Here is a 56,786-nt window from a genome sequence, read left to right on the forward strand (position 1 = left end):
ATCATCTAAACCTCCTCATTTCTCGTGCATGCATCTCAAACTCTGTACTTCTCCCCGCTCTTCTCTTTCGTTTCCAGTTCTACCTCTTCCTCTTCTCACTCCTATATATTTTCTTTCTTTAATCTTTTTGGTTTCTTCACTGCTTCGTCATATTCTCTCAAAATTTTACCCTTTTTTTCTTAACCCTTTATCTTATCTCTCACCATGCCTCGTCAATCAACCCACTTTACTCGATCAAGGTCCGCCGCTCACCAAACCCCAACCACCGGTGCCTCTGGCTCCAAGCGCCGTCATGTCGGTAAACTAGAAACAGAAGCCTCCAGTGGAGCGTCTCACGACTCGTTTGAACGACATGCAAAAGCGAGTAGTTACAAAATTCTATCCAAGCCCATTATGAAATAGCATCTTTGTGATGTGGATTTGTTGACTTGTGTTGGTGTGTTTGATCTGTTCAAGATTCAAGGTTGTGAATCATTGATATCTCTAATGGATGTCGTATACCCCGAATTGGTTTGAGAGTTTTACGCTAATCTCCAGCATTTACAAGATGATTTGGTGTTTTCTGATGTGCGTGGTACCCCGGTCGTATTCAAGGCTGATATGCTTGCTCGTATTGGGAATCTGTCTGACAAAGGTGTATGCCCGTATACAACACATCAAGCTTTCATGGATGTTCCCGGATTGCAGTATGAAGAGCAGTTGAAGATACTTGTTGGTAAAAACTTCATTGATGTGTCCGTGAAGCCCTCAGTATCAGACTTAACCCCTCTTTGTTTGCTATTGTTTAAGTTATTTCATACAAATGTTTTTCCTTATAAGAGTGGTAGAGATAGGGTGACTTTTCAGGATTCAATTTCATTATCTATGTTTATTAAGAAAATCCCTTGTGATGTTGCATCATTAATTATCAAAAACATGAGTCATTGTTCGATACATGAATCCATGCACCTTCCTTATCCAGCCTTGTTGACAAAGATTTTTACTTATTTTCGTGTTCCTTTTGAGTCTATTAAGTTAGCAAAGTTGAGTGTTATTTTTTATTTGTCGGTGTTGACTGCAAATGGTCTTGTAGTCTCTGATTCAAATGATTTATTCTTTGATGATGCCCATCGTTCTTTTGGTGGATTGCCCAAATCACCGAACTATACCTCTGAGCCAAATGACCAAGATAATAATACTGTCCTCAATTCTCTGTTAGCAAAATTGAATGAGAACTCTGCTGCTTTAGCCTCGTTAAATCAGCACTTTGCTTCAGTAGAGTCCTTAGGTTCCCTCACTTCTCAGGTTAGCATGATGCGAACCTCTTATGAATTTTTTAACAAACAAGTTTGTCAGTCACTTGATGCTATCAAATCTAAGCTTGATGTTTTGTATGCATATGATAAACGATTAGCAAAAATAGTGGATTTTGAGTTTGGTTCTTTACAAGAGGGTATGTGCACCACTGTCAAAGCATGGGAGAAGGAATTTGTTAAGCTATTCTTATAGCAAGGATCTGAGACTAAGTTCCTATCTCAGCAGTTGTCTACGATGCAGGACAAGGCTAAAATGTACTGGCACCTTAAGAAAGATGGGATAGGAGACTGTATGCTTGAAGAGATTACTGCTCCTCTGCCTCTACCAGCCATTCCTCCTCCATCTGTTTTTGGCATGATCGGAGAAGAATACAAGACAAAGATTTTTAATTGGCTTCGGGAACGTGATGGTAAAGCTCATGATCAAGACGCGTTTGACAAGTTGTTTTCAAAGTTTGGTGCAGAACATGTCTTTTCAGCCAAGAAGGACAAGAAAGGCAAAGCTCCTATGACCATTTCTGATTCAGGCTGGGGGCCCTTTTATGATGAATGGGAGAAATTAAATGTTTGAATGTTCTTAGACGTTATTTCATAATACTATATTTATGATGTTGGTGTTTAAACTTTGTATTGGGGTTTTTGGATGGTTTTATGTATTTTAACTGATATATTCTGGATTGATTATGTGATGTGTTTAGATAACAACTGGACATCCTGGTTTATGGATGGGTTGTTATGCTAAGTGACTATGTTTTAAACGGGTTGTTATGTTAAGTAATTAAATGTTTGAGACTATTTCATTCATGCATATTTATCTAGTGTCTCATTCTTATTACTGTCCCATTCATACCTTAATTGTCTCATTCAGATATCTGTTGCACATATATTATAAACTGTATTATAAATTGTAATATATTATATTATTTCTAACTTTCTTTAATAGGCCTTAAAGTGTTTTTGATAGGGGAGCTTTTATGTTCTCTTTGTCATCATCATAAAAGGGGGAGAATGTTGCAGTATGAGTTTATGATGATTTGTTTTAGCAACATATTGTAATAGACATATGATTCGGGATTATAATTATGCAGTTTGAATCAAGATATCTTTCAGAGGCAGTCTTCAACTGAATAAGTTTGTTAGGTTTTGTGTAAATCAAGTTTGACTGGATAAACTTCTTCTTCTTTATCTCAAACAAACCATATCCTATAAACCTAGTTTGAAACATTTAAGACTTATCTTTTACTTGGTTGATCTACTTTCAAACAAACTAACAGATTATCCTTTAAAAGACTTATTCAAATTATTTTCAAACAAACTAGTTTTCAACATTATCTTATCCGGTTTTTTGAACATCAAATATGTTAGTAATTGTGTCTATATAAACAACTCATGATTTCAGATTTGGACATAATACTTTCACGCTATATTCTTTATCTGAAACATCATTCTTGTTCTCTATTAATGCGTTCTAATATCCAATCAAACAAGATCTAGTTTGAGTTGTAATTCAAATTTTTATTAATTGTAATCGTGTATTTATATCAACTTGTGTCGGGTTGTGGCAAGGCTTGATTCCAGGAGGATAGCAAAATTAGTCAGAGGACTAGGGTATAGCAAGTGTTCTAGGTAACAAGGTTTGCTAGAGAAAGAGTTTCTTTCGGTGCTATCCATTTGTAATCAAGGAAAAGATTGTAAGTTCTTTTATTGAAGTTGATATAATACATTGTCTATGCTAATTAGCATAGAGACTTGGATGTAGGTCATAGACTAGGATTAAGGGTCGAACCAAGTGAAAACTCCTGGTGTTTTTACATTGTTCAATTTCCATATTACTGCATTTATATTTCAGCGTTTTACTTTCTGCAGTTAATTAAGACTGTCTCATTGTCTGTCTCATTCGTAAAAGGTCTGTCTCATTTATATAAGAGACTGTACCATTTGTCATATCAGTTATAATATTGTTTATATCATTTGAGCCTTTGAATTTCATAGTTATGATTGTTAGTAGACATATTGCAAAGAATATTACGAAGTTATATTAATCGTGCAATGTAAACAACAGTTACTGTCTTCAACTTTGAACAACGAAAAAACTGCGGCTTTGCACCTGTCTACATTTGTGCAAGAGGCACAAAAACTCTATTTTTGAAATTCAAGCATGAAAGATTAAGAGCATCGTAATTAGGTAGAGACATAACTAAATCATGAATAAAGGGGAAAATTAAGAAAAGTATATAAAGTCAGCATGACCAAAAAAATCTAACTGTCATGTCATTTTTCAAGTTTTTTCACTGTGATGTATTTATAATCAAGTCCGATTCTGGTCATGTCATAGATTGTCACCCTCAGTTTTATTTACTCTGTCACCTGCCCCAACCCCGTGATCACGAACTAATGAGTTCACACACACGCGCACATAAATAACAAAGTGAAAAATACCAAACATTATTAGTATGTAAGTTTCCCTTTTGAGAATGACAATAAGTTGTAAACAAACATACATACCTTGGTTGGCACATACCACGTTTATAGTTTAAAAAATTAGAAACAAAAAGAGGAAATATATATAGATGAACAAACCAGAGTTCTGTATAAATTTATTGACATGACTTGAAACTAATTCCTTATATTGAAACCTGAAATAAAGGATACAATTACTTATCGAAAAAACATTACCAGCACATTTCATGTTTTATAAATACAAAAATAGTAAGAAATGAAAAAACACTATGATAACGAGAAACTATAATCAAATATCTGTGGGGCACTTAATCAAACAGACAAATATGAAGGTATTCAATTACACAGTCCATTTGCCTGTACATATTTGTACGTGGTGTGTAAGTTGGGAGATACTAAAACTGAGAGAATTTGCATTTTGTATGTAATATTTGGCGCCTGATGTCCGGAGATTTTGGAGCTCTTTATTTTCTTCTATAACTGCAACTGTACATTTATTGAACGGAAGGAAATATTTATATAATTAGTCATATGGATAAAAAATACATCCTAAAGACATAATAAATATCTCAATAACTACACTTAAATTCTTGTCCAAAACCCAATACAAACCAAGTTAAGGCCTGTCATGGTTTAAAAATGGCTCAAGTCGGCAGGGGCCATGAACAGAGATCGTCAAGATCCACGAACATAAGATGTTCTTGGGCTAGGCCCAATACAGATGGAGGAATAGAGACATGACGTCCGCTATGGACATTAACTCCTACAAGGAAGGAACCAGAATCTACTATCTTATACGAGTTCTAATTACCATCTGAATTGGAGACTTGTCCACCAAGTATCCCTACACAAGTTTAACCCTAGACTCACCTCTACATAAAGGGTTCTATCCATCAACCTAGAACTAGGTTTTTGTCTTGATTCTCTACAACACAGAGATACGTAGGTATTTTACGAGGATATCTAGTCCACGACCGCGAGAATAGCCATTAAAGCTCGAAACTCACTAACCCTAGCATTATATACTAACGGACACTAGTTTTTATACCATAATATTTGGCACCTTCTATGGGAAAATAACAACAACCATGGTAAGCACACAGAACAAAAGTAACAACGGAGCCGATGACGTAGTTCCATCGAAACGATCTCATCAATGGTGGAGATCCCTGCACATTCAACCTATGCCACTCAAGGTAGAGGAATTCCAGTGGCGACTCCCGATGCCCAACCTCAAGGGACGAATCCTCTTATCCAAGATCCACCTTTAGGGATGAACCCCCCAACTCTTCCAGGGACGAATCCCTTTTTTCAGCAGGTGCATGTTCCGTCAAACTCCCAACCCATCGGGTATGAGTACTCAACCATCATGACCCCAGAAGCCGCTAGCCCTTCATACGGGATGCCTCTATACCCTGAGATTGGAGGAAGTGGCCCATCTAATCGGGGCGGAGTACAAGGGCGGATGCCCCAATACGTTCATGGCTTGACTCCAATTTCTGAAGATTGAGACTTCTCTAGACCTTACTCTACTAGAGACTCAAATTTGTTGGAAGAGGAGACCGCACCAATGAGGAGGCGTGCTGGAAAGGAGCCCCAACATACATGATATTAACAGCCTCGGAACACCGAAGGGATGATTCTCCAGGACGTACAAGAGGGGATCAGGGCTCATGAAGGTGAGATTAGAGGTTGAAGCGTGATATGGAGATGCATTAGACACCAAGGCCCCAACCTGCAGCAAGACCAAGGGATTTTTCTCCCATCATAGACCTGAAAGGTCCAATACCAAGGAAAATGGTGGTGATCTCAAGGGCCGACCTGAATGACTTAATGCCCTACGAGATCCTGATGATCCAAACACTCCATTAACTAAAGAGATTATGAACGCTTACATCTCGAGGAAGTTCAAGATGCCCGTCATCAAGGCGTATGATGGTACTGGAGACCAGCTAATCATGTTAGGACGTTATCTAACGCTTTATTGCTACAGCCCGTGAACGACGCTATCAAGTGTCAAGCCTTTCCCCAAACCCTGTCGGGTATGGCTCAAAGATGGTATAGCCATCTACCCTCCATTTCAATTGGATCCTTCAGAGATCTGAGCCAGGTATTCATCATGCAATTTATCAATGACGGAGTTCATGAGAAGAGCTCGGCTTCTCTCATGGGCCTTGTCCAAGGAACAAAGGAGTCCTTTAAAGACTGCCTGAAACAATTTACAAAAGAGGCCTTGAAGGTCCCGGATCTTGACGACAAGGTAGCTATGATAGCCCTATTGCAAGGGACTAGGGATGAATTCTTCAAGATGTCCCTAGTCATTTGAAAGCATGTTGAAGCTCCAGGATAGGGCCAAAAAGTACATCAAGGTAATAGAAAGTATGAAGAAGACGGTGAGTAATGAACTCGTGGGCCACAAGAAGCGGAAGACGGATCAAAAGTATGATGTTAAGGACAAAAATCCTCGAACCGGAAAAAACTCTGACTCCACTTCTAAGGAGAATCAACCATCAAGGTTCACTGAGTATGCAAGGTTGATCGCTACAAGAATCCAGATCCTTTTGGAAATTAAGAAGGACAAAGAATTCAGATAGCCAAACCTACTAAGGGGAGACCCCGAGAAAAGAGATAAGAGTCGATACTGTAGGTTCCACAGAGATGTTGGTCATGATACCGATATTTATAGACAAATCAAGGATGACATTGAGTATTTAATCCGAAGAGGAAAGTTCGAGTTTTTCACCAAGGGTAAAGAGATTGGAGGCCAAAAAAGAGATATTGGTCATGATACCGATATTTATAGACAAATCAAGGATGACATTGAGTATTTAATCCGAAGATGAGAGTTCGAGCGTTTCACCAAGGGTAAAGAGATTGGAGGCCAAAAAGAGACATTGATCGAAGAGACGACGATCGAAGGGGAAATGACCGAGATCAGAACCCACAGCCCCGAGGGCCAGTAATTAACATGAACTCACAAGGTCTAACAACTGCTGGGATAATGAAGAACTCCCGAAAGGCTTATGCCAGGGAGATTATGAATATCATCGGAGACACACCCAAGCATGCCAAGACAGAGATGACACTCGAGTTTGGCAACCCAGACCTTGAGGGTTTGAAATTTCCTCAGGATGGCCCTTTGGTTATCACGCCAATTATGAAAATTCTCCCATCAAGAGGGTTCTAGTCGATAATGGAGCCTTCATGGATATTCTATTTCATGACACATTTCCGAGGATGGGGTACAACGACTCCCAATTGACCCCCTCCGATGCACCCATCTGCGGGTTTAATGGAGTAAAGTGTCAAGTAGAAGGAGCGATTTAACTTTCCGTAACTATTGGGGTGGAGTCAGAGAGGCCACGCAGATGTTAAACTTTCAGGTGGTCAAGGCAGCCTCTACCTACAAGGCTACAACACGATCATGGGGAGAACCAGGATTCATGCGTTTAAGTTCGTGCCCTCTACCTACCACATGGTAACAGAAACGGTGTTGGAGAAACGAAAGGAGATCAAAAAATAGCCTGGAGTTGCTATGTAGCAGCATTTATGCCGATAGAACTGGGGGCGGGTTCTCCTCATAGAAGATATGTATGTACGTGAGAATGAAGAACTTCGGGGGAAGCCAGTTATGGACTTGATCCCAATCCCCTTGGATCCTTTAGACCCACATAAGGTCACATACGTTGGGCATCTTTGGAGAAGCCCTTGAAGGGCCAACTAACTACGTTCCCACAAGAAAATAGTGATATGTTTGTTTGGACAGCATTTGACATGCATGGAATTAACCCTGACCTTATAAACCACAAGTTGAATGTCGATCCAAATCGAAAGGCTGTCAAGCAGATAAAAGAACTTACGCTCCTGATAGGCTGGAAGCCATCAAGCAGGAGGTCAAGAAACTCCTAGAAGCTGGATTTATTGAGGAAGTGCAATTCTCCGAGTGCTTTGGTCAAGAAAGCCAATGGAATGTGGAGGTTGTGTATCGACTTCACTGATCTGAACGATGCATGCCCAAAGGACTGTTATCCTCTACCTAGGGTTGATACCCTAATTGATGACACTGTTGGGCACGAGATGCTAAGCTTCATGGATGGTTTCAGCGGTTACATTTAGATCAAAATACACAAAGACGACACCCGCAAGGTATCTTTAATAACCGACTTTGGTGTCTTTTGCAATTTTATTATGGCTTTTGAACTTAAGAATGCAGGTGCTACTTATTAGATATTGGTAAATAATATTTTCACCCATCCAAGTGTGCTTTTGGCATTGGGTCTGGAATATTTTTGGGTCACATGATCTTAAAAAGAGGAATCAAGACCAACCCCGACAAGATCAAATCCATCCTAGATATGGAGCCACCACACTCCATCAAGGATGTTCAAAAGCTGACCAGAAGAATTTCGGCTCTGGGGAGGTTTATCTCCAAGTTTGGAGATAAATACCTTCCCTTTTTCAAAACCCTGATTAAGGTGAAGAACTTCAAGTGGACAGCTGAGAGCCAAAAGGCCTTTGAGCGGCTAAATAAGTACATGACTAGGGCCTCGTTATTGGCCAAACCTAATACAGAGGACATCCCCTACTTATACATCACTGTCTCTGAGCAAGCTGTGACTATCGTCCTAGTAAAGGAAGAACATAAGCTCTAAAAGTCTATCTACTAGGTGAGCAAGGTGCTCCACGAAGCGGAGTTGAACTATTCCACCACTGAGAAGTTTGTACTTGTCCTAGTCACAGCCTCGAGGAAGTTGAGACCATACTTTCAGGCCCACAAGATCGAAGTCATAACAGACCAACCTTTGAGGAACATTCTTCACAACCCAAAAGCAAGTGGATGACCAACCTTTGAGGAATATTCTTCACAGCCCGAAAGCAAGTGGAAGGCTCATAAAGTGGGAAATTGAGTTGGGTGAATTTGACATCAAATACAAGCCTCGAACAGCCATCAAGGCTCAGGCCTTAGCAGAATTTTTGGTCGAATGCACCATTAGCGACCAAGAAGTCTAGTGGAAAGAGATAGTAAACCCAGAGGGAAAAAGAAAGATAAAGATGAAGATTTAACTTTGAAAGTGTATTGAGTTTTCCATTTTGACGGAGCGTCCGAAACAAAATCTAATGGTGCAGGCCAAAGCCCCGAAGGGTTCAGGATTGAGTATGCTTCGAAGTTGGACCTCCCAACTATGTACAATGAAGTGGAATACGAAGCTTTGATTGCCGTCTTAGGCTTGGCTAGTTCCGTGAGGGCCAAGAACCTCAAAGTTATGGAGATTCAAGACTTATTGTTACTCAAGTCAATGTAGAGTTCGAGGCCAAGGATGATATAATGGCTAAGTACCTGAGAGTCGTGAAGGGAGTTCTGACTTATTTTGATGAATGGTACACTGGACATGTTTCGAGAGAGGAGAACACCATGGCTGATGCTCTATCTAAGTTTGCCTTATCTAAAATTGAGAATTACCCGAGAAGTATCTACTTTTAAGTTCTGAAGACCCCTTCCATATATTTCATAAATTTTATAGCATCAATTGGTGTGGAAAGTTGTTGGATTTCTCCAATCAAGGCTCACATTGATAGTGGATGGCTCCCCGATGATGCACGGGAGGCACGCAAATTGTCGGTGAGAGCATTGAGATATTCATTGATTAAAGGCCTCATGTACAAAAGGTCTTTCATCATTCCACACTTGAAGTGCTTAAGATCTCTTAAAGTAGAGGAGGCGCTTAAGAAAGCTCATGAAGAGATTTGTGGACAGCACTTGGGGGGCAGGGCCCTCGCTCACAAGATAACTCGATTGGGATTCTACCGGCCAATAATGTCAGCCGACGCAAAGGCTTATGTGAAGAAATGTGACAGATGCCAGAGGCACTCTCCTATAGTATGACAGCCCACAGAGAGGCTTACATTCATCGGCACACCCATCCCTTTTATAATATTGTGATATGCCAGTTTGGAATCTCACGCATTCTTGTCACGGCTAATGGGCGACAATTTGATAATGCAGAGTTCTAGGAGTATTGTGATGATAACAGCATAAAACTTTGCTTCACCTCGATTGTCCATCCACAGGAAAATGGGAAAGCAGAAGTCGCCAATCGTATTATCCTTGATGGACTCAAGAAGAGGGTTGAGCGCTCAATAAATACTTGGGTGGACGAGCTATTTCCTATACTATGGGCGTATCGAACCACTTGCAAGGTGACAACTGAAGCTACCCCATTCATGCTGACTTATGGAGCCGAAGAAGTGGTACCTCTAGAAATCACCCATTGATCACCTAGTCGAAGCTTATGAACCTGAGACTAATGAATAAGGCATGAGGCTCGCTCTCGATCTCATCGACGAGGTCAGAGATGAGGCCAACGCCCTCAATGCAGAGCATCAACGAAGAGCATCCCTCTATTACAATGGAAGGGTTAAGGAAAGGTTCTTTCAGAAAAGAGACTTGTTCTTAAGGAAGATTGAGGCTTCAGGAGTCGGGGAGAGAGGAAAGCTAGCCCATAACTGAGAAGGTCCTTATAAGGACCAGTGTTCAAAAAAGCGCAAATCGGTCCTAAGCGGCGGGAAGACCTTCTACCAGTTAAGTGGACGCTTAAGCGGAATTTTAAGCGGGTCTATAAGCGAATAAATAATATTTATTTAAAATTTTATATATAATAATAATATGTGTAACACTAAAATAATTAAAATAAATAAAGTATCAAGAATATAAACATATTTTTTTCTTAAAAACTTATATATTTTTATTTTTTAATCAAGATCATTATTTTATTAAAATAAATATTAATATTTAAAATTAAAAATTTGACAAGTCAAAATCGGTTTGGCAGCTTAATGATCGTCTAATCCGCTTAATAACCGCTTAATACGTTTATAAGGTCGCTTAATCTTTAAAAATGCTTAATTATCTTATTAGTATAAAATCGAAGCGCTTAATGGTCCGATTCCGCTTAAACGGTCGCTTAGACGGCCGCTTAGACGGCCGCTTAATGTGCTTTATAGAACACTGATAAGGATAAGAAGACATTGGGACGAGGATCCTACAAGCTAGAGACCTTGAATAGTGATGAAGTGTCTCGCATTTGTCATGCTTCAAACCTGAAAGTTTATTATGTTTGGGATTCACATGACAAGTTCCTACTACCTTCGTCCCACTCATTTCTTTACAGTTTTTTTCACATGCTTGACACGCATTTTAAGGCAACTATAAAGTATATTTATGTAATTTATTTTCAAAATTTTCTTTTTTTGTATTAAAGTTTGAACATTATATTTTTTTTAGAAGAAAAAAAATTAAAAAAAAATATGCAATTACATCTAATAAGAGCATTAAAGTGTGTGCTGAGCCCCCGTCCCCCAATATAAAGAATTGAGGGGGACGGATGGAGTAGTATTTAGTAGTAGATATAGAAATAAAGTCATCGAAACCATTGCCAGTTCTATGTAAGGGTTGAATCCATTATCCAAAGATATTATCTATTCATGCAATTTCATTTTTATCATCTTTTTTACAAATTTATTTAAGTACGAGCATCTAATGAATGCAGGTCCCGAAGGACCAAATGCCGAAAATAAAAGACAAGTATGAAATTGGAATAATGGTACTTAAAATAAGATAAGATCCCGAAGGATCACAAATCAATCTTGAAGAACACTTAAGTTACAATCCGAATAGTTCAAAGCCCACAAAATGCAACAAATAAGCAAATTCTGAAATAGAATGGCCATAAGTGGCGTCTAAATCCATGAAGGCCATCATAATTAATCATCTGAAGCGTCATCCTCCTCATTGCCTACTCAATGGGCGACCTCGTGCTCCTCCTCCTCATCTTTATTATCCTCTTCATCATCTTTGTCTAAGCCGGACTCAGAAGAAGAGCTACTAATCCCCGATACCGGCTCCTGATCTTCCCATAAAGAGCCCTATTGGAGTTGGGGCTTCTCGAAGGAGCTTTTCCTTTAGAGCCAAAATTTCCACGGCTCAAGCTGGATGAGGGTTGCTGATGAGCAGCCTTGGGTGCGGATCTGAAAGCCTATCCAGAGGGGGCGATCACAGGAGTTGCCCAAGGGCAAGAGAAAAGGCTTAGGTCGACCACATCTGCATTCATGCTCTGGACGTCCTTGACGCCCCTGTTCCACCAAATTGCTAGGTTCACGGGATGCATCTGATCATCATGATCATCCATCAGCTTGAAAATCTCTTCATACTCGTGTTACACATTCACAAGTTTCCTCCAATCCATCTTCCTCCTCCGGATATTCTTGAAGTGATTCTTCTCAAAGAAAGTAACAAATTCTTCTGCCTGGTGTGTCTTAGACTCCCACTCCTCATAAGACACTTTCATCTTCTCCATAAAGAATTGCAAGGGTGCATAATCACTCCTCAGCTTGATACTCTATGTGAAGGATGCAACAAAGTAGGCATTGGCCTGGCAAGAAAAACAAACAAGAGAGAAGTTACAAAAACGAACTCCACGAAAATTATGTGAAGGACACTAGGCCAACCAGGACCCTCACGGAGCTCTGATCCTGGCTGACCAAGACTCAAGGGGCCGACTCCTCCACATGGAGGGTCTAGGCCGACCAAGACCCCGATAAGAGGTTGTCTTGGTTGGTCCAAAATCTTCCAGTATAAAGAAAAATGCTCTCGAACAAAAAATTTGCAAGTTAAGAGGACCTGATATAAGCCGAGAGCCCCTAGCACCTCGGCCTCAAATAACTTCTACTCAGAGAAGACGTGAAGGAGGTTCGGGGAAGTAATGCAATTCTTGGACCACTCTAAGGCGAAAATCGGACTCCCGAACACCAAGTCATTGGTAGACATTACCCATGAAGGTTCAAAAGGGATTTTAACATTTCCATCCGAGCCATTGACTTTTTACTTCCTGGAACTCGAAGCTTTAAGAAATGCCGGGATTTAGAATTACGGTTCGCCTGCTCGATAGCTCTCCTCGTCATCCTTACGGTGATCACATCACCCTCATCGTTCTCTGCATCTAAGGCTTAGGCAGTTGAAACAAAGCAAATGAAAGATTGTTATAAGAACAAACTTGATCAAGTTTGGGGTAAAATGAAAATAATACCCTCTTTAGAGAGGCTGTTAATGCCGGCCTCCACGAGTTTTGTCTTCATAACAAAGCGCCAATAAGATGTTTACCCGTCGTCCTTAATAAGGCGGTCGCGAGCATAAAGCTCAACTTCCGAGAGATGAAGAATATAGTGAGCACTGTCTATAGAGCAGTTGAAGTCACGTCTAAAATACACTCCCCAGTCGCCTTCCTCCCACTCTAAGACCACAAACTTTTTGTTCCATTAATGGATGGAGTCATGTAGGGAGTGAATGTTCACGATGTGGGGAATACGAGACCCATATCAAAACCCAGTCGGGTCTAGTAGAGGGAGAGCTCTTCAGCAAAAATAAAATTCTGAACAACGTGACACTCACAGGAATGCCAAGCTCATTGCACCTCACAATAAATACTATGATGAAGTCCCATCCATTGGGATAAAGCTGACAAGGGTGAACCTTTAGCTCGGCAAGAAGTCTAGAAATAAATCGATGCAAAGGAAACCTTAATCCAACCACTTTAAACACATATAGAATGGTGCGACTCGAGTTACAAGTCCTCTGTTGGACTTGGCTTTGCAAACTCTAATACAATCAGGAAGGAGTAGCTCGATCTGATCGTATCGACGTCCTCGTTGCTAAGCATGCTTCTATGCTTGAAGGCGTCAAGATGCACAGTGCTTGGGTACTCATCAGCTAGTTCATCTAGCATGCTCTTTAAGCTATTTGAACAACGATTAAGAGAGTAGGGAGAAACAAAATCTATACCTTTCAATGACCACATTATGGCACGCTTGTGTATCGCATCCTGAGCCGAGATGGAAGGCTTGTTGAAATGGTCTTGATACATCTTAGAACACTTGGGAAGTTGAAAGCTTTTGAGCTAGAGGGAGTCTGATAGAAGTTGAGAAATGAAGATGTGAATGAAAATGAGCACTTCTCATCTTTTTTTATAGGAAAAGAGGCATTTGCTACGGCAGGTCACAACTCTGTCTAGCTCGCTTTAGCAGGTAGCACTCGAAAAATACCGATAAAATGGCAGGAAAATGGTCAAGTACTGAGAGGAAAGGACATAATAAACGAATAAAGTGATTCAAAACATCATCTATCGTATTAGTCCTCCATGAAAAGCTTGATTAAAGAAAAAAACAAGGCATCGGTCCTAATTCAAGACTAATTACGCTAATCATAATGATTAGTGAAAAAGTTAGGGCAAGAGCAAGGTTTAGCTCTTGAACTAACACTAATGGCTCTTTGTAGCCACGACTTGATACCAAGAACTTTCACGAGAACAAGTTTTGTGAAGACTCAAACATCCACGAAAACTAGTTTAGTGAAGAGTACAATGTTCACGGAAACAAGTTTCGTGAAGAGTAGAACGTTCACGAGAACAAATTTCGTGAAGACTAGAACGTCCACAGAAATAAATTTCGTGAAGAGTAGAACCCTCACGGAGGTGAGATTCTAGCCTACGAAGAGTGAACAAATCCTAGTCCTCCACATGGAAGGGTTTGGCCGACCAAAACCCTCACAGAGGTGAGATTTTGGCTGACAAAGAGTGAGCTAGGCCGAGTCCTCTATATGGAAGGGTTGGACCAAGTGGAATCTCACCAAAAAAAAATTCGAGGAACTCCACAACCCGGCCAACCAGAACCTCCACAGAGGTGGAGGCCCGGCCGCGAGTCATCCCAGTCGAGTCCTCCACATATGAGTGTAAAGCCGAGTAAAATGTCCTCCTGTAAAAAAACATCGGCAATGTTCACGACTAGAGCTGGCCAAATGGGCGGGTTTGAACCGCTCATTCGGGACCGGTTCGTACCGAAACCGTAAAAAATTCGGACCGAACCGGGCCGGTTCAAACCCGCACAGCTCGGTAATTTAGGTGAACCGAACACGAATACCAATTTTAGAACCCGGGACCGCACGAGCCCGCACGAGCCCGCACGAGCCAAGCCCGCACGAGCCGCACGGCAAGCCAGCCCACACAGCCCGAGCCAGCCCGCACAGCACGCCCGCGGGTGGCACGCACGCGCCAACGTCTTCCTCTGCTCCCTGCTCTTCTTTCTGCCATGGCTGCACTCTGATTCCCTGCAGGTTAACGTTACCTCCTCCAAGGCTCCAACGGTCCTCTAATTTCCTTATAAATATATACATACAAACACAACTTTTATTCACAGTTCTTCGACTTCGACCTCTCTGTTTCTCTCAATCTCAATTCTCAATTTCTCCGACTTTTTTCTCCTTATAAATATATACATACAAAAACAACTTTCTCTGTTTCTCTCAATCTCAATTCTCAATTTCTCCGACTTTTATTCACAGTTCTTCGACCATTCGCAATTTTCAATTAACAACAAAAATTCGAATATTAAAAAAAGGTAACAGATATTCGCGAACAGGAAAATGGAACAGGGAAGAGGGAGCATTTCTTCTCAAGGTTCAACCCCATCGGCTTCGATGCTCCCGCCTCGACCCGGATCCACGTTTAATACCGAAGAAGGTATGTTATTTTATAGTTTTATTCGTGTATTATATATATAATATATTGTTTATTCGTTTTGTAAATTCATTTTTTTAATTCATGAATGTAATTTTTTTAATTGGTTATTGTAATTTTATTAATAGATTATAATATTTTTATTCGTTTTTAATTTTATTCGTTTTTTAATTTCTGTAGGTGCTACGAGTTCGAGACAATCGTCGCACGTGTGGACATATTTTTCGAAAGAAGCTATGCCGGATAATCCGAATAGATTTAAAGTACATTGTTTGATTTGTGTACAAAATGGTAGACCACAGCCACCATTTAGTTATGCTCGAGGGACCGGCACGGGAACACTAAGCCGACATTTGGAGAATATTCACTCTATTACGAAGGCGAGTCACGAAAGTGGAGAAGCACGAAGAGGTCCACAACAATCACAACTCGGTGGTTTTATGACATCAACGGGAGGTGGAGGTATGCCTTTTTCCTATAGTAGAGATAGAATGATAGAAAGTTTTGCTACTTATGTTACACTAGACGAGTTACCATTTTCTCACGGTGAGAGTGATAATTTAGAATATATGATGAAAACTACGATAAATCCGGCATTTAGAAAAATTCCTAGAAACACACTAAAACGGCACACAATAACACAATATCATTGCGCTAGAGCACAATTAATTGAATTTTTTCGAGAATTTGATGGTATGGTTTCGTTAACTAGTGATTGTTGGAGTTCGAGTCAAGGTGAGCCTTATATATGTGTTACCGTTCATTGGATTGGTGTTGATTACATGTTACAAAAACGAATTATTGCATTTGATGTTATGGACGAATCACACACCGGTTATAATATTATGTCTAGAATTTTAGATACAATTAAAGAATTTAATTTGTTTAACAAGGTATTCACAATTTCCTTAGATAATACTGCTAATAACAACAAATGTATTAATTATATTAGGACCGAAATTCCTTTAGTTTTAGATGGAGTATTTTTACACATTAGATGTTGTGCTCACATAGTTAACTTAACGGCTCAAGTAGGAATTCAACAAATAACTAATTTATTAGAACCTATTAGGAAGGTAATTAAGTATCTACGTTTGGCGGGTAAATATAGGTCTAGGTACAAGAAATTGTGTAAAGAAAATGGACTAAGGCCGAAAAAATGGGGTATCGATTGTCCTACAAGATGGAGTTCGACATATAAATTACTTGTTGAAGCAATTAAATATAAACCCATTATTACCATCTTATATAACGACGATCCAATTCACCAATACGAAGGAGGAATTATTACCGAGGAAGATTGGGAATTAGCATCTACTGTACGTGACATACTTTATTGTTTTGCGCATGCTACTAAAGTTTTTTCTTATGTTTATGAACCAAATGTACACCATTGTATCATTGAATGTGTTAGTATTGTTACTACTTTAAAGGAATACGAAGAAAATGATAATTTTAGTGATATTATTAAGGATATGAAAATTAAATGGATCGAATACTTTACCGAATTTCCGTATATTTATGGTATTGCATGTCTTCTTGATCCCGGTGTTAGGAAGGAAGGTTTAGAAAATATGTTAGAACATTATTATGCTGTGTTAGGAGTTTCATATAATCATGTTTTATATGTAACTAATTGTTTAAATTTGTTGTTTCGTCTTATAGATATGTATGCTCCAAAAACTCAAAGTACTATACCACCAAAGAGTAGTAATACTTCTAGTAGGTTTAGTAGTACCATTTCATCTATACTAACCAAAAAACAAAAATGTAGAATTTCCCAGTCATCTACCGTACCTTCTTCTGCCACTAGTATGGTTCACGAATTTTTTTCATATAGTTATGAGTTAAATGATGATTTTGATATACTAACATGGTGGAAGAATCATGAGTTACAATTTCCGGTTTTAGCAAAAATTGCAAAGGATATTTTAGTTGTCCCAGCTTCTACAATTGCGTCCGAGTCCGCTTTTAGTGCAGGCAGAAGAGTGTTAGATGAGAAGAGATCCAGTCTTGCGCCAGACGTTGTAAAAATTTTAGTTTGCAAAAAAGATTGGGATCAAGCTGATAAAAGACAACAAGGAAGAAAAGAAGACTCCGACGATGACGACGAGCCATGGATGACAATGGATACTTCATCCGAATCGGGAACCTCAACTAGCGAACAACTTTAGAACAAAATATTTAATGTAATTTTTTTTTAAGTTTTAATATCATTTGATTTGTAATTTTTTAATGTTTGATACGGTTTGTTCCGTTTTTTAGAGAGAGAGGAGTCCTCTCACATCATTTGTAATAAAATATTTTTTTAAATTAATAAAATTTATAAGAGGTACCGTCCTCTTTTTAACCAAAAATTTAAAATAATAAAATTAATTGATTACAACTATAATATTTTGAATAAATTATGTGACATAATAGAAAATAATGTTACATTTTGTTATTTATTTTTTATTAATTGATTACTAATTTCGATTACGAATTCGTAATTCAACCCGCCCAGCCCAGCCCAGCCCAGCCCAGCCCAGTTCGTAATTCAACCCGTACAAGCCCGGTTCACACGGCTCAACCCGCACGGCCCGGTTCGTGATTCAACCCACACGGCCCGGTTCACGAATTCGATCGGTTCGGTTACGAGTCCTGTTATCACGGTTCAAACCCGGCCCGAGCCCGATTCGTAATTCAGCGGTCCGGTTCAGTGTTCAATTACCGAGTGTTCAACCCGTGTGCGGCCCGGCCCGGCACGCACGGACCGCACACTTGGCCAGCACTATTCACGACTAACTCATCCTGGCTGACCAGGACCTCCATGGAGGTGGAGTCCCGGCCGACAAAGAGTTAAGGGAGGCGAGTCCTCCTCATGGAGGCCTCTGGACGACCAGAACCTCCATGGAGGTTTGGTCTAGAGCCTCCTGGAGGATTTCCCGTGACACTTCTTGGAAAATTTTGGATAAAATTTGATAAATTTTCAAAATTTCAGGATTTTTGAGTTAGCCCCGTTTAGGACCGATGAGTGAAAATTAGTCCCGATTAGGGCTGATAGGGCTGTCAAACGGATAATTCGGATACAGATTCGCCTATATCCTTATCCGAGTCTGAATCTGAATCCGAAAATCCGTATCTGTATATGTATCTGAATTCGGAAATATTTAAAGAATAACATCTGAATCTGAATCCAACGGATAATATCCGGATCCGAATCCAATTTTCAATAAGATTTTTTATTTTCAATTAAAATTTTTAAAAAAATTAAAATAAGAGATAAGGTGATTTGATCATATTTTAATTTTTCAAAAAAATATTTTTATTTATCCTTTCAATATAATCGTTATCTTTAAATTGTTGAACTCAAATGATTTTTTTCTATGTGTCTATAAAATTTGTATAAACATAATATTTAATATATATATATATATATATACACACACACATAAACACACTATAAATTTAATATTTTTTTAAATTATTTAAATATAAAATATATTTATTCAGATTCAGATATTATCGGATACGAATATGTCTATATCTGTATTCGTATATGCAATCGTCGGATTCGAATACGGATAATATCCGCTCTGTTTCGAATATGGATATTATCCGCTTTATTTCGGATTTCGGACGAATATCGGATTTTTCAAATTTTTTTGAAAGCCCTAAGGGCCGATTAGTGTATATTAAAAATGATTAGCCTAAATTAAGGGTAATTAGTGACTTGTGTGATATAATTAGCCCCGATCATGGCCGTTTAACTTATTTACGCTCATAATTAATGTGAATTAAGGATAATTGGTGACTTACACATACTAATCAGTCCTGATTAGGACCAATTAGCCCTTATTAGGGCCAATTAGCCTAGATTAAGGCCAAATAATGTACTTTAACTTAAAATTAGGCTATATTAGGCCTAATTAGCAACACGTACATAGAAATTAGCCCCGTTAAGGGCCAATTAACCTATTAGTTGCTTTCACCTCATAATTAACCTTAATGAATGTTAAAAGGTGATCAACGCTCGCTTTCTAATCCCGATTAGGACAACTTAGTGTCTTACACTATTCCATTATCCTGTGCAAAGGCCTAAAGTGTGTATAATCACAAGATATATGTATATATAAGTCATTGTAAATGTATAGGTCGCTCCAAACTTTACGAATAAAATGACGATAATAATGAAGGGACGATACCCTTAAGGGACCGATACCTATGAAGGGCCGAATGTACCATGAATTGTGAATAAACCATTATATCTTCCATAAAAACTTGAGTAGTTTTCCTGGAAGTTGGGGGGCAAATGATATGGATAGAAAATATATCCAAAAGACATAATAATTGTTGCATTAATTACACTTGAATTTTTGTCCAAAACCCAATATAAACAAGGTCAAGGCCTGTCATGGGCCACCAGGGCCCACGAACAGAGGTCGTCAAGGTCCACGAACATATGTTTTTTGTGGGCTAGGCCCAATACGGCTGGAGCAACAGAGACATGACGTCCGATATAGACAGTAACTCCAACAAGGAAAGATCCCGAATTCGCTGCCTTATAGGGGTCCAAATTACCATTTGAGTTGGAGACTTGTCCACCAAGTCTCCCAACACAAGTCTAACCCTAGACTAACTTCTATATAAAGGGATCTACTCCTCAACCTAGAACTACATTTTTGGCTTGATTCTCTCCAACACGGAGATACGTAGGCATCTTGCAAGGACAACCAGTCCACGACCGCGATAACAACCATTAAAGCTCGAAACTCACTAACCCTAGCATTAAATACTAACGAACCCTAATTTGTATTCCATAACAATTCGGCCAAACAATAATCATCCTATACAAAATTTAATTTCATATTATTATTTCCATAAATACTCAATGAATACTCCAAATTATTCATTTTAAAAAACACTCTAAAAAATTTGAATTTTTTGGTTATTATTTTAAAATAATAAATAAATTTCATTTTTAAATTAACTTGATAAAACTTAAAACTGATAAATATTAATTATTTTACTAAACACATTATATTTTAATATTTACATGATTAAAATTGAAATTATAACAAAAAATAAAAGATTAATATAGTTACAAATAATAAAACAAAAAATATTTGTAAAAAAAATATTATAAATTTAATATATATATATATATATTTATTTAAAAATATAATATTTCAATTTTTTGGCACAAAAATTTTAATCATCATAATTAGCACATAGACATTAACAACAAAATGAAAAAAAGAAAGTAAAATGACTATTTTGTCATTATAGGCAATAATTACTTGAAAGTGAGTTATCAAGTTTAAGAAAATTTCAATCACATATTAAAATTGAAATTAGCTTGCAATCATGACACTAAAGTTCGAATACTTACACCGTTCTTAAAATTTGTTGACTTTTGACGGAGACTATTAAATCGTGTCACATCAGTTTAAATTTTTGAATTAATCTCTGAACTATGTGCTAATTTTCAATTAGATCACTGACTCAGAAAAATTTGAATATTTAAAAAACACCAATCAAAATTATTATTTTTTTGAAAAAGAATTAAATATTCAAAGTAGCAAGTAAAATTATTTTTTTTAAAATGATTATGATTTCCTTGTCGAAATTATTTAAACTATATTTTCTCAAAAAAAATTATTTTATTTTTTTTGGCATCAATTATTACTATCAAAAAATTGAGTTCAAAAATATGACATTTTTAAATGTTTTCTCACCTTTATCAATTTATTAGCATATTATCTTCTATTGGAGAAAATAAAAAACTATGTTTATGTTATTCTATCGTAGCGACTCACCGACCTAACATAATACTGTATCAATTATTACTATAATAAGAAATTAATTGAAAAACGTGATATCTTTAAATGTATTAACTTTTATTATTAGCATATGAAATAAATGAATATTTCAAATGCTAAATTTAATTAAATTAAATTACCCGGAAAACAAATATTTGTTAGATTGCATATATTTATAAGTATATGGATTGAAATAGTATTTATTAATCTTAATTTAATGAAAGTGTAGCATTTAGAAAAAAATAAAAAATTTAAACATATAAATTAAATGGTTAAAAAATTAAATTAAACTAAAGTGTAATACAATTGTTTAGAGAAAATTTATTTAAGTGAAAAATGTGATATTTTTATAAGCATGTGAATTAAATGAGTACGTTTAATTTTTTTTTTGCCAAGGAAATAGGTCATTTCATTCAACTCTCAAATCATTAAACAATACATGAATAAAATCGGGAGGGACATCTTCCCCTCTCCAAACACGATCAGCTAATGAACTACTATGTCTCGCTATGCAGTGAGCCACGTTGTTCGCAGAACGTTTAACAAATTTTAGTACCACCTCGCGGTTAACTAGTTCAGTAAGTAGACGCTTACACTCATCTATCACTCTTCCCAGATAAGAAAGATTGATCGAAGAGCAGCGAATAGCCTGTGTTACTGTCAGGCAATCCGTTTCCAGAATTACACTTGGCCACGCTTTAGCTTTGATCCAGCTGAGTGCTTCCCTTATTCCGATGGCCTCTGCTAGCTCTGGATCCACCCTTCCTTGTCTGCAACTCGACACAGCCTCTACCAGCTTCCCCTCATGATCACGAGCTACTATAGCATAAGCATAACAATTAGAATCCTCAAATAATGCAGCATCTGTATTCACCTTAATCGTTCCTTCATGTGGTGGTTTCCAATGCACTTCCCCATCATTTAGGTTCATAAACCCAAAGGAGGAGTCATACGACCTGTCTTGTGCATTTTTCCATTGATCAAGGAATTGGGTAGCTGAAGCTACCACCTCTACAAACTCTGCACCTTTCTGATTCCAAACTATGTTGTTCCTGTTTTTCCAGATAGACCAACATACCATACAAATTCTTAATAATTCCTCGCCCTTATACTTCTGTACTGCACCACTTAACCATTCCTGGAAACTCTGATTCATGTGCGTATCAATCTGACATCCCACCTTAGTCCAGCACAACTTAGCAAACGGACATGTTATTAAAATGTGACTAACCGTTTCTGATTCCAGGTTACAAACTGGGCATTGTTCTATAACTGCTACCCTCCTGCTCAAAAGCTGCTCCTTCGTAGGTAAACACCCTGTCAATGCTCTCCACAAGAAGTGCTTTACCTTTAAAGGGATTTTTAAATTCCAGATCTTTCTCCAGAAACCAGAATTATCACTAGCATGAGTCACCTCTCTTGATTCATTCAAAGCCGCATATGCACTTCTGACCGAATACTGACCCATTTTTTCTCTTCTCCAATACCAAGAATCCTCTTCTGCACGTTGGAGAGGTATTGATAGAATTAGATTAGCATCCCTCTCAGTAAACATGTCGTTGATTAACTCAGTATCCCACCTATCTTGATCAGCCACCATCAACGAATTTACCTTTCTACCATTAATAGCTTCATGACTTGTATGAATGTAAGGATCATCCACACATGGTAACCAAGGATCATGAAGAACATCAATATTGTTCCCAGACCCCACTCGACGTCCTGTATACTTCTTTAGCATCTCCTGTGTTTCAAAGATACTGCGCCATACAAAACTCGGATTACTACCAAGAGAAGCAGTAAGGAAAGAGCCACCCGAGTAGTATCTTGCTCTGTAAATCTTGCTCACTAAACAATCTGGACGCGTAATCAACCTCCACCCTTGCCTACCCAATAAAGCCATATTAAACTCGTGCATTCTTCGAAAACCTAGCCCACCTTCTGATTTTCTGGCACTCAAACGGTACCAACTCATCCAGTGAATGCCCTTTGCTTTAGCTGAATTCCGCCACCAAAACTTGCACATAAGACTCTCCATTTCACTACAAAGCTTCTTAGGTAACAAGAACATTCCCATAGCATAACTAGGTACTGTCTGTACCACTGATTTTAGCAAAATTTCCTTTCCCCCCTTCGACAGAATCTTCTTGTCATAACCTTCCATCCTTTTCTGCATTCGCTCTTTTAAATACCCAAGAACAGCATTCTTATTTCTCCCTATAATACTAGGAAGACCAAGATAAGTTGTATTTGCACCTGCTTCTTGAAACTGCAGTATGTTGCAAATGTCGACCCTCTCCTCCTGAGTAACATTGCAACTAAAGAACGCTGAAGACTTTGTTGCATTTAATTTCTGACCCGAAGCTTTTTCATACACTTGCAGCATGTTGATCACTTTAGTAGCCACTTCTCTACTTGCCTGGCAGTATATGTAGCTGTCGTCAGCAAAGAACATGTGTGATAAACTCGGAGCACCCCTAGCAACCTTTATACCCTTTATATTCTTCATTCTCTCATTCTCCTGAATTAATGCTGTGAGCCCTTCCATACATATAAGAAAGATATAGGATGACAACGGGTCTCCTTGTCTGATTCCTCTACCTGGCTCAATTAAACCAAATTCCTTACCTGCATGGTTAATTCTATATCTGGCTGAAGTTACACATTCTAATAACAAATTAACCATTTTTCCATCAAATCCAAGCTTAACAAGCATAACACGCAAGAAATTCCACTCCACCCTGTCATATGCTTTACTCATATCTAGTTTGAGAGCCATCCACCCTGCTTTTCCACTCACTTTCCTCTTCATATAATGCATAACTTCGTAGGCAATCATGTTATTGTCAGAAATTAATCTCCCAGGAATAAATGCACTCTGAGTTTCATAAATCACACCATCGAGCACTTTCTTGACCCTGTTAGCCATCACTTTCGAAGCAATTTTATACGATACATTGCATAAAGATATTGGACGAAGCTCAGTCATATTAGAAGGATCTTGCTTCTTCGGAATCAAAACTATATTAGTATCAGTGATGTACCTGTCAAACTTTTCTGCCAAGAAGAATTGTTGCACTAGCTGAATTAAATCACCACCCACTATACTCCAATACTTCTGATAAAAACCGGGACTCATCCCGTCTGGACCCGGGGATTTATCTGGGTGCATATTAAAGAGAGCAATCTTTACTTCACTAGGGTCGATAGGAAGCAACAAATCCGCATTCTGCTCGTTAGTGACACGACGATTAACGTAGCTCACTACCTCTGTCCAATCCGTATCCGTAGCTGTAAAGAGCTCAGAAAAATATTCAATCATTACTTCCTGAAGCCCCTCATCCCACCCAACCTGAACACCTTCCTTATTAGCCAATGTGCTAATCTTATTAAGTTTACGACGAGCCTTAGTAGCAACATGAAAATACTTACTATTAGAATCACCCTCCCTAAGCCATAATTGCTTGCATCTTTGTCTCCAAAACACCTCTTGATCGTTATAAATTTCTGTTAATTTTTTGGCTGTCTCCCTATACAATTGAATAGAGTTTGAATCCTTCCTCCCTTTCAACACTCTCATCGTTTTCTTACACTGATTGATGCGAGACTTGAAACTACCTGTAATCTCTTTTCCCCACTTAACCAGCACTGCCAAGCAACAATCAATTTTCTCCTTAAAAGGTTTACCTTCAGCCAACTGCCACGAATCTTCTACGATTTTTCTGCACATAGGATCTCTCAACCACGCGTTTTCGAACCTCAGACCTTTCACAACAACTGTATGAGAGACCGCAAAAGGTTCCATAAATATAGGGCTATGATCAGACGTGGAAATTTCCATATTTGTAAGCTTAGCCTCTGCAAAGTGCTGCATAAAACTATTTGACACAAGTGCCCTGTCCAGTCTGACCTCTATCCACTCTTTCGTACCCTGCCCTCTCTCTCAAGTATAAGGATAACCTATCATATCCATATCATTCAGATCACAATCATCAATAACCTGCTGGAAACCTTGAATCAACCAAGACGGATACGGACGCCCGCCACGTTTCTCCTCTTGCTTCAAAATATTATTCAGATCCCCTATAATACACCACGGTAAAACAGATTGGGTGTGTAATCTACGTATAAGATCCCATGTTTCGTTTCTCTTTGTTCTGTCTGGTTCCCCATAGAATCCTGTCAATCTATATTTAAACTTCCCATGAACTTCAACTATGACATCTATATGATTTTTACTATGTGACTGAACTGTAACCTCATCCTTATTCCTCCAAAACAATACTAACCCCCCACTGTGCCCTTGTGCATCCACTGTATACGCTCCTTCAAAACCAACCATATCTCTAACTTTCTCTGTTCTATCTTTCTTGCATAAGGTCTCACTTAAAAACACATAACTGGGATTCTTTTGGAGTATAGACTCCTTAAGGAATTGAACGGCCCATGGGGTCCCAAGCCCATGGCAATTCCAACTTAGAGTAGTCATAATGCTAGGCGAGCCCCCATTACAGAGCCCGCCTTCTCCACGTTTTTTGGAACATTATTATCATCCACCTGAGACTCAACCATAATATCATCTTCAGTATTTAAAATGTTATTGGGCCTCTCTGTTAATGGGTCATCCACTCTACGCCTTTTAGGATCCATAATAATAGCCAACCCAGCTGTCTCTATTCCCTCAAACCCCTTTTCCCGCCTCCCATTCAAAGTTTCTAAATTTTTTGGCTCCACATTATCCATCTTCCTTAACTCACCTCCACTATTCACGTTCGACACAACCAACTTTCCTGATTTTCGGGGATCATCATCATTTTCTGCATGATTCCCGCTACCACCCTCCCTGTGATTCTCCATTGTTCCACCGTCCTTTTCTTCGTCATTCAACTTTACTCCATTCAGCACTGTCCCATCTGCTCCCCTTATCCACTGATTACCTTTAGTATATTCTTGATTTCTAAAAGATGCACGCAAAGAACTATCATACTTCCTGCTCTCCTGTGACTGATTATTATCGAACAATTCCACACAAAACTTTTCAGTGTGACCAATCCTCCCACAATAAAAGCAAAAAGAAGGGAGTCGTTCATATTTGAATCGAATCCACAGCCATTCACCCCCAAGTTTTTTGATTCTCATTTGACTCTTCAGAGGACGAGAAATGTCAATGACAACCTTGATCCTTAAATAATTCCTGAAAATTCCTTTAAAGTTTTTGGGATCTGACTCCATATACCTCCCCACAAAATTACCAATTGATTTCAAAACAAAGTCTGATTTAAAACTGATAGGCACATCATAAACTTGAACCCACATAAATAATTCCGATAAGTTAATGTCCTTCAATTGCTCCTCAGGATTAAACTTCTTTATAACTAGAACTTGTTGATTAAAAGTCCATGGACCATCGTCAAGCACCCTCTGCATATCCCGGTCATGGAAGAACTTAAACAAGAACATATTAGGCTGGTCCGTTTCCTCCATAAACACCCCTTTGACTGGTCTCCAGATTGACGATAACGTATCTTGCATAGCCATGAAATTCACCTTTCTGGACGTGACAAAATGACCCACCAGACATCTCTCCATCCCATCCTGACCCTCAATAACAGGAATGTCTTCCAGAATAAGACCCTCCTCATCATCGCTATTCAAAGAAAGATCCGCATACGCCTCATCCAAATTCCTATTCTGTGAAGAACTTGCCATGGATACTTGAATAAACAGAAAACGAGAATTATGATAGCTTAAGAAAATGTGATATGAAATGGAAAGAAACTCACCAATTGATGAGACTGTCAAAACTCATCATAAGATGAGACACAGATATAACATGACGCTTTTTTCAATATCTCCATCGCATTAAAACACAGACGGAAAAAGATCGAAAATGATGTCAAAGCTTCTTTTTTGTCATTCCAACGCAAATACGACGTCGTCGTCTTCCTAGTATATTGTCTTCATCTGTCATTTCATTATTAAAATTAAAATTAATTAATAACCTATTTAAGAACTGAGTCAAAATTAATTAAAAATTGAGTTAAAATTAAGAATCTACCAATGAAAGAAAATGATTAATTTACAAATTTTAAATATTTCATTATTCGTGAAAGGATTTTTAACTAGATGACTCGCTTACTTACAAGTTACTATGTATTAAGAGTGGGTCTGTTTGGGAAACCATTGATAAGTAGCTTATTGACTTATATATAAGTCAATATGTACTTATCGACGAGTGTTTGTCGACTCAATTTATAAGCCGAATTTATAATTTATAAGCTGATAAGTTAAATATTTGTGATAAGTTACTTTTTCTCAACTTATTTTGATTTTTCGCTTTTTTATTAACTTTAGTTTTAAAATGTATGTTTTTAAATGTTAATCTAATTTAAAAATCATGAATTAAGATAAGAATATTTAAAAATAATTTATTTTAGTTCATTTAATTAAAAATATCTGACTTGTAAGTAAAATTATTCAAACACTTATCTATACTATTATATTAAAGATGAAACAATGAAAATTTGGTTGGAAGTCGGTCTAGTCACCGTAATTATAGCAATATTTAAAATAAAACACTTTTATAAATATATTAATATTTATAATAGAATTATATAAATATAAATAGAATTATAATATGTGGTGAAAGACCTAAATAACCATATTTAAATAACAATCACCTAAAATACCTATCAGCCCAAAATACCTACCAGATACTTTTTTTCAGTGGAGTAATAGTTTGATACTCTAGTGACATAGGAGTATCATGATGATATTCCTTTCTTAGTGGAGTATCATGATGATATTCCTTTCTTAGTGGAGTACTCCTTTGTCAATAGAGTAACATCTAAAATTTTAAATTTTTTAAATTATTAAAATTTTCTTTTATTCATTTTTAAATGTTTCTAAACCCAAATTGGAAATTGTTAAATCGTAAAATTTTAAAACTTTAAAATATGGTACATATTTAAATAATAAAGTATTGAATAAATATTTAAATTTTCAAAAAAAATATAATATTTCAATCAGGCCTGATACTCCACGGGGAAATATAGTATCTGGTGAGTATTTATGCCACCTTATTTCAGGATGGGTATTTTAGGTAAAATGACATCTAAAAAGAGGTATTTTGATCATTGTTTCTCTAATAAACTTGGTTTAAACAAAATAATATATAATATTCACCCAGGTCGGGCTAAGCAAAATTATACAATTGATCCAATCTGAAAAAAAATCAATTGATCCAATCTGAAATAAAAATTAAAAATAGACTACGTACCATTAGTGGGATTTGCAGTCTTCGACTAAAACAAAATAATAAAGACCTATAAAAATTTGAAAGGAAATTCATTTGATCGATATAATGTCATCAAGTTAAAACAAAATTAAATATATTATCCATTCGGTTTACCAGAAAATTATATTTACCTATTTACCCCGAGCTAAAATAAAATTAAGTAAAAAATTAAATATAATTAGTTAGATTTTGTTAATATAACGAGCCTCAGACTAAAACCAAGATTTATTATCTCATGCTAAAAAAATTTATAAATATTACTGATCAAACTAAAAAAATATTTACTGAACAAGGCTAAAATAAAAATAAAATTCGAAATGTAATAAGTTGGTCGATATATTGTCATCACACTAAAATAAAATATATTATCATTTAATTTAAAATAAAATAATATTCACCCAAAACTAAAATATAATTAAAAATAAATTAAATATAATTAGCTGGTTGATATAACGGGTTTGAGATTAAAACAAAATAATGTATAATATTGTTATACCCTAAAATTAAACAAATTAATAAAATTAGTTGGTCAATTAGTCTTATTTTTTTAAAACTAAAATATCACTAAATTATACACGTGTATATTTAAAATTATTATCAAATTATATTATTAAAAACTTTTATAATTAAATTTCAGAACTTAAAATTTTCATTTAAAATTAAATATAAAAATTATATAATATTAAAAATAATTCATGTTTCGCACGAATTTTAGGCCGATATAATATATAATAAATCTCCTTCTATATACGAGGACAAGGGGTGAGCCATTTTAATGGTTGTCAAATTACAATTTTACCCTTTTATGTTGTAAAATTATAAAAAATCCATCCTCATATAGTTTATGTTAAAAATAAGTATAACATTGTATGTCCTAAAAATCGAACACCAGACCTCCTACTCAAACATTTCAAAATATTTCAAGTCACTACCATTGCCCTACATCATTTCTTGAGTTAACTTTAAATTTTTTATTAGATAAACTACATCCTCTCTTTTTATAAGTTCGTTTTATTACTTTAATTTTTGAGTATATAAAATGTTGTTATATATTATTTACGTGCCTTATTTTTATTTAATTATTGTAGTTTTATTATAAAGGACAAGGGGCAAATTTGGTCATTTTAATGGCTGTCAAATTACAATTTTGCCCTTTTATGTTGAAAAATTATAAAAATGTCATACTCATATAGTTTATATTAAAAATAAGTATAACATTAAATCTCCTAAAAATCAAACACCAGACCTCCTACTCAAACATTTCATGTCACTACCATTGTGATACACTTCTTGAGTTAACTTTAAATTTTTTATTAGATAAGGTACATCCTCTCTTTCTATCAAGTTCGTTTTTATTACTTTAATTTTTGAGTATATAAAATGTTGGTATATATTATTTACGTGTCTCATTTTTATTTAGTTTTTATAGTTTTATTATAAAATTTTAAAAATGACACAACCTCATATTTGTTTCACTAAACTTATATTCATTTCCAATTTGTTTCATTGACCTTCACATTTACAATTTTTTTTAATCAACCCCGATTTGTTTATATATATATATATATGTATCAGGATGAGGTATATATATTTTATTTATTTTATTAAATAAAGTTTTATAAAAATAGTATTCAAAAAATTATAATAATTTTAAAATAATCTATAATTGTATTGATCTATTTTTTTACATTGTATGTAATATTTATTTAATTTGTCATTTATTTAGATCATAAATCAGTTTTAATATGATTTAATATTAAAAATAGGAGTTATTATAAATATTTTTATGTATTACGAATTAGTAGATTATTTTTTATTTTAAAAATATAATAAAAATACAAAAGTATTATTTTTAATTATTCTCCGCATCCCCGTGGGAATCCCTGTTCTGGCGGAGACCGGTAACGAAAAAAATTCTCATTTCAGATTCCAGATGTGTTCGGGGATCAATAGCGGGGATAGTAATCCCCGACCCTGAAGTAATCCGATGTATATCTCTACAAATAATTTCAAATATTTTTGTTATGATGATATAGTTTTAATTTTTTTATTAATTAGAATCACATAACTTTCAATAAATATCAAATCTCAAAATTATCAGAATAAGTTAAAATCGAATTGTACGATAAAAATAAGTTTTCACCACTAAAGTTATCTAATACCATTTTAATAGTATGTATAAAAAAAAGAAGACAATCCAGTGAAAAGTTAAAATGATTATTTATCGTACTAAAAAATTATTTCTGTATAAATACAAACTCATTCGAGATAATATTTCAATATATATATATATAGGCTCGTACATCGCATGAGTTTTTACGCTAGTTATTTATTTTAAAATTTATCCAACAGTGTACTGTATAACTATAACTATATTTGGGACATAGTACCCGATGAAAAAATGAACTTGCATTTCAGGGTCGTACACAAACCCCACACACAATTAAAGCTACCTCTAGTTCTCTTAAAGGGGAGATAACTTATAAATTTCAAGCTTGTATCTGGGATCAAATCACCAGTCTCTCTTCTCAGTTCTCGCAACTTAAAGTAATTTCCCTAGGAGTCTAGCTTCTTCACTTGCGCTTTTTCCCCCTGATATATTCGAAATTATGCCTTTATTATTTTCTTGATTTTATATCTGTGATTTCACTGTTTGTATGTGTTTATCGCGTTACTTGTTTTCTTCTATAATGTGCAAATTGAAGTACCCCAGTTGGACAGGAATTAATTCTCAGAACAACAAGTTTTTTTACCTTATGCCTGCTACCTGTTTGATGAAAGTACCCAATGAAGTTTATTATCCTTAGGCATCTACATTGTAATTGATGAAGGCTTGGAATTAAAGTTCTAAATACGACTTGAAGATTTTTATTGCAAAAAAAAACTGTCGGCCCAAGATTTGGTTGGGGTTGTCTAATTTGTACGTAATTTGGATAAGGTAGCTACGTTAGTGTATACCAAATAGGGATATCTGAATTTTTTTAATACACACACTTATAATATGCTGGAATGAGTAGGAATAATATTGTTTGCAATGGTGGTTAATTGTGAGTTTATGTAGTCACAACTTGGAACTAGTTTTTATAAAATTGGCCTTGTTATGCACTCTACAGCTGCATATAAACCTAATAATTTAGCAGCAGCAACACGTTTCATATTAGCACAATATTCTTAGTCTCAGCTATTACCTCACTTGGGCATGATTACCACCTCGATTTTGTGCAGAAAGGATTAATTGAACAGCTTTGCATACTGATATACTGTTATTATATGACTTCTCAACAGAGACTAAACCTGATAGCGCGAAAAATGTGCTGTACAGAAAGCAAATGTCTCGGTAACTATACATGATAAAGTTTGTGTTACATAAGGCTTTCTGTAAAGGAGTATATTTTGTTGTAACATATGTCAGTTATTTTTTAAGATCATTGCTCCCCACAAGCCATTCAGAAGTTGTTTTCCTTCAAGATATTGTACTTCTTTTATCACAAAAACATTTGTTTTTTTCTCTCTACAACCTCGATGCAAATATTTAAATGCTACCAGAGCTTGCATTTTAGATGAAATACATTCAACATAAATCGACACATCATCAGAACTGTCAGTAATTTAATTATATTAAATTGAACTATTCTGGAGGGTTTACAAAATGTTTAAGGGAATATGACTTATCATAATTTTTTTAATTCAATTATTAAACATTTTGTTATTGTTTGTGTAATTTAGGTAATTAAGTTGGAGGTATTATGTTGAAGCAAGTGCACAACAAACTATTTGCTCATGGAGGTGACAAAATTTTGCCTGCCATTTATATGCTAAGAAGCGATCTACATTGTGGCCAGGTACGCCTTATAATGCTTTCTACGGGTCTATAATTGAATTAAATACTGATTGCCTACTTTACTATGCCTGTAGAAATTTTGGACTTAATAGATGTTTTATTTTGTGTAAGATAATCTGTATATATATACCAAAGTGCAGGAGTGGAAAGTTAATGGTAGGATAATGCAATACATGATGGTGAAAATTAGCTTAAAATTTGTATTCTATAATATAAAAAAGCCAGAATTTAATTGTGTAGAAGGAAGAGAGGTATAGCTCTTATTGACTTAGCTGGTCATACAAAATTACAGTTACTATGATCATATTTACAATTGACTAATATGCTGGACAGTCACCGCCAGTATTGGAACCACCTAAAGCTATTTACTACACATTCAGAAGCAAAAATCTCATTTTCGCTGAGCAGCCGAGTTCCTCTAGGAAGATTATTCCAAAGCTACTTCTATATCTAGTGAGTGTCCTTTATATATTACCAACTGACTGTGGCAACTAAATACTTGAGGCTTGTATGTTAAGATGTAGGACAAGTTTAAAAAACGTGAGTAATGAGTATAGATGAAGAAAGAAGTTGAGGGTGCATATAATCCTTGTGCAAAAAAATAAATGAAGTTAACCCTGGACTTTAGTATCAAGTATTTAATCAAATTATTAGTAAATTAATGATTAGATCCTCAGTCTGGATACCTAGCTGAATTTATTCTTGGCTTCAATATTACGGCCACGAGTCAAATAGGATTTAAATTCATTCACGAGCAACAAATTATCATTTGTTGGTAAACAGAATATATGTATATAGTTTTTCATAATCCTGGTAATCATGAACTTTGTATACTTCCAACAATCTCTTTTACATATTTCGCAGCCTCATTCTGCACCCAGGAGCTTTTTTGGAGTAGAGGATTTCCTCGATGATAACAATAGTCGACCATACACATATCAGAAGGAGAAAAAGTCTAAGAATCCAAATAAACACGTATCATTCAAACAGCGGACTGTAGCTTATATGGAACCTTTTACACTGGATGTGTTCATTTCAAAGCGTTTTGTTTCAGCCTCTATAACTCACAGAGTAACAAGCAAGCAAGTTGCTGTTGCCGGTACCAACTCCAAAGACATTAAAGCTGCACTAAAATCGCGATCAGATATTCCGGCATGTTTGTCTGTAGGCAAGATTTTATCAGAAAGAGCTAGGGAAGCCGACGTCTACACAGCTTCTTACACTCCAAGAGATAGGGACAAGTTTGAAGGGAAGATCAGAGCAGTTGTTCAATCCTTAATTGATAATGGTATTGATATTAAAGTATACCTGGATTAGCCCATTTTTCCTTGTTTTGCTGAATTTTCAAGAATTAGAGTTAGTTGTTAGTATCTCTTGGATGATAACTTTTGTAAGCTCTCTCTTTTTAATGTGCAAACACATCACAATTAATGTCTTCGTCATGCTATAATGCACTTTTTATATATGAAGGCCGATTTTAGTTTTTTAGTCATGGTACAGGATTACAGGCAATGTCTTATATTCCGGAGTTCATCTTCTGGCTAACCTTTAGGATTTTAATATACCACATCAAGTTTTTGTGAAATAATAACAAAAATATCACTTTTTTATGTCAAGTGACAAGAATACTACTTTAAAATTTTTGGCCAAAAGTGCAAGCCCAAAATGGGTATAGTAATACGTATTTTACAAATTGGTAACTTATGAACTGTGTATCTATTAACATGAGAATATATGAACCAGCAATGTAAAAGTGAAGAATGTTTAATATTGACTTAAAGAAAATTACAGAGTCATTGAAGTATTTATAGAATCGTAAGCGTAATAACAGAAATCACTTACAATATGTAAGGGCTTGTTTGGCTAAAAACTATAGCTAGTTTATTGCCCATATTTGGCTTTATTATCATAACATGCGATGTCGACCCAATACTTTACTTTTTCTTGATATAGCCCTTAGCCTCCCTGCAACTGATATGATTTGTGATTAATGCATGTCTTTATTTTTTTTATCCCCCTCACAAAGTGAAGGCACACAAGAGTAAGTAATGCCCAGAGTAGATGAACATTTCCAGGGCAGAGATTTGCCTAGACATTTTGTCAAGATATCTGCAACATTATCTTTCAAAAGGACCTGTAAAACAGACACAAAGCCACTGGTAATCTTTTCTCTGATGAAATGACAATCTATCTCTATATGCTTGGTTCTGGCATGATATACTGGATTAGCAGTTAAATCTATTACTGCCTTATTATCACAGTGGTATAGAACCAGAAAAATGCAAACCCAACCAGTCAACCATACTGCTTCACATGAAGCATCTGCTAATGCTCTATATTCAGCTTTTGCTGAAAACTACTACATTACCAAGGAAAAAAGTATATCATTCAACATACCTCCTACTTATTGCACAACCGCCTCGATCACTGTCACTATAACCCTTAAGTTGCAAAGTATTCTGAGAAGGGAAAAACAAATCATGATCCTTTGTCAACTGAAAATATTTAAGAACTATATGAATAACTTCTGGATTTTTAGATCTTGGAGCATGTATAAATGACTAAAGTGTTGTACAACAAAAGCAATATCAGGCCTTGATGATGTAAGATATAACATTTTGCCAGTTAGTGTTCTATACAAAGAGCATCTGACAACAGCTCACTGGATTCAGAATTATCATGAAGCTTTATATGTGGATCAATACGAACATACAAAGATTTACACTCATTCATGTCAGCTGAACTTAGTAAGTCATGAATGAATTTTTGTTGTCCTAAGAATATCCCTTTATCATTTCTCTTCACTTCTAAACCAAGATAATAATAAACAGGCCCTAAATCTTTGATACTAAAAGTATCATCCAATAAGTTTTTGAGAGCATGAATAGTTGGCATGTGATTTCCACAAAGCAGAATATCATCAACATAAACCACAATAGCAATAAAAATACTACCTTAAGTAAACAGAGAATAATCCAGTAAACACTGTTTATAATCTGCTTCAAGTAAACATTAAGCTAGCTTAGCAAACCATCTCCTAGAAGTTTGTCTCAATCCATAAATGGATTTATGCAGCTTGCAAACCAATGGAACATCTAAATGAGGCAAAATATATCCTAGTGGTGGCTGCATATAAACTTTTTCCTCTAAATCACCATGCAAAAATGCATTATTAACATCTAATTGTTCAACAAACCAATTATTAGTAGCAGAGATAGCAAGAAGACTTCCAACAGTAACCATTTTTACCATTTGTGCATAAGTTTCATGAAAGTCAATACCAGCAGACTGTGTGTACCCTTTTGCTACCAATCTAACTTTGTATCTCTCTATATCTCCATTAGACTTATACTTGATTTTATATACCCATTTAGATCCAACAACAGTTTTATCAGGAGGTAAGGGAACCAGAGACCAAGTCTTATTTTCTTCCAAAGCTTGTAATTCTAACTGCATAGCTTGAACCCATCTTGGATCCTTAACTGCTTGATGATAAAAATTAGGCTTTATATCAACACTTGAAGTGTTATAAGCATAAAAGGTCTGAGTTTTTGAATTAAAAAAGTCTGGTTCAAGAATTTGGCAAGCTAAAGCTTTAGCAAAAGGAACATGATAATCGGTCCACAAATTAGGTCTGAACTTGGTTCTATTGAAATGTCTATTATTAATGACAGGAGAGGAAGTGGATGAAGGTTTAATAGATGAAGAAGGAAAATCATGAGATATGACATGAGAAGGGTTATTCACTGAAATAGAAGGGAAAATATCATGTTCTAATGAATTAACATCTGAAGTCTCATTATCAGGAAAAGACATGTTAACAGATATACACAAATCAGAGACATTGGAAAGAGAAATCATTTAAGATTCATGAAAAGATTGTTGTGATAACCAGTCAAGAAAAGAATAACAATTAATGGAATCATAAGTAGTGTATGAGGAAGATTTGTCTTGTTTATGGTGATGGAAAAATGTGTTCAAAGAATTTGACATGTCTACTCACAAATGTAGAATGATTACCTAATCTGAGTAACTTGTAACCTTTTTTCATATAAGGATACCCCAAAAAGATGCACTGAATAGCTCTAGCATCAAACTTATCATTTGGATGACAAGAAGCATAACACAAACACCCAAAATACCTCAAATCAGAATAATTAGGAACAATTTTGTATAACAGCTCATAAGAACTCTTGTACTGAAGAATAGCAGAAGGAATAACATTGATCAAATATGTGGATGTTAATATACATTCCCCACAATATTTTGGTGGCAAACCTGACTGAAATCTAAAAATTCTAGCAATTTCTAAAAGGTGTTTATGTTTTCTTTCTACTCTTGCATTTTGTTGAGGAGTATAAATGCAATAATTTTGATGAGAAATGCCCATGTGAGCAAGATAGCTAGAGAAATTCTGTTAAGAAATTCACTGCCATTATATGTTCTAATGGCTTGAATAACAGTCTTGAATTAATTTTGCACGTAAACAGAAAACTGCTTAAATTTGTGAAAAACATCTTGTTTAGTAGTTAGCAAAAATGTCCAGGTAGCTCTGCTGAAGTCATCAACCAGAGTAAGAAAAAATTTACAACCATGGTTTGTGGGAATATGATAAGGTCCCCACACATCCTTGTGTACCAAAGAAAATAAAGAAGAATCATGATATTTGTTTTGAGGAAATGGAAGCATAGTTTGTTTGGTTGTTGGACATAACAGACGATCTTTATTGCAATGAGAAAATTATTGATACCTTGGACATGTTTCAAGACAACATTAGGTGCATGTCCTAATCTAAGATGCCAAAGTTTAGAAAAAAAGTAAATCATGTTGATTAAAGACAGTGCTAGCACAGGAATCAGAAGGATTAAAAGAAGGACTTATTAAAAAGAAATAATACAATCCTCCTTTTTCAACTCCTATAACAATGGTCTTGTTATTTGTTTAAAACAAACAATGTGTAGGAGTGAATGCCACTTGACAAGCAGAAGATTCTGTCAATTTACTGATAGAAAGTAAATTGCAGTGAAATTCTAGGACAAAAAGAACTCTTTCCAAAATGAGTGTACTAGTTTATCTAACTGTATCAATATTATGAACAGAAATCACATGTCCAATAGGTAAAGCAATATGAAATGGGCTAGATAATTTTTGAACATTGTGCATAAACTGAATGTCACAACACATATGATTTGATGCACCAGTGTCTATTATCCAAGTAGTAACAGAATTATTTGGAGAATAAGAAAACATGGAATTGGCCAAACCTGCAACATGATCCTCTGGTGTGGTGCAAATGGGAGATTTGTTCATCATTGAATTCATGAGTTGAGTCATTTTGAACCACTTGTTGTTGTGACTTGTAAAAAGATTGTTGAGATATCTGAGAATCCTCCTTGGTGCTGAAGCAACCATTACCATTTATGCCATTTCCAGAACCAGATGTATATGTATCAACAATGCCAATAACATTCATATCCCGTGGATAAGGTCTAAATCCTGTAGTTGTATCCTGATTACCAAACTTCCCCCTTCATCGTCCTTTAGAAGAATAACCAGGAGGAAAACCAATCAATTTGTAACAAGATTCCTTAAGGTGTCCCTCCTTATGACAATAATTGCATTTTAAGTCTTGCTTCTTGATGTAACTTCGAATACTAGATCCACCAACACTACCATCTGAACCTGGATTGCCGACAGAGAATTGCTGAACCTTTTTGGCATTAGCATTATCTAGAAAAGAACTATTAACATTGTATCCCTGTCTTTGTCTCTCCCCTTGTTTAACCATAGAGTAAGCCTGAGGAACACTAGGCAAAGGATTCATCATTAGAATTTGACATCTTGCAGCAGGAAATCCTTCATTCAAACCCATCAAGAACTGTAATAACTTCTTCCTTTGTTCTCTGTCCTCTTGCAACTTGTGAGAACCACATTTACATTCACATTTGGATATGACAACAGGCTCCAAAGCAGAATATTCATCCTAGAGATTCTTTAACTTGTGATAATAAAATTCTACTGATTTCTCACCACGTTCTAAAGCATGAAGATCTCTGGAAACTTGATATACTCTGTGACCATCTATACTGGCAAATTGATGATGCAACTCATTCCATATTTCTTGTGCAGAATTAACAAAATCCATTCCTGAACTAATTTCATCTGAAACAGTGTTCAGAATCCATCTTATCACCATATCATTTACTCTATCCCATTGTGACCTCAATGGCTCAGTATTATGCCTAATTAGAGTTCCATTTACTAGACCTAATTTATTCTTTGCGGATAAAGCAATTGAAATTGAACGTTTCCAGGGACCAAAGTTGTAACACCCGGGTATAAGTCTAGGGGTTACTAGGTAATCACCAAACCTGTACAACCTGTATAACAATTAAGCATATATATATATATATATATAAACCCCTTTAACACCAATCAGGATCTTTTATAGGTTGAAGTATGAAAACAAGAACCACTAACTAACTTTATTACAATCCAAAGTTAAATTCTTACAAACTCTCTTTATTACAAACCATTGTCTACCCAGTTTTAAGCTAAGTTCACCTTTATTCAAACACACACATTAACTATCTACACTCCACCTGCTCAGGCAACTCAAAGCTTTCTTCCTGAATTGGGATCAACACCTTGGATATGAGAGGATTCCGCGGCTTGACTCGCTTCTTGACTATTCGGGTTCAGATGGGTTTCATTCTCAACCTTAACTAAAAAACAAGGTGAACACAATAATAGAAGTGAGCCAAAGATTTGCTCAACAAGCCTGCAATAATATACATATATTTATAGTATAAAGAGAGAAGGATAATTGAACCGGTGGTCTGCTGATTTGAACAACCATCCGTTTCTGTAAAGAATAATATATGCCATTACTAGCGAGCGCCAAATGAACGAGACTGGATACAAGAACCAACATATGCACTATAACCTGCTGATCAGTCAGGATACAGCGCGGATCTATACCCAACTGTATAGACCCCACCAACATATAGGGTACACAGACACTATGGCCTATTAATCAAGGGTCCGGTTAATATCCGGCCCATATCGTAACCATCCAGTCCATTAGCTTAGCATCCGGAACAATCGTATGCTTTCGATGTATCCCAACATTAGGATATATCAGAGTATATGTATATAAGGGTATAGGTATTGGAATATGAATAGAGGATTCAATGAAAAGAAGACATCAGGAATCGCAAGGAAATTTGAACGAAAGAATAACAATTATGTATCAGTATTTATGAATCTGAATCAAGAGTGTGCAAGTGCAATAAGAATTTGAGGAAATGTCACTATTCTGAAATTAGAATAGGGGAAAAACTTGCCTTTCACGCGATTTACTCCAAGTACTTTACCATCGTCTATCACCGGCTCGACTCGCCTTGCTGGCTTTGCTTCTATTAAAGAAATAGACTGATTTAGTCATCTCGTATCTTCATCACGTCTTAAACCGACTTCACATAGCTCATACTGTCTACCCATACGCGTATTATTGACTCGTATACCATTTATTACAGATAAAACTTGTTAAACCACATAATACACATAAGCACATAAGTCACATAGTCATTTTTAGGTTTAAAATAATTTTTAGAATCAAAATCGACTCGCTATTCGCTTAACTGATCATTATCTGACTCGTTTCCTATTTTTTCAGAATTTATCGGACTCGTCTCTCTACTCGATAAGGCTTATAATTAAATAAATATCAAAAGTCAACTAGTTTCTAAAAATTTTAGGATGTAATGTTATTTTTAATGAAAACGGATCATTTTTCTGAGTCAAAAGGCTTTCGTTTCGCTCGAATCGGATAAACGGTTCAATTAATATCAGATAAACACAGATAAATCAATTTATTATTCAATATAAACAATTATTATTAATTATTAAACCCTAAAAAATATTTTTCAATAATTATTTGGGAAAAATCATAATTAAAAATGATTTTTCTATAAATTTTGGAATTAAAATAAATTTATTATGATTTATTGAAAATAATTTGATTAAATATCAAATTAATTAATCATTTTTTAAATAATTAATAATTAATAAATAATTAAAGAAATAAGTAAATCTGATTTTTAGAAAATATTTCAGAATTATTTATAAGATAAATCAATTAATTAAATAATTAATTAATTAATTTATAAAATAAATAAAAACTCATTTTATAATTTATAAAAATAAAAACAAAAATTAATTTCCAGAAATATTTGTCAGAATAAAAACCTCTGACAAAACAGATCAAAACCGGGTCAACAAACGGGTCAACCGGGTCGATTTCCGGGTCATGAAGAACATGACCGGAAATTTTCCAGAATCCGGCCACCGGCCAAGATTCCGGCCAGCCAAAACCAAGCCAAAAACAACATCGTTGGATGTAGTTTTTACAGGGTTTCAGTTCCAAATCACTCCAGCAATCTATTCCCGACCAAAGCATACCAAAAACATCCCTGAATCAACTTCTCTGGCGAAATCGACATAAACTCCGGCCAACTATCAAAATCACTCATCTGTACATGAACCTTCGATTTTAATAGCTCAAATCAAAGCTTATGAACTCTACAATCAGACCCCTAACATCTCAAGAACCAAAGATTCATCAAACTCAGAAACATATAAATTAAAAATTGAACATAAACCCTAGAAATCGAATATCACTATCGAGGTATCGTTCGTTCAATTAAACACCATGAATCGATCAGAAATCATCATATAAAGCTATATCAATCATCAAATCATTCTAATAACCCTAAAATCAAAAAGACCCAATTCGACATACGCCCTAGAATTTGAAAATCAAAAACAACAAATTAAAACTTGAAATTGATGATAGAAGAACAGATCAAAATCTTCAATTTGGGTACTTGAATCACACGATTTGATGCAGAGAATCGATCAAAATCACTGGATAATCTTCAACCCGATTCTGACAAACCCGACCCGAATTTCAGAGAATTTTAATTATTTTTCTGATTTTCTGTAATTATTTAATAATAATTAAAATAAAATTAGGCTATTTATAGTAGGTAAAATAATACTACTAATTTAAATTAAGGCCCTAATTATACATCTATGAAAATTAATTGGCCCCTAATTTTATAATTTTTAAGTATTAAAGTTTAATTTTTAAATATTTTATATATACAATATATATGCCAAAATTGTGAATAACTCAAAAATACAAAGAAATGTATAAATGAAAGTCCTATAATTTTATAAAAATAAAAATGTGATTTTTGTGGGGTTTTTGACATCCAATGGGGTCCGGAAAAGTCATTTTTCACGAAACGGGAAAATTTATAAAATATCTAGATGTTCAAAATAACACGATGGTACAAGCCGTTTTATGAAAGATAAAACCCATTATTTTATTTGAAATATCTGCTATAAAAATCATAGTTCTGGTCTTATAACTTTTGATACGAAATCTGTAAGTTCAAAATAAAATATCTGAAAAATACTCTGAAATTACCCGACGGAATACACATAGCACGTAACATTTAGGGTTTTATAGCTAATTACACATAAATGACATATTAAACACATAATTTATTATACATATGATATAATACAAGCGTAATTTACCAGGCGTTATAAAAGTTCTCTGTCCCTGTCAACTTCTTTGCAATCAAAACCAATCCAGGATGATCAACATTTTAAAGATATAAGGGATGAATTTTATTTTTGTTGTTTTGATTTTCATTTTTGATTCTCTGTTCTCTGCATCCAATACCTCTATGTTATTCTCAGGTGCTCCTTGATTATTGTTATCATTAGCTACAACGTTGGCATAAGTAGTATTCTTCCTCATGTTTTCGCAGAAATCAAGCAAAGATTGAACAATCTCAATCAGACACTAAGCAGAATTATCACAAATCGTAACAGAACCAACAACAAATCAGATCTCACAACCAGCAAAACAAGTAAACAATGAACAACAACTATTGCAAATCCTTGTGACTCAAAGAGATATGAAGATTCTTACTATTATTTTGAAGATATAGAAGAAATGAAAAGAAATCATCAAAAAGAAATCGTCAAAATCATGAAGGTCAATTCAAGAACATCAACGAAACCCTAGAAATCGTCATCGAAGCCCTAGAAATCGTTATCGAAATCCTAGAAATTATCATCAAGTAGATCAACTGTAGATATTGATTCTAATCTTGTGATCTTCTCGGTGAAATAACTGCGGAAAAGTAACGATTCTCGATCGAATTGCTCTAATACTATATGACCCGTGTATGTATTAAAATGAGAATATATGAACCAACAATGTAAAAGTGAAGAATGTTTGATATTAACTTAAAGAAATGATTACAAAGTCATTGAGGTATTTATAGAATCCTAAGCGTAATAACAGTTACAATATGTAAGGCCTTGTTTGGCTAAAAGTTAAAGCTAATTTATTGCCCATATTTGGCTTTATTATCATAACATGAGATGTTGACCCAATACTTGACTTCTTGATATAGTCATTATAACCTGTATTAAAAATAAGTTTTTCGAAAAAAATAAAAATAATTAAATGGTAATACGCACCTTGAGAATGCGTATTAGCCTTCGAGTTCAAGTAATACACATTTCTCAAATGCGTTTCTTGCCTTCTGATTTTTTTTTTATTTTTTCGTTTTTTTACATAATACCATTTCATAAAAACGCATTAATGTTACCCATTCCAAAAATGTATATTAGGCTAATATTTTTGTTCAAAATTTTCAAATGTGATATTTTTATCACATTATCTTGAAAAATGGTATTTTTGACCATCACCCGATTATTGCCATCTAGTTTGAACACGTAAATTTTTTATGAATATACTTGCTTTTTATATCTCACAAGGAGTTTCTTAATTTTGTTAATCTTTAATGTTTTAAATAAAATATTTATTTTATATATCAATGAATAAAGATATTGCGTTAAACTTTTCGGGTATAAAAATATAATTACACGAGTAAAGTAATTATTTGCAATTCGGAAATATACGCAAGAGATATTTATCTATTTAAGCAATAATTTTTTTATTGCTTGGGGGCTATTCAAATAAAATTTTAGGGGTCATAATAATTCATGAATTTTTAAATGATTGTTGTTAATTTTAATTCTCGGTGATGGACTTTTGAATGCTATCAGTTTTTAATAATGTACTTTTTAAAATCCATATTGAATAATATGAGATTATAATGGATATTTTTCAATTCAAATTGAATACCAACAAATTTAAAAAGACTTTTTTCAATATTTATTGAATATCACCAGATTTTAAATGATTTTGTAAAATCCAAATTGAATACCCCGTATTTTTTAAAATCTAAAAAATCCTTTAAAATCTCGATTAAATATAACCTTGTATTTATCCCAACCAGATTTGTATCAATCAAATTAGAGATGCACAAAAAGCCTGGGCCTGAAAACCCGGCCCGGCCCAATCCGGTCAAAACCCGGTCAAGCCCGGCCCGGGCTTAGGGCCTCGACGAGCCCTATTTTTTTAGATAAAGCCTGGCCCTGCCCGGTTAAAAGCCCAGTCTTCGGCCCGACTTGGTCTTTGGTCCAGCCCGATTAAAAACCCGAGGAAACCCGGTTAAAATCTGATTATTCTAATAAATTTTCTTATATATTTATGAATTTACATTTAATATAAATATAAATAATACTTTAAAGACATATATATTTACATATTCGTGATTAATAATATTATTTATATACTTTATTGCAGGATTAATGAAAGATGATATAGTAAGTACACTACATATATTTGAATAACATTGATAAAACATATTATTCTATAAACATACTTTATTGCAGGATTAATGAAAGAAGTAATATTTTCATAAAATATTCCATGCAAACTAATACATTTTTTACGATAATTTAGTAGCTAACATATGTAGTCTTCAGAATCTTCGATAAAACTCGATCCGATTTAAATTAGAAAAAAGCCCGGCCCGAAAAAAGCCCGTTGAGGCTGTTGAGTGGCATTTATGACACTTTATAACGCTCCGTAAAACTTTGAATTGATGTTTTAATCTCAAGTTGTTAGTGTTTTTAACGTGTTTTTGTAGTGTTTTTGCATTTCGGGCATTATTCAGGAATACAAGTGAATTGGCATTGTTTGGATGCTAATATGGCGTTAGGATAGTGTCTAGAATAAAAGCTCGTGAAAAGACCAACTCAAATCAACAAGAAAAGAAAGAAGTTAGAAATTTCTCCAGGGAGACGGCGCGCCCGCGTTGTGATAGCGTGCGCCTGCACCCAAAGAGCAGAATGTCAGCGCGCCCGCGCTAGTCAAGCGCGCGGCCGCGCTAGGTCAGGAAAATAAAATCCTGTTTCTTCTGGAATTTTGATCCGTTGGACTTCTACTCCGCATGGGATGCTATATATATATATATAACTATGTCCATTTTTCAAAAAGATACGTGCCAGAGCGTAAGGAGAAGGATTAAGAAGACCGCAGGGCACAATTCAACCAAGGCGAAGAAGATCTAGTTTATTCCTGTGATTCTTTGTTTTAAGTTGTAACTTTGGATGCTAGTTTTTTTATTCGTGAACCTATACTCTTGTTTCATACTTGGTTTTATTTATTCTGTATAAAGACTTTTTTTATTATACCATACTTTCATCGGAACCCACGTTGATGATGAGTCCGATTATGGGCTAATCGTTATCGTGGGGTTCTAATGGATTTATTTATGGATTTCTTTAGTTAATTCGTTTCGATGCCTTAGTGTGTGGTGATTATATGATAACCTAGTTTTGGTTGTGCTTATTCGTCTTATGAGCGTCGCAAACTTATAAGATAGTGTGTTAATCTTTAATGAAGAGAAAGTGAATTTAAGGGTTTATAACTTGCCATGCAAGCATAGGTTCATGTATTTGATATGCATGATTCTTAGGTAATTTTAACCATCTTACTTGCCCTATATAATCACGATAAATAACTTGTGCAATAAACTGTTATGTTGTCAAATTCTATAGACATATAGGGTCTCAATATAATTGGTATTTATTCAGCTTCTGTATCTTTTGTGGATGTCTGGTAGTATGGTATTTGTGCAACGAAAGTTGGCGTTTATCAGTTTCGTGTTACCTGATTAGTGTCATCACCATTACATGCTAAGGTTAAGAACGAAAAGGCTATTGAATGAAGTATTTAATGAAGTTAGAATCCCATGTTAGTGTCATATATTATTCAACTCTCTTTAATCTCGTAGTTTATGTTCTTAGTATAAGTCTTAGTTAATCTTAGTTATAAACAACCTCAATTTGTTATTCGTCTTAGCATTGGATAATAACCGTACTAGTGATACATAGATACATTAATTGAAATTAACCTAAACCAGTCCCTGTGGGAATGAACTAGAATTTATGCTATATTACTTGTGATAGCGAATACTTGCATGAATATTAGCGTGTGTTTCATCCCTAACAAGTTTTTGGCGCCGCTGCCGAGGATTCAGTGTTAATTTTTAGTTTATGTGTTTGTCATCATTGGTCGTTAAAGTTCAGTGAGTCGGACATTGTTACTTACTTAATTCCTTGTCGTGTTTCAGGTACTCTAGCGAGCGTGTCTGCATACACGTTCTCGGTCTCGTAAGAGAACACTGGATCAAGCTGAGGAAGAAGTTGGAGTCGAGGAGAAAGTTGAAGAAGAGATCTTAGTTGAGAAAGAAAAAGAAGTTTTTATTACAATGGTAGAACCAGAAGCAAATCCAAAGGCTTTGATGGACTACTCTCAACCGAAGATCAATGATATTCAGTCTAGCATTGTTCGACCAGCCATCTCGGCTAATACCTTTGAGATCAAGTCGAGCAAGATTCAGATTATACAGAACTCAGTTCAGTTTGGGGGTTCTCCGACAGAAGACCCCAACATGCACATCAGAGATTTCATCGAGATCTGCGACACTTTCAAGTTCAATAGAGTTTCTGAACTTGCTATTAAGTTGAGGCTTTTCCCATTCTCTCTGTGGGATAAAGCTAAGTGTTGGTTACATTCTCTGCCACCAGGGTTTATCACCAAATGGGAGAATCTTGCGCAAAAGTTCTTAACTAAATTTTTTCCAATGGCGAAGACTGCTGCAATCAGAAATGCACTTAGTCAATTTGCTCAACAATCTGGAGAATTTTTATGTGAGGCTTGGGATCATTGTAAGGAGATGCTTAGGAAGTGTCCTCATCATGAGATTCCTGACTGGATGATCATTAACTGTTTCTATGATGGGTTGGGTGCTACTTATAGACTAATGCTTGATGCAGCATCAGGAGGAGCCTTATGGGCTAAAAGCTACGATGAAACTTATGAATTGATTGAACTAATGGTTGCTAATGAATACCAGAACCCTACTCAGAGACTATCTCAGGGCAAGGTAGCAGGAATTCTGGAGTTAGATACAGCTACTATTATAGCTGCTCAACTTAAGGCTTCGACGATGAAGGTGGATTCTTTGGCTAATTATGGAGTTAATCAGATCACTAGTATCTGTGAACTTTGTGATGGTGCCCATGAAACTGATCAGTATGCCATTTCTAGTGAATCAGCTCAGTTCGTGAGCAACTTTCAAAGGTCACAACAACATGTGCCAGCCACTTATCATCCTAACAACCGAAATCATCCTAACTTTAGTTGGAGCAACACTTAGAATGCGGTTTAGCAGCCTTATCAGCAGTATCCAGCAAAGCAGTACAACCCTCCTGGTTTTCAGCAATCGCAATATGCACCAAGGCAGCAACTCCAGTTGTAACAGTCTAATGAAAAATCTGAATTGGAGGAGTTGAGGCTCATGTGCAAGAGCCAAGCGGTTTCTATCAAGACCTTGGAAATTCAAATTGGGCAAATTACCAATGCCTTGCTAAATCGTCAACCTGGTATACAAGAAGGTTAACAACCTTTAGTAGTGTCTTAATTTGGACACGCAATACCAAGTTCATTTGATCATATTGATCTCTCAGTTATCCTTTCATTTCAACAATACTTTCTCACAAATTCAGATTTTAGTAACCACAATGGTAGAACACTCGTTATGATATAAAATTCTTTTCTCTTTGAAATTCCATGATTTTATCATCTGAAATATTCGAAGATATGCCAATCAAGTTGGGATGAGTTACCTTGGTCAAGTCAAAGTAAGGCTAGGTAAGGGGATTACCAACAACAACAGTGGATTGCAATGCGATTAGAATATCGGTGGCATATAACAAAGTCTGTCTGTCGCTTTATTTCTCTCTCTATTTATCTCCATCTCTCTTTCTTTTTCTTTCTCTTTCTCTCAATCTTTCTCTCTTTTCTTCTCTCTCGCAATAAGTAAAAGTGATTCTATTGAGGAATTGGTCAAAGGATGTGGATGGAACAGTGGTGCAGAGTGAAGCTTCTGTGATCATTATGTTATGCAAGGACTCCAAGTTTAATTGAGATTTTGAGAAAAGTTATATATGTAAGATTGAGAAGTTGGTTAGAAGACCCTTAGTGTTTTCTTCTGCTCATTCTGAGGACGGAATCCTTATAAGGAGGGTAGATTGTAACATCCCGTATTTTTAGAATTATTAAAAATATTATTTGAATATATATATGTGCTTTTATGATTTATAAGGGATAAAATGATGGATATTTTATTCCTGTTTGACGAGTTGGTGTTTTAAATGGTAATGTGCTAATTGTTAAGTGTTGTATCGATCCTTGTTAATTTCTGAAAATATTTTTTTGAATGTATTATTTTCAAAAGTTATTTGAAAGCCAATCTTATTGATATCGGTAAATTGAAATTATTTTGTAATATCAGGGAAATATCGTGCAATTTTTTTTATCAATAAATAATTATTATATTATGGGAATTTTGGTGAATTATCTGATGATCGATATTTATATTTGGGTGTGTATATGTGATAAAATGTAAGTATTTTGATTTTTAGTATGTCCAGAATAAAGTATAGATAATTATGATATTTTTATGGTAATTTTTGGAGTGTTATATGATTTTATAAGGATTTATAGATTTAGTAATTATTTTCTGAGTAATTATAAAACTATTTTATAAAGCCGGGAATCGTCCAACTTCAACCGTTTTTGCATTTTTACAACCCGAAACTCTTCAAAAAAACTCCTTCCTAGCCTAATCTAATAATTCCAGACATTTTCCGTGTTTTGACTTTTTCGATCCGAATTACGGTTTGACTCGTGCGCGTCCCGGCGCAAAATTTTCGATACGATAATCACTTCGGTAGATCAATAAAACCCGTATTCTCGAGAGACGGAATATTTTTATATTATTTTCTCATAGGGTGTTTTATAAGAAGCTCGGTTTTGATAATTATCAAAATCTGGTATTAAATTGAATCGTTTTTATAGTTACTTAGCGATTAAGTAATCTATTTTTGGATCCGATATATATAAGTGTAAATTCAGTTTTAAATTCCAGAATGTTTCAAATCATGAAACTTATATTTTCTTACGTTTTGAATATTTTGAGAATTTTAAAATTATTTTGAAAGTTTTTTGGATTATATTTACCCGCACGTTTGTTCGTTAAATCGTAAAATGTGGATATGACACGCGATTTATAAATATTTTAAAAATTATGAAAAATTTATTTTATTAGTTTTTAAATATTTCGAGAATTTTAGAAATATTTTGGTTTCATAAAAATTATTGGACCGGGCCTCTATCGGGACGTCAAACCCCACAAAAATCAGACTTTTATTTTTATAAAATCGTGGGACTTCCAGATATTTTATATTTATGCATTTTTGAAATATTCATAATTTTTTGGGAATTTTGATATAAATTTTATATTTATTTGATTAAATATTATTCCCCATATTTATTAATTTTAGGCTAATATTAATTCTATTATATTAATTTTAGTTAAAAGAAAAAAAAACAAAACAAAACAAAAAAAAAATGTGCCACGTACCCCCAGTATACTCCCTTCCCCATCTGCTTTTGTTTGGTAAACAGATTACTCCCTCCCCTCTTCTGTCTCTTCTCTCTATCGTATATTTATATACTCTTAATTTTAAAAAATTCATATCTTACAAATCGTATATCCAAATTTCAATTATTATATATATAAACGATCAGCGCTTCGATACCTACACAAAGTTATATATATTCCAAGGTTTTGAGAAGAAAATTTACGGAGCATATTTTCCGTTTTAATTTATTTTCGGGGCATAGAAAAGGAGTTTGACGGCGTTGATTACTCCACATGACATCTCAGCGTGTATATGTCTTTGGCTATTAATTTCGGATTTTTCTGGAGATATTTTTTGGACATCAAATAATCTCTTGGGGTGATCATAATTTATTTTGGGTAAAAATTTTGAGATTCCGCTTTTGTATTTGGATATATTATAGCATGTTAGTATATATATATTTATTTCATAATTTTTAGAAATTGTTGAAGAAGTCACTTTTGGTCCGAGTTTTGGTTCAGGTGGCCGTATTATTCGTTTCTCGCGTGTTTATAGGTGAAAATATAAATTATTGTATGTTTTAAATTTATAAATTTGATTAGAGTAGAGTTGGATTGTGTTGTTTGGGATTGATTTTGAGGGGTATGACCCCGGGAAAAGTCCATTTTACAAAGACGTTATTTCGAAAGTTTTTCTAAAATATTTATTTCAATTTCAAAATATTACCTTTATTATATTCAAAAACCATAATTTGATTCAATTATTTATAATTTGTTTTGATTTATTCTTATTTTATTCGTAATAAATAGACTGTTTATCTGTTTAATACGAAGCGAACGCGTCTAGATTCAGAAAAATATTTCGCTTTCATTAAAAATACTTTTGAGACCCAAATCCTTTTTTTTTGAAAGGTCGCTTGTTTTGCAAGTTAATTCTGAGTCGCGCATTTACCCAAAAAGACGTATTTTGACCCGATTTCAGTTTTAAACGTACCGAGTCGATCCTTTTGACAAACCAAGTCATGTGTTATATGATTTATATGATACGTGAGTTATGTGTGTACATACTATGTAAATTAGGTGCGTACGTGGGTCAAGAGTCTTGTGTTCGACTGTTTTCTTTATATGTGGGGTATCGTATGGGTAGACGATAGGGTTTTGACGCGCAGTTCGTCGAGTAATTATCGTTTAGAAGATTAAAGTTGTATCTTTTAATTATAGATGTGGATCGCTCGAGTTGATTAGGACCAGACATGGGGGAGAATGAGATGGAATGGTATTGGATATCGGGTTTCTAGCGATCGCAGGAGCAGCACATCAGTGAATTGTTGGAATAAAAGACGGTGATGTTTTGACACAGAAGGTCAAAATAGATGTGTCGTTGCGAGTGTGACTAACTGCTAAAAACCCAAAGGCAGGTATCTCTATCAGCACTTATTGTTCAAGTGATATTTATTTTGAATCCTATTATGCAAGTTTCTACGCTAATCTAATTCCAGAATAGTTCCATGTTTTTCATATCCAACTGCTTATGATTATGCAAGTATTGCTTTCCCTATTCTCAGTTCAGAATAGACAAATGTTTTACATATTGCTGAATTAAATACTTATTATGCAAATACTCTTCTGTTATTCAATGTTCATAATAGCTAAGTGATTTTACTTATCAAATGAATGGATTTATAAATGTTTTGAGTTTTGAGAAAAATGATTTTGTTGCAAGTATTCCTGCCCAAGTGAATGGGGGAATAAAATTATTTAGGGTGTTGATTGATTCGACTACTTTTCAATAAAATGTTTTGAGATTGGATGGTTACTGGTTGCGTAAGAGGCCGAGGCACCGGTCCAGCGTGAGCTATTATACGGAAGTGTAATATCTTACAAGGCGAATATATGCCTTTTCTGGCGCCCTATAGGTACCGTATGGCTGCGGGATACGGGTGGACCTATATTTACGGTATGGCTGCGGGATACCGGTGATGTTTCGTGACTGATCATCAGGAACAACATAGTGCATAATTGGTTCCAATCTAAAATGTTGTTTCTAAATTGTTTTGATGATCATAGAATAAATGATTTATCAACTGTTTCTGTTTTGGATTAAAGGTGAAATGCAGTTTTGATTCAGTTTCTGCTTGATGTGGATATTTAGATTGTTGTTAAATATCAAATGTGGTATTAGTATAGATGATTGATGTTGACTTCAGTATGGGATGTTGTGAGCATCAAAGTTTATATTGATATCTAATTTGATATGACAACAAAATGAGTATTAATATCAAGAGTTCGGTTTGAATAAAGTTTTTGATTCAATCCATAATCATTGTTTTGTGTTATTGTTGTTTACGATATTTCCGTAAACACTGTTTTACAAGTTTTATTCTCGTCAAGATTAAAAGTATTGCTGAAATATTTCGCTCAAAAATATCAAAAAGAGTTTTGAATACAATGAGAAATAATTATCCGATTCTTTAATAAATTTTCTGATTCAGCAATTATGATTTCAAATGTTCTGCTCTAATGCAGATGTCGATTTTATATCAAAACGACCATATATATACATATATTACAATGATCTTGCTGAGCATTTCTTTCGCTCATACTTGCCTGTTTTTAAATTTAATCTCCAGTGAGGATTAGCTTGCGCTGTTTAGCCGCGTAATTCGAGGAAGCAAAGAAGAAGCTTTTGGAAGGTGGTTGACCCAGGGTTTGCGGGCTCATGTAAGTTCCGTTATGTAAAGCTGTTTATATTATATTATATTATAGTTGTGTATTGTATTTGGGCCTAGTATACTTCTTTTTGAAGTTATACTAGCGGGTTAAGTTTTAAGGTTTGGAATTATTGAAAAGAGTTTTACAAGAAAGTGAAAAATTTATTTGTGGAATTTGGATATCTTGTTTCTAGAACTGTAACCTTAAAAGATCTTGGATTAGTTTGGGGTCATAGATGCTAAATATCTTCCGCTGGCATTTTTATATTGATTAAATAGGTTAATTTGGATTGAGATTTTATAGTGACGACCAAATCCCTTGACCCCGGATTTGGGGGCGTTACAACGACACCTGTCATAACTACACCTGATTGGAATGAACCTTTTGGTATGATGTGCAATGCGAGTGACTATGCAGTTGGAGCAGTTGTGACGACCTCAATCTCGGGGTTAGGAAATGAGGACTCACACACCTCTAATCTACTAATTAAATATGCATAAACCCCGATTAACTACTAACAGGATCAACAGGATAAAGTATGAGACAAGATTACAACTACCAATCAATGAATATAACTTACAAACCTAAAATATTATTAAATAATCAGTATCGATTCCGGCTGGGAACCGACAGATAACCCATTGTATCTTTAAACACCTCTTACTAGGCGCGAGCTCACTCATAACCTGTACTACCTGCTCTGGCAACTGAAAGCCCTCAACACGGTAGGGACCACCAGGTACGCTCTTACGAGCAATGCGCCTAAGCCTGGCCATCTTCTTGCTTAACTGCCATGGTTAGATTAAGACAAAATAATGAGTATAAAACTCAGCAAGTAACTAAATAGCAGTTCTACAGTAACAATTCTCAATATGCTTTGAACAAACTAGGGCATTCTATTTTAGATAATCTAGGTGGCAGATTTCCGTATATTCATTTTTGTTTTCTTTGAGATAAGGAAAGGTATCCGAAGAATAGTTGGGCTTTCAAGAAACAAGGCTCGAAACAGGATAAAAGCCGACATTCAACACAAATCATTATAGGATCAAAATAGATCTTTCGGTAGAGGAAAGCAACAGTATTTCAAGATATAGAATCATTCATATGATCAATAATTTCAGGAATCAGGGTTCTGAGCTTTAAGCTCCACAATAACATAATCAACTCTTTTCAAAACAGTATAAACCATTTTCATTTCCAAAAATCAATTTACTGAACAAAAGTTTCAGTTCCCTTTTAAATAATCATTTAGAACCCTTGATTGGATCACTTATCTTTCCATTTCATTATATACGGGTGATCAGCCCGTATCGACCTCCATTCCGGTCTTTAAGGTACCATTCGGCATAATTTCAGCCTTAAATTGGACTAGTCCCACTAGCCTCTTACCATGACTGGACTAGTCCCACTAGCCTCTTACGTCTCAATCCAATCCATCAGGAATTCATTTGGAAAACCTTGAGTTGGAAAACAATAGGTTTTCTAAAATTCATTTTATCATTACCAAGCCTTTGAAATCATTCGGACTCTTTCAAGTCGAAACTCATTCTTAATTCAGATTTTAAAGAAACAAAGTTCAGGGAGTGAATCAAAGATATGCAAGGAACAATTCTCAAGGATTCTGCATCAAGGATAACAAGGTACTAAATTTGAAGGATCAGTAATAACTTAGGGATCATTAGGGCGATCAAGAGAAACGGGGTATCATTAACAGAGTTATCCAAGATAATTTAAAGGTTCAATATGACCATGGCATTATAGGAAACTTGAACAGAAAGGCAGATTATCAACGGGTGAAATCAATAGGATTATCAATAATGGGTTATCAAGAACAAAGGGTACTTCAAATCAATATCAGGGTTTCATAAAGCAAGGGTTTCATACTTTAACAGTTCAATACTCTACATGGTATGAACAACATTTCCTTTACAATCATTTATACAAGTAATCAGAGTTACTTGCCTGAAATTGCTTTCCTGAGGGTTGAACTACTGCCACCTAGTATACTTTTCCCTTTCCTAGCCCGAATGCCCTCACGCTCCGAATCTACAATAAAACCGGAAATCTTAATTAGATTCCCAACTCTCGTTCCCGGAATGATCACTCTATACGACAACTCGATTATATTCTTGACTCGAACTATACGAGTATAGCTTATACAAATAAGCACACAGCACATAACACATAGCACAATTCTTTCTCATAGTTTTCATATCCTTATATACCTAGCAATCAAAGCATACTCGCTTGACCTAGGCTATTTCTCAAATCAAACTAACACGACTCTTTTACGAGTACTAGACACATTCACAACCAAACATTTACGTGCATACTATCACTTATATCAATCGACTTAATTCCCTTTTATTTTATTCCTTAATTCGAATCAAAACAACAATCCAATCAAGCTAAATCAAAGATTTTTACATATAACACTCAATCATTCTTTCAATTACCACAAATCAAGTTTTGACCTTCATTCCTTATGGCCTATTCGGCCTTAACACTTATCACAATCAAGAATCAAACATGCAAAAAAATAGATTTTGACATGCAAGGTTATATACCACATTTCTTTCTTGTTTTAATCCCCTATTAAATCATTCCATTCATTAAGTCACCAAACCATGCATTACTTAGTGATTTCAACTTAATCAATCCATCAAATCAACATGCATACACTTAATCACCAAGTTATCCCCCTTTTATCTTGTTTTCATTCGGCAAGAACATAATTTTCAACTCAAAGACTAATTACTAGCATGCACTCATTGATCTCCTTTAAAACTATCATGCAATTGCTTTTAAATCATACAAACTTAGTGTTACCAAGATCATCTCACCAAATTCAATTTCCTTTCTTATTAACTCAAAAATTCGAACCTAAACTTAGCATGCAACAATAATTCATTCCTTATTAGTCTAATCACCATCCATCATTAATTTAATCAAGTCTACTCACAACAAACCACTTTAAAGATTCAACCCATTCGGGTTTATCAGGAAAGCACATATACAAAGATCAATCTTGACATGCAAAGTCCTATATCACATTTTTAACTTGTTTTAAGCCTTCACTTAGTCATTTAACTCATTTTCATCAAGATTTTCGAAGCACAAAGCCAAACATCACCTAATGACTCAAACCTTAATCAAATTATTCAATCAACATGCATGCATTCACTTAATCACAAATCAATCTCTTCTAAACCCATTTTCTATTCGGCAAAAATTCAAAAACACACAATCCAAGAACCAAACATTGACATGCATCACTAACTCCTCTTTTAAATCAACATGCAACTCTATTTCCTACTAATTAAGCTTAGTTCATACCAAGATCAAGTCACAAAATTCAATTTCCCTTTTTATTAGCATAAAGCCGAAGCAAAACTCACACACAAATCATAAAATTTGATTTTCTAAGCAACAATCACTTGCACACATTCATTTTACAACCAAGGAAAGCATTTTACCAATCACATACTCAATTTTCAACAAAAGAAGCAAAACCCTTTTTTCAAGTTTTCAAGAAATCATAACATGCAACATTAAAATCCAACAATCACATCATGGAAAACCCACCGGCTCTCCTTTGGATCATGGCCGGTGGTGGTCGAACTTGAGAGAGTCCATGACGGATCTCCTCTCGAGTTTATGACCTCCAAAACCTCTTAAAATCACTCTTATAGTTATGCTTCAAGAAATTGTTTTTCTTAAGCACAACCATAGTGATCACTTCAACAAAACCTTGCAAATACTTACATGCAAATAGGAATCAAGAAGTATACCGAAAATAAAGGCTAAAGGTAGCAATATCTTTGAGTTTGAGTAAGATTTGGGGGTTGCATGCAAGTGAGAGAGATGAGAGATGAGAGGGCCGAGAGGGAGTGAAAGAGAGAGAGAGTGTTCGGGAGAGAGACGAGAGAAAGAAAGAGAGAAGAGAGAAAAGAGAGAATGAGTGCACAAAAGAAAGAAAAGAAAAGAAAGTGGGTTATATATAGCACTTAGAAACAAGGGCAATCTAGTAATTTACCAACTTCCTTTTACTCACTCATCCCTTTTCTTTTTACTTAAATGCGATAAAATTCAAATACAAAATATATCTCTCTTGGAAAGTCGAGAATTATTGAAAATGACATTTTTAATGCGTAGGTCTCGAAATTAGTTTTTCATCCATTACTCATAATAAGAATTTGAGCGAGCGGTTGATTTTATATGAATTTCGCAAACTCGCTTTAATAAATACCTTTTCCACATAAAATCAATTTAAAAATGCAAAGACCCACAATTAAATTCACTTATCATTTTTAAAAAGTCTCTAAGACCTTTACGAAGATAACAGAACAAATTCCATGTTTTTATCCATCTCAGATGATTTTATAAAAATGCACGAAGGTTAAATAAACCCTTATGTAAATCACATAATTCCTTTAAAATTCACATAAATTAACACAGAGCATATAATCATGCACACAATCAAGCAATCACACGCATATAGTCACATAACGACTCAGGTCTGATCATAGAATCTACCCCTCTTTAATCTTTATTCCCTTTTTACGCGTACCGGGTCACGTTCAGCCTGACGGCCCGACGCTCAGCATTTCGAATACGCTTCTCATTACCTTTGCCAATCAACACGTCTCTTAAGATGAAATACTTCATTCATTTACTTCACATACAATTCACATTTTATATTATTTAATTTCCATATTAGGACGGGTTCCGTTCTACCTGACGGCCCGAAACCACAGCTTGACTTATAAGCTGACTCTTTAAATTGGAACGTTTTTATCCACGCTCCTTAACTCTAGTATACAGATAAGACAAATAATCACCACTTAATCACATAATCTCATCACATAACACATACTTTACTTTC

At 35.1% G+C, this 56,786-nt stretch overlaps 4 protein-coding genes and 1 non-coding gene across 10 annotated transcripts; 2 read left to right on the plus strand and 3 right to left on the minus strand.

Moving 5' to 3' along the window:
* The first annotated feature begins 8,110 nt into the window (after positions 1 to 8,110).
* On the plus strand, positions 8,111 to 10,028 carry LOC141719739 (uncharacterized). Its single transcript, XM_074522115.1, has 4 exons — positions 8,111 to 8,383; positions 8,992 to 9,188; positions 9,297 to 9,633; positions 9,825 to 10,028. Exons 1-4 carry the CDS (start codon positions 8,111 to 8,113, stop codon positions 10,026 to 10,028), a joined length of 1,011 nt encoding a protein of 336 aa, XP_074378216.1.
* A 15,035-nt stretch (positions 10,029 to 25,063) lies between these two features.
* On the minus strand, positions 25,064 to 25,609 carry LOC141719740 (uncharacterized). Its single transcript, XM_074522116.1, has one exon. It carries the CDS (start codon positions 25,607 to 25,609, stop codon positions 25,064 to 25,066), a length of 546 nt encoding a protein of 181 aa, XP_074378217.1.
* A 5,201-nt stretch (positions 25,610 to 30,810) lies between these two features.
* Positions 30,811 to 33,750, plus strand: LOC141721095 (uncharacterized). 2 transcript variants are annotated; one of them, XM_074523839.1, is made up of 3 exons: positions 30,811 to 30,964; positions 32,144 to 32,259; positions 33,123 to 33,750. In XM_074523839.1, exons 2-3 carry the CDS (start codon positions 32,164 to 32,166, stop codon positions 33,573 to 33,575), a joined length of 549 nt encoding a protein of 182 aa, XP_074379940.1. In that variant the 5' UTR covers positions 30,811 to 30,964; positions 32,144 to 32,163; the 3' UTR covers positions 33,576 to 33,750. The 2 variants fall into 2 exon arrangements, with proteins under 2 accessions (XP_074379940.1, XP_074379942.1); XM_074523841.1 differs by lacking the exon at positions 30,811 to 30,964 and adding an exon at positions 30,992 to 31,754.
* A 256-nt stretch (positions 33,751 to 34,006) lies between these two features.
* LOC141721096 (uncharacterized) lies at positions 34,007 to 42,572 on the minus strand. Of its 5 annotated transcripts, XR_012574652.1 has the most exons (4): positions 42,268 to 42,572; positions 37,523 to 38,983; positions 34,656 to 34,717; positions 34,007 to 34,392 (listed from the first exon to the last, which is right to left on the minus strand). XR_012574652.1 is itself a non-coding variant. In XM_074523842.1 (3 exons), exons 1-3 carry the CDS (start codon positions 36,117 to 36,119, stop codon positions 34,383 to 34,385), a joined length of 684 nt encoding a protein of 227 aa, XP_074379943.1. In that variant the 3' UTR covers positions 34,007 to 34,382. The 5 variants fall into 5 exon arrangements, 1 of the variants encoding a protein (XP_074379943.1); XR_012574653.1 differs by lacking the exon at positions 42,268 to 42,572 and having other exon boundaries at positions 34,656 to 34,753; positions 37,523 to 40,261; XR_012574651.1 differs by lacking the exon at positions 42,268 to 42,572 and having other exon boundaries at positions 37,523 to 40,250.
* A 3,788-nt stretch (positions 42,573 to 46,360) lies between these two features.
* On the minus strand, positions 46,361 to 46,467 carry LOC141722032 (small nucleolar RNA R71). The gene has a single exon (XR_012575068.1). It is a non-coding gene; the product is annotated as a small nucleolar RNA R71 (small nucleolar RNA).
* Between the last annotated feature and the right edge of the window lie 10,319 nt (positions 46,468 to 56,786).

The sequence above is a fragment of the Apium graveolens genome, chromosome 4 (genome assembly GCF_009905375.1).
Source record: "Apium graveolens cultivar Ventura chromosome 4, ASM990537v1, whole genome shotgun sequence".
NCBI lineage: Eukaryota > Viridiplantae > Streptophyta > Magnoliopsida > Apiales > Apiaceae > Apium > Apium graveolens.

Coding starts and splice junctions, on each gene's coding strand:
- LOC141719739 (XM_074522115.1), top strand. CDS start 8,111: ATGGAGCCACCACACTCCATCAAGGATGTTCAAAAGCTGACCAGAAGA. Junction 9,189..9,296: donor ATGGCTGATGCTCTATCTAA/GTTTGCCTTATC, acceptor TGGTGTGGAAAG/TTGTTGGATTTCTCCAATCA. Junction 9,634..9,824: donor GCCAGAGGCACTCTCCTATA/GTATGACAGCCC, acceptor GTCCATCCACAG/GAAAATGGGAAAGCAGAAGT.
- LOC141719740 (XM_074522116.1), bottom strand. CDS start 25,609: ATGACTACTCTAAGTTGGAATTGCCATGGGCTTGGGACCCCATGGGCC.
- LOC141721095 (XM_074523839.1), top strand. CDS start 32,164: ATGTTGAAGCAAGTGCACAACAAACTATTTGCTCATGGAGGTGACAAA. Junction 32,260..33,122: donor GCGATCTACATTGTGGCCAG/GTACGCCTTATA, acceptor CATATTTCGCAG/CCTCATTCTGCACCCAGGAG.
- LOC141721096 (XM_074523842.1), bottom strand. CDS start 36,119: ATGATTTCTCTTTCCAATGTCTCTGATTTGTGTATATCTGTTAACATG. Junction 34,718..35,507: donor ATGAAACTTATGCACAAATG/GTAAAAATGGTT, acceptor TTCCCTTCTCAG/AATACTTTGCAACTTAAGGG.